The following is a 60,948-nucleotide window of genomic DNA, read 5'->3' on the forward strand; positions in this document are numbered from 1 at the left end:
TTCCAGCATAAAGGCTGCGCCTTTTGAGGCCCTATACGGTAGAAAGTGTAGATCGCCCATTTGTTGGGCAGAAGTTGGAGATGTCCAGTTGTCTGGACCAGATATCGTCTTTGAGACGACAGACAAGATCGTTCAGATCCGTGATCGTTTGAAAGCTGCCAGGGATAGGCAGAAAAGTTATGCGGATCCTAAGCGCAAAGATTTTCACTTTGATATAGGTGAAAAAGTGTTGCTTAAGGTATCACCTTGGAAAGGTGTAATGCGATTGGAAAGAAAGGCAAGCTGAGCCCGAGATACATAGGACCTTTCAAGATTATCGAACGTGTCGGGGCAGTCGCTTACAAGTTAAACTTGCCTGAAGAGCTTAGTGCCATTCATAATGTGTTTCACATCTGTAATTTGAAGAAGTGTTTCGCTGACGATTCACTGGTTATACCGCATACAGATATACACATAGACGAAAGTCTAAAGTTTGTTGAAAAACCTTTGTCGATTGAGGATCGACAGGTAAAGAAACTTCGAAGGAAGCATGTGCCTATTGTAAAGGTCAAATGGGATGCCCGTAGAGGTCCCGAATACACGTGGGAAGTGGAATCCACGATGAAAGAAAAATATCCCCATTTGTTTGAATAAATCTCGGGGTCGAGATTTCTTTTAAGGGGGTGAGGATGTAACACCTCGAAAAATTTCGTCCAATAATGTCTTGACACGTGTCATAAGGTTCCGTTATGTGAAAACATACTTTAGAGGGACTAAAAGTGACAAACAGTGAAAACTATGGAACGTAAGGGTCCAAAGTGTCAACAATGGATAAATAGGCTCTATGATAACCCCACATAATGTTTATAACCTTTAACGGATGGTTCATGGATCATACGACGCGGAAATTGCCCAAAAGTGAAGTATTGTAAACTATAGGGGCCAAAAGTGTCAACATGTTCAATTTATACCTCTGAGTGAACTTTTGGCAGACCCGAAGATTTGTATAGCTAAAATATACTCACTAGAATATGTGGTTAAAATTTCATGAAGTTTCGTCAACGTATGAGAAAGTTATGGCCAAAACCGTACTTAAAGGACTAAAAGCGTCAACGTCGAATTTCAAGGCTTTTCGGTTGAGCGCAAAGTTATCCGAGGGCATTACCATGTTGGTAAAAGTCCTAAGGTCCTTAAAAACCAAGTTTGGGGGTTTACGGGTCGAGAAAAATAGCCGAAACATCACGTACAAGCTCAGGGACCATTTCTGCCAAAGATTGAAACTTGTTGGCTGATCAGGAGGGTCAGGCGACCCGCCTGGACATGCCCAGGCGGGCCGCGTGGGACTGCCAGCGACCAGAAATCGTATTTTGGGTTATTTGGGTCCGAATTCAAGTGTTATACAGCTCATTTTCGCCTCCTCTTGCACCAATAGCATGCCATGCATGCCTACTACTACAGGAACCTCGAAATCTTGGCTTTAAATCAGATTATTGATCATTTCTTTATCATTTTTCATTGTAACCAAGTGCTCTCAATATTCAAGAACTTCAAGCAAGCTTTCTGGAGGAAATCTGATCATCAAGGCCGACTTCTAGTGTCCACTAAACATCTTTAGGACCATTGTAAGCCTTCAATTCGTTCTTTAATCCGTTTTTATAGTGATTATTGCTAAAAGTCAAACTGGGTGTTCATAACCTTTGACTTTCTGATTAAACGGATTTCTTTCAGTAATTTCTCGAATTGAAACTTGTTATAGATTGGTATTTATGTGGGAAACAAACCCTCTAAAGGTTACTAACTGATTCCCACTACATGCATGCTTAATGTCGAGTCAAACCTATTTCTAAAAAGTCAACAGAAGTGATTTTTGTGAAAAGTGACATGATTAATGATATAGATGACATGCAACCTGATTGATCATTGAAAATAACTTGTAATATATATATATATAAATGTGTTTTAATCATCATCAACTCGACAATCTATAGTATAGCCACGAATCGGAACCGAAAGTCTTGTAAAACGATTATTTCGTAGACTATCGATTCGGATTCGTACATGCATGTTCGAGATCTGTATTGGAAAGTATTTTTGACTATTTTTATTTTAGTTAAACTTTCTGGAATTTTCTTTGATTGAGTCTATGTTTAGCCTATTCGAATGTATGTTTCCGGTTTATGCATAAAGTTGACTATTTTGCCCTTTTTGATTTAAAACGGGATTTTTGGAAAAGTGAAAGGATAGAAATCTTTATTTTTATTATATAAACTTGCACCGAAAGTTTCGGATCAGTTGGTGGTCCAGATTGTGAGTTATGGCCATTAGCGTAAAACTATATTATAAATTTACATAAACGGTCCTTTTTGCGTAGAACCCGTTTCTGGCCACGTTTTGATACAAAACTTTTTACCAACTGATGTAATATAATATTCTGGGAATTTTGATGATTTTTAATTAATTTTTGGCTGAACGGATCCTAGATCACCTAGTCATTTCGGCTTATGTCGGTTTTGACCGTTTAAGCCATAAAATGAGTTTTACACATCCTTTTGACCCGAAACCTTTTTCTACTGATTTTATATGATGAATAAATTATTTTAAGTATTCTGGAAATATAAAAATCTCAGATTTAATTTGAAAACCCGAAAACGCCCTTAAATCGCATATTTAGCGTTTTAAGCGCATAGTAAGCGTTATACTTGTTTTAAACATATAAGACCTATACCTACTGATGTGTTTAGCTTATTTTCATATAAAAACAGTAAGTATAAGTATATGAACTCAGATTTCCAGTTTTGGCATTTTTAGCCCTTGTGAAATTACTAAATTGCCCCTACGGTGCATAGTTTGGTTTTAAATGATAAATTTGGTATATGGGTCATACCCTACTGATATAATATGTTATATTAAGTATAATTACTGTATGAACCAGACCCGAAACTCAGATTTCTAATTTTACCCTTTTATTATCTTTTAAATGACCAAAATGCCCTTCTAAGGCATAAATTGGGTTTAAAACCATTCCGGGCAATATAGAACATAACTTACTGATATAATATCATATTCTAAGCATATTACTTCAGGGAACTTGCATTTGAATCATTTGGCTACCCGTATCGCCCTTATTGCGTTCGGTTCGGTTTACGTAACTAGTTTGCGTAAATTGACCGAACCGGGTCAAACGTCGTCATTTTTATCTCAAAATCCAGAATGTATTTAGTATACCCATAATATACAAGTATTCAAACTTGTCGGGTCTAAATCACATTCTATCCGGTCTTTCGCTTAATCGTGCGTAAACCGTATCATTCCTAAAACTAACCGGTCAAAGCTTAAGCTTAAATAAAAGGCCGTTAGGAATCTAATAGGTTAATTATAAACCTTTGTTCCAGATTAGGAAGCCCGGTAAAAGCTACCACCACTTATCGTTGTGACTTATACTTGCTCAGGTAAATACATTTTGACTTATTTTCCCTATACGGGCTTGGGGTACGGTATTTAAAATACCGCTTGATCGGGCGCACAAGTCCTGCTCCTTATAGGTGTTCAGTCTTGAATAGCTTGTGCGACTTCGTTTAAACAGTTTTGTCTTACTTAAAAGGCTTTGGGGGGTTGTTGACCGTGTCCCGGATATCCTTGGCATTTTCTTACGAGATGGCCACGACCAGAGCACGGGGTGTAGGCGTACACCCGTCGTGTATAACTCTTTGATGTGGTGTGTCAATTAAATCTCTAGCCCGGACAGTAGATCCCGGGCCACCAGAGATATAAGTGCATGTAATACGTTCACAAGTTTATATTATATAATTATCCCAAGTTAATAAAATATTTATGCCTTGTGCATTTAAATAAATTTTAAATCATTTTCAAAATGAGTCGGTTGATTTGTATTTACCAGTGTAAACTGACGTATTTTTCCCAAAAGATTAAGTGCAGGTACTATACGGAAATAGGCTGGCTGTTTCCTAGAGAGCGTCCACAATAGTCTCGCAAACTCGGACGACATTTATCTGTTGAACTATTTATTTCTATTTTTATTTGATCCGCCTGTGGATCCATTTCAACTACTGTGATATTTATTATTACACTTTATTTAAAAGTTGAAATGTTTCTATTCTGCTTCCGCTGTGCATTATTATATTGTGTTGATTGTCTATGACGATGCCAACTACGTCACTGTACCCCACACCGGGCCCACCGGTGACACGTGGAAATCGGGGTGTGACATGTTTCATCATTCAAATTATTTTGTGATAACAGAAATTCTTTATTATAAACTCGTTTGCCCTTTTTGACTGTTGAATTTGACGTGTAGGACTCAGACTTTGACTCTGACTTGGACTCCTCTGATTCATCCTTATCCAACACCTGATCGACAACTTTCTTAATTATCTCGGACTCATGATCAGTGTCGGATGATGTGAACATGACATCAATGTTTTCTGGCAAGTTATCTAATGGCTCAGATTCCCACTGTAAGTTGGTTGCCTTTTTTACTCTTTCTGAATTTGGATTTCGTGGAGAATATCCATTTTCTAACGGGGGTAGACACTTGTTGTAACTGACACTTTGTTTCTTACCGGAATTCTTCACTTTGTTATCCTCTTTAGTTTCAGAATTCTTCACTGCAGATGTCTTTTCTTCAGACTTCTTTTCTTCAGATGTCTTTTCTTCAAACGTCTTCAAGCCTTCTGCTATAGGATAAATCCTGTCAATCACATAAGAAGAACATGAGTAACTTTTCAATAATTTGTTTACTCTCTCAGTTTCAATTCTCTGAGTTTCCAATTTCTGTTCAAGCTCAGCATTCAGACCGATGTAATAATTGATCATATCTTGCTTTATCATGTACGCTCCATTGAGTGTCTTCATGGCTGTAGCTTGTTCACTACTTGACTCATTGTATTGATTCATTGCTTTGTTGAAGACATCATATGATTCTTTCAGCCTGTTCATGTTATGAATCAACTCACTGTTTTGCTTCTTCATAGTCTCACATTTTTCACAATCCTCAGACACCTTTTCTGCAACAGCTTCCTTCTTAATTTCAAACACTGGAATTTCTTTGTCCTGCTTCTTTATCACACGAACCTCTTCTTCAACATTCTTATCTTTCTGGGCTTCAGAGTTTAAATGCTTTCTTATTTTCTCTGCCCAATAATCATCAGTAGTATATTTTTCACCATTATCTTTAACAATTTGAGCAACAAAACCTTTAGCCAAGAATTCTTTATCTGGACAGTAGTTATCCCAGCTAAAACCTTCTGGTAGTCTTTCATCATCTTGATCTACCAAACATACTTTACTATCGGCTGAAATATATTTATCCCAATTGAATCCTTTTGACGAACTTCCACCATCTTGATTAACAAGACACGCTTTCTTTGAATCTTCAATCTCCTTCCTAGCATGTGCAGATTGTGAAGATTGTTGTTGATGCGGTTGTTGAGCAACTTGATGATAAATCGATTTTCGATAGTAATCATTGTTTCCGAAAGGATTTTGAGCTCCACTTGCTTCGTGGTTTGTGCACTCTCTCTTAAAATGCCCTTTTTCCCTGCAACGAAAACAAGTAACTTTAGATTTATCAAAACCTAAATTAGAAACATTTGCATCACGAAAATCATCTCTTCCCGTAATTTGTTTAAACTTTTCAGCTCTTCTCAACACACTCGCTAAACACCACTTTATATCCATCAACTCCATCTCCTCAGCATCAACCTTGTCACACCCCCAAAATCCCACCTGCGGAGTACTACCGCTTGGAGGCGTGACTGACCAGGATCCAGCCACCAATCATACTGAACAAGCATATAAGTAGTTATAAGAGTTTAACCATCACGATTGGTGTTTCAAAACATATAAGTTTAAGTTGCAAGCGGAAGCATAAGTTTAAAGTTATAACATAAGTTCCAAAAGTTTCAAGTTTAACATAGTCTTGTAGCAATCCCTGTCCCACAACGATCTTCCTCCATGCAAGCTCCCACTGAGTACCTATGGTCCTGCAAAGCATGTAGTAACGAGTCAACAACTAGTTGAGTGAGTTCACGGGTGGGCGTTCGTTTTAGTTGTTTCGAAAACAGTTTACTTTATCTGGCATCCTGCCGTGGGGGTTACCCCATTGTTTAAAAACGTGACATGTTCGTTCCCAGTTACTCCGGCACTCCGGCCGTGGGGGCTACCCCATGTAGTTATCAGGCATTTCGGCCGTGGGGGCTACCCCATGTACATCATCTGGCTCTCCAGCCGTGGGGGCTACCCCATGTGTATACTAGACTCGTTACCGTATCGATTGCTGACTGTAGTCATGTTTATGTGCCCTGAAAACATCAATGTCTATCATCATTGACGTGCCACAGATCCATTAGTTCACGCCCGTCCTCTGCGGCACGGTGTGAGGCTTGTCAGACCTAAATAGCGCTATCTAACTAATGACCCGCTCGCCATTGGCCCGGCGATTAGTCGATACAAAAAGGAGGGACTTCGTGATAGAGTTTTAGTCTAGTACGTTTATCCGTCCATCCGGACGAGGAATCACATTCCTGAACCACTGACGTCCTACCCAAGGTAGACGAGGAACCACGTTCCTTAACCCCGTTCCCAACCCAGGGAATCCCATGCTTTGTAAAGGGTGTGAACTCACCTTGGTTTGCTCGGCAGTCAAACACAGAAAGTCAATCAAGTCGCAAGTAGTCAATAACGTCCTAACACGGATATCACGTATAATCAGATTCGAACCAAGTAGTGCACAAATGTTCAACACGTTTGGCAAGCACGTTTAGCAGTAACAGTTAACAGTCAACAGTAGCACATACGGTTCACAGGTTCAGCCCAACTACTTAGGCCCAAACACGTAAAAGCAGTTAACACAGAAGCCCATCAGTCTGGCCCATTAACTAAGGCCCAAAGTGTGGTCTCGAGTCGCAACCGGACTCGCAAGCATGGTCTCGAGTCATGCTGTATGTTGATCATGGATGGTTGCGAGTCGCAACCGGTGTCGCAACCGTAGTCTCGGTTCATCATGCTAAGGTCTCGAGTCGCAACCGGACTCGTAACCTGTGGTTTCGGCTTGTCCTGTTATGGTTGCGAGTCGCAACCGCGTGGTCTCGAGTCATCACGCTGTGGTTGCGAGTCGCAACGGGTGATTGCGAGTCGGTAAGCTGTCGTTTTCAAGTTCACGTGTTGATGCAGGTGTATCAGTCCCATTAGTACAATATAATCAGGCCCAAATCCGGAAATAACCAATAGAAATTCACTAACATATTTCCTAATCAGGCTATTAGTCAAATGTGGATCAAAATCACAAGGGTTTTCAATCTTCAACTATCATTCAAAGTGTTCTTCAAATATTCAAACCCATCTTCATCAAGTTCATAACATTTTAACCACTTATTCAATCAACCCTATGAACAAGCATCAAAACACTAAGCATAACACATAACCCGGTTTTCATACAAGTCCGATTTCATGACATATGTAACCCGATTTCATGTTCATCAACATAAGTGGTTCAAACTTCATTTAGACACAACATATCACATCTTGCCATATAATATATGTTAACCGGTTATCAACATGGTGCATATTAGAATCATCATAAACATCAAGAACATCATGTAATCTCTAACTATAGACATCATCTCATGCATACATCCATTCAAGCACAAACACAACAAAAATTAACCATAAAAATACTAACCGGTTGGTGATGTGTGTGTGTGTGCCGATCCAAAGTCCAAATCCGAGAGTTTCTTGTGTCAACCGAGTGGATCCGAGAGTCTTGGAGATGTGTTTGTGTTCTTAAGGCTTAGAGAGAAAAGTAGGAGAGTGTGTGGGTGTAATGTTTCAACAAATGGCAAAGTTAACTAAGGGTGGTGTATTTATAGTCAAGTTCCAAATGTGCACCCTTAGTGGGTTTCGAGTGGGGTTCACGGCCCAAAGGCCCAACCGGCCAAAGGTTCTCGGCCCAAAGGCCCAAACCGATTTCTATGCACTCGAGACCTCATGGTCTCGAGTCGGGTTCCTTGTTCTCGGTCGGGTTCTCGGCTCGCATATAACACGTATAAATAAATATATATACGATGCACACATACAAAACACATAAAAGTTCACGTTTATCATTAAGTTTAATCATTCAACGAATCACATAATGTACAAGCAAGTTATATCAAGACACAACGAAAGGTTCTAGATTTCGAGTTGTCACATCATCCCCAAGTTGAAAGAAATTTCGTCCCGAAATTTGATGGCACTCACTGAGGAAGCTAGTTAGGTTGCAAGGTTTTCCCGGTTATCCTGGGGTGTCACATCCACCCCCCGTTGATCTGGAATTTCGTCCCGAAATTCCGTAGCTTCAGCCTCAGTAGCGTTTGTACTGTTCTCAAACAGTTGGGGATACTTTTGTTTCATCCGATCTTCGCGCTCCCAGGTAAACTCTGGGCCGCGACGTGAGTTCCAACGAACTCGAACAAGAGGTATTCTAGTGCTCTTGAGGACCTTAACATCCCGGTCCGTGATCTCGACAGGTTCTTCGACGAATTTCAACTGTTCGTCGATCGTGAGTTCCTTCAGAGGAACTACGTGCGTCTCATCTGACAGACACTTCTTCAGATTTGACACATGGAAAACGTTGTGAACTGCCCCGAGTTCTGCTGGTAATTTCAGTCTGTAGGCCACCTTGCCTATTTTCTCAAGGATTTCAAAAGGTCCAACGTATCGTGGGTTGAGTTTGCCTCGTTTACCAAAACGAACCACACCCTTCCAGGGTGAAACTTTGAGTAATACCCGCTCCCCAACCTGGAGCTCAAGTGGTTTCCTGCCCTTATCGGCGTAGGCTTTCTGACGGTCACGAGCGGCCGCCATGCGTTGTCGTATTTGAGCAATCCGCTCAGTAGTGTCTACCACATGTTCTGGACCAGTGATCTGACTATCCCCCACCTCTGCCCAACAGAGGGGTGACCGGCATTTACGTCCGTACAATGCCTCAAACGGAGCAGCTTTAATGCTGGTGTGGTAGCTGTTATTGTACGAGAATTCTACGAGTGGCAGATGTCTTTCCCAGCTGTTGCCAAAGTCGATTACACAAGCGCGAAGCATGTCTTCTAATGTCTGAATAGTTCGCTCGGACTGCCCGTCCGTCTGTGGGTGATACGCTGTGCTCATATCTAAACGTGAGCCAAAAGACTTGTGCATCGCCTGCCACAGTTCCGAAGTAAAACGTGCATCTCGATCAGAGATGATAGAAGTGGGCACCCCGTGCCTCGAAACAACTTCCTTGAGGTATATCTCCGCCAGAGTGGAGAACTTATCCGTTTCCTTGATTGCCAAAAAGTGTGCGGATTTTGTGAGTCGATCCACGATCACCCAGATAGTATCGTTCCCGCGCTGTGATCTAGGTAAGCCAGTAACGAAATCCATGGAAATTTGCTCCCATTTCCATTGTGGTATCTCTGGTTGCTGAAGTAGGCCTGAAGGTTTCTGATATTCTGTCTTGACTCGCGCACAAGTCAAACACTTGCTGACGTAGGTTGCTATGTGGGCCTTCATGCTAGGCCACCAATACGTAGTTTTGATATCGTGGTACATCTTGTCCGAACCAGGGTGTACCGAGTAGCGAGATTTGTGCGCTTCATCCATCACAAGTTCCCGTAAATCGCCATAGTGCGGGACCCAGATGCGTCCTGTTACATAATAAGCACCATCTTCCTTCTGTTCTAAACGTTGCCTTGACCCGCGTAGAGCTTCAGCTCTAATGTTTTCTGGTTTCAGTGCTTCTATCTGAGCAGCTCGTATTTGCGAAGGTAGACTAGAATGGATCGTGAGTTGTAAAGCTCTTACACGCTTAGGCGTAGTGTCCTTTCGACTGAGGGCGTCCGCCACTACGTTGGCCTTGCCCGGGTGATACCTGATAGAGCACTCGTAGTCATTCAGCAGCTCGACCCATCGTCGCTGCCGCATATTCAGTTCCTTCTGCTTGAATATGTGTTCTAAACTTCTGTGGTCGGTGTAGATGGCGCACTTGGTTCCGTACAGGTAATGCCGCCATAACTTGAGTGCGAAAACAACAGCTCCCAGCTCTAAATCATGCGTCGTGTAGTTCTTCTCGTGAACTTTGAGTTGTCGTGAGGCGTAAGCTATGACTTTATCTCGTTGCATCAATACACAACCAAGACCTTGAATTGATGCATCACAGTAAACCACAAAATCTTCTGTGCCCTCTGGCAGTGAAAGGATAGGTGCACTACAAAGTCTATCCTTTAGATGTTGAAAAGCTAACTCTTGTGCATTTCCCCAATGATAAACAACGCCTTTTTGTGTTAGCAAGGTCAGGGGCTGCGCGATCTTAGAAAAATCCTTAATGAATCTCCTGTAGTAACCTGCCAATCCCAAGAATTGGCGAATCTCCTTTGGTGTACGAGGCGCAGGCCAGTTCTTAATAGATTCCACTTTGGATGGATCAACGTGAATCCCATCCTTGTTCACCACATGCCCTAGGAAATGGACTTCACGAAGCCAGAAGTCGCATTTCGAGAATTTTGCGTAAAGCTGTTCCTTCCGGAGAAGTTCCAAGATAAGTCGTAGATGTTGTTCGTGTTCCTCTTTACTCTTAGAATAGATCAGAATGTCGTCGATGAAGACTATAACAAACTTGTCCAGATACGGTTTGCACACCCGATTCATCAAATCCATAAAAACTGCCGGTGCGTTCGTCAGCCCAAACGGCATGACCAGAAACTCATAGTGCCCATATCGAGTCCTAAAAGCCGTCTTAGGGACATCCTCTTCCCGAACTCTCAGCTGGTGATATCCCGATCTCAGATCGATCTTTGAATAGTAGCTCGACCCCTGCAACTGGTCGAACAAGTCGTCAATACGCGGTAGAGGATAACGATTCTTCACAGTCACCTTGTTGAGTTCGCGATAGTCGATACACATTCTGAAGGTACCATCCTTCTTCTTCACAAAAAGTACTGGAGCTCCCCAAGGCGATGAGCTAGGACGAATAAAACCTTTATCTAAGAGTTCTTGTAGTTGCGTGGAGAGTTCTTCCAATTCTGATGGCGCTAAACGATAAGGTGCACGGGCTACAGGCGCGGCTCCAGGAGCTAGATCAATCTGAAACTCGACTTGGCGATGAGGCGGAAGACCAGGTAATTCCTCAGGGAATACCTCAGGATAGTCGCGTACAACCGGAAAATCCTCTAGCTTCTTCTCCTTCTCTGTGGTATCAGTAACTAAAGCCAAAATCGCAGTGTGGCCCTTTCGTAAGCATTTCTGGGCCTTAAGAAGAGAGATAATGTTCTCAACAGCACTTCTCTTGTCGCCACGAATCGTGAGAGGATCACTACCTAAACCAGGAATACGAACGATCTTCTCGTTGCAAAGAATCTCTGCTCGGTGTTGGGATAACCAATCCATCCCAATGACAACGTCGAAACTACCCAAGACAATAGGAATAAGATCAATAGAGAAAGTCTGGTTAGCGAGAATAAGCTGGCAACCCTTGACTACGTGTGAGGCTTCCAAGCTCTTACCATTAGCTAGCTCTACGGTGTGCTTGTCGCTCAGGGGTGTAGGAATACGCTTAAGCATCTTACTAACTTCTAGTGACACATAGCTAGTATCGGCACCCGAATCAAATAAGACTGTAACATAAAAGTCGTCGAGAAGGAACTTACCCGTCACCACGTTGGGATCATTCCTTGCTTCACCTTGACCAATCACGAACACTCGTCCCCTAGCACCATTGTTGTTGTTGTTGTTCCCATTGTTACCATTCCCCTGATTGTTGTTGTTGTTCTGGTTCAGTTGGGGACAATCCTTCTTGAAGTGGCCTTCAGCTCCACACTGAAAGCACCCTTTGTTGTTACCCTGCTGCTGTCGCTGGTTCTGCTGAGGTTGCTGACGATTCTGATTGGCAGGATATGCGCTCCTGCAATCCTTTGCAACATGGCCAGGCTTGTTGCATCGATGACAGTTGCCCCTGGTGCATGGCCCACTGTGGTGTAGGCTACAACGATTGCACTTGGGGTGATTCCCCTTGTATCCACCATGACTTTGACCACTAGATGACTGCTGACCGGGGCTCTTGTGATCATCCGTCTTTCTCTGTTGAGGCTGAGTTTGCACTGTAGTTGAACCCCTGCTTGAAGTTCCATCCCATTTTCGTTTATCCCCACTAGAAGCACCAGAAGTAGTTGCAGCACCTATACGCTTCGGTAACTTGTTCTGCTCCACCGCTTGGTCAGTGAGACGGTGAGCCAACTGTACAACCTGCTGGATAGTAGTCAACCTCGCTGAAGTCACATGACTTTGGATCTCTGGCACCAAGCCCTTGAGATAGAGTTCAATTCGCTTGTACGGAGGGTCCACCATAGTAGGACACAACAAAGCAAGCTCATGCGATCTCTTAGTGTATGCCTCAATCTCCGACCCCGACATCTTAAGATTGTAGAACTCATCTTCCAGTTTGTGAATGTCGTCACGACTGCAGTATTCCTCCCTGATCATTTCCTTGAAGTTTTCCCATGGGGTGGCGTTGGCAGCAACCAACCCCAACATCTGCACTTGAGCATTCCACCACGTGAGAGCCAAACCCTCGAGAGTACCAGTAGCATACTTTACCCTGCGCGCTTCAGGGCATTCACACATTTCGAACACGGACTCCAGTTTCTCAAACCAGTGTAGGAGACCTACTGCTCCTTCAGTGCCGCTAAAAGTCGTGGGCCGACAGTCCATAAAGGTCTTAAAAGTGCACACCGGTGCCTGACCTAAGGTGGGTGAAAGAAAAGACAGAGTTTAACACAAAGGTTGGCTCACGAGAGTAGGATCCAAATGATCCTAGAACAATTTCGGACTGCAGGATATACCTCCCGCGTGTGCAGCTGCGAGCGCTGCGGCAACTCGCTCGTTGATCAAAGCCGTCAACTGGGCTTGTGTCATGTTAACGCGTCCAGACATGTTTCTTCATAATAAAAGCAATACGTGTGAGAGAAGTTCGCGAAAGCACGATAGTAGGACAGAGTAAGTACGCATGTGTTCAAACAACAGTAGTTATACTAGTCAAGCATACCATGAGCAATGTACTACGCAACTAACAAGTAGGCAATATACATACATCATATTACCTAGAACGTCGAGCCTTGCATGAGGAGCGAAGTGTCGTTGTGGACCGTTGAGCACTGTTCCGGTTATAGTCTGGTTTTAACAAAAACGTTTCTTCTTTATTAAAACCAAGTTCACTATAACCAATGGCTCTGATACCAATCTGTCACACCCCCAAAATCCCACCTGCGGAGTACTACCGCTTGGAGGCGTGACTGACCAGGATCCAGCCACCAATCATACTGAACAAGCATATAAGTAGTTATAAGAGTTTAACCATCACGATTGGTGTTTCAAAACATATAAGTTTAAGTTGCAAGCGGAAGCATAAGTTTAAAGTTATAACATAAGTTCCAAAAGTTTCAAGTTTAACATAGTCTTGTAGCAATCCCTGTCCCACAACGATCTTCCTCCATGCAAGCTCCCACTGAGTACCTATGGTCCTGCAAAGCATGTAGTAACGAGTCAACAACTAGTTGAGTGAGTTCACGGGTGGGCGTTCGTTTTAGTTGTTTCGAAAACAGTTTACTTTATCTGGCATCCTGCCGTGGGGGTTACCCCATTGTTTAAAAACGTGACATGTTCGTTCCCAGTTACTTCGGCACTCCGGCCGTGGGGGCTACCCCATGTAGTTATCAGGCATTTCGGCCGTGGGGGCTACCCCATGTACATCATCTGGCTCTCCAGCCGTGGGGGCTACCCCATGTGTATACTAGACTCGTTACCGTATCGATTGCTGACTGTAGTCATGTTTATGTGCCCTGAAAACATCAATGTCTATCATCATTGACGTGCCACAGATCCATTAGTTCACGCCCGTCCTCTGCGGCACGGTGTGAGGCTTGTCAGACCTAAATAGCGCTATCTAACTAATGACCCGCTCGCCATTGGCCCGGCGATTAGTCGATACAAAAAGGAGGGACTTCGTGATAGAGTTTTAGTCTAGTACGTTTATCCGTCCATCCGGACGAGGAATCACATTCCTGAACCACTGACGTCCTACCCAAGGTAGACGAGGAACCACGTTCCTTAACCCCGTTCCCAACCCAGGGAATCCCATGCTTTGTAAAGGGTGTGAACTCACCTTGGTTTGCTCGGCAGTCAAACACAGAAAGTCAATCAAGTCGCAAGTAGTCAATAACGTCCTAACACGGATATCACGTATAATCAGATTCGAACCAAGTAGTGCACAAATGTTCAACACGTTTGGCAAGCACGTTTAGCAGTAACAGTTAACAGTCAACAGTAGCACATACGGTTCACAGGTTCAGCCCAACTACTTAGGCCCAAACACGTAAAAGCAGTTAACACAGAAGCCCATCAGTCTGGCCCATTAACTAAGGCCCAAAGTGTGGTCTCGAGTCGCAACCGGACTCGCAAGCATGGTCTCGAGTCATGCTGTATGTTGATCATGGATGGTTGCGAGTCGCAACCGGTGTCGCAACCGTAGTCTCGGTTCATCATGCTAAGGTCTCGAGTCGCAACCGGACTCGTAACCTGTGGTTTCGGCTTGTCCTGTTATGGTTGCGAGTCGCAACCGCGTGGTCTCGAGTCATCACGCTGTGGTTGCGAGTCGCAACGGGTGATTGCGAGTCGGTAAGCTGTCGTTTTCAAGTTCACGTGTTGATGCAGGTGTATCAGTCCCATTAGTACAATATAATCAGGCCCAAATCCGGAAATAACCAATAGAAATTCACTAACATATTTCCTAATCAGGCTATTAGTCAAATGTGGATCAAAATCACAAGGGTTTTCAATCTTCAACTATCATTCAAAGTGTTCTTCAAATATTCAAACCCATCTTCATCAAGTTCATAACATTTTAACCACTTATTCAATCAACCCTATGAACAAGCATCAAAACACTAAGCATAACACATAACCCGGTTTTCATACAAGTCCGATTTCATGACATATGTAACCCGATTTCATGTTCATCAACATAAGTGGTTCAAACTTCATTTAGACACAACATATCACATCTTGCCATATAATATATGTTAACCGGTTATCAACATGGTGCATATTAGAATCATCATAAACATCAAGAACATCATGTAATCTCTAACTATAGACATCATCTCATGCATACATCCATTCAAGCACAAACACAACAAAAATTAACCATAAAAATACTAACCGGTTGGTGATGTGTGTGTGTGTGCCGATCCAAAGTCCAAATCCGAGAGTTTCTTGTGTCAACCGAGTGGATCCGAGAGTCTTGGAGATGTGTTTGTGTTCTTAAGGCTTAGAGAGAAAAGTAGGAGAGTGTGTGGGTGTAATGTTTCAACAAATGGCAAAGTTAACTAAGGGTGGTGTATTTATAGTCAAGTTCCAAATGTGCACCCTTAGTGGGTTTCGAGTGGGGTTCACGGCCCAAAGGCCCAACCGGCCAAAGGTTCTCGGCCCAAAGGCCCAAACCGATTTCTATGCACTCGAGACCTCATGGTCTCGAGTCGGGTTCCTTGTTCTCGGTCGGGTTCTCGGCTCGCATATAACACGTATAAATAAATATATATACGATGCACACATACAAAACACATAAAAGTTCACGTTTATCATTAAGTTTAATCATTCAACGAATCACATAATGTACAAGCAAGTTATATCAAGACACAACGAAAGGTTCTAGATTTCGAGTTGTCACAAACCTGATCGTAATCCTCTTTTGTCAACATCAGATTTCTGATCCTTCCTGCAACTAAACTTCCATATGACTCTAACACAGTCACCAACAACGACATATGACTTTTTGCAACTTCTTCTGAGTAGTTTTGATCATTCTCCAGATTTAAAGCAATATTGCATTGAAGAACTTTGCCACTCTTTGTTGCAGAAAAATGTGGATCAAACGATGGATATGAAGAAAATCCCATTTTGCTACTTGATCCTTGAGATGAATTTTCAGAAGAACTTTTTGCATTGAAAGCAGTTTCAATCTTTGGTGCAATATTAGTCTTATCACTAACACCACCTTTGTAATACAAACCAATGTCATGTTCTCCATCATAATTCTTCATTCTCGCTATCTTTTGTTGTTCCATTTCTTGAGCTTCAAGTTGTTTAATAAACCCACTCAGCGTTAGCTTGTCAAAATCCGGTTTATTTTTCAACATCATAAGATATGTGCCCCAAACATCATGTGGCAACGCATCAGCCAACTTTTCAATCAATTCATCTTTATCTTTATTGATGTTCAATCTGTTCATATTCTTCACCAAATTGCAATATCTTTCAATAATCTGTTTGGTGTTTTCAGTTCTTAATCCACGGAATAAATCAAATTCTTTCTTCAAAAGCGACTTTTTGTTCTTGATCATCTCGTGACTACCAAGAAACTTTGATTCTAATTCTACCCATATCGAATGTGCACTTTCGTTGTGTTGAAGTAAAATCAAGATGTCTTCTTTAATAACTTGCTGCAAGAGACTAACCATCATTTTTTCATCTTTGTATTTCTTTTTCTCCTCAACACTCAAATTTCTAATTTCAATTTTCACTCCATCGTCCTTGACCGGTCTACTATACTGAGATTCAGTATGTTCCCATGCATCTAAGTGATATGCTTGAACCCAGTTTTCAAAACGTCCGGCCCATCCACTGTACTCCTCGATACTCAAGAGCTTAGGCGGTTTTTGCGTTGTCCCTGTTTCATTTTCTAGCATCGTACTCTGAGTAATAGTCATCGGACTAGCAAAGGCATTATAAAATTCGTTTTCCATGATTCGGTTTTCAAAATATCACAAACTTTGTCTATTAAACGAAATGGTTCAAGCGAAATGAACAATCTCACACGGAATGACACCTTCAAACGGAATGATCACCTTTCAAGCGAAATAAGCTTTTTCACACAAAATAAAGTTCACACGGAATGAACTTTTGAAACGAAATGAACCCTGATATACCCACTTCGTACGAAATGGAAAATATGATTCACACGGAATGAACCTTGGTGTGAAATGAAGACTTGGTACGAAATGAAGTGCTATTTCGTACGAAATGACTATCCGATGTCCAATTTCAAGCGAAATGACCCCTGGTGCGAAAAGAAATCTGATTTCGTGCGAAATGAAAGCATGCTTCGCGTGAAATAAATGCAATGTTCAAACGAAATGATATCAATTTCGTGCGAAATGAATCTTTCGGACAGTTTTTGAACAATTTGATCAAGTTTTACTTCGAATTAAAATCTGATTCTTTCTAGGTTTTGTTAAAACAGTGTTTCGCACATTATATTTGAAAATTAAGCCATTTTATCTGAGAAAACTTGTTAGTTTTGAAAAAGAATGTGTAGAAATCAGAATTTGCAGCTGAAATGGTAAGAACTCTTCCTCCTGAGCTCTGATACCACTTGTAGGATCGTTTTCTGACCCAAACGAGTCGTTTAGAAGAGAACTCGTCCAATACGAAAGGCGGAAACAGACGTATCAGAGTTATTTCAGCTGGATTGCACAAGAAATCACTTTAAACTGTCTCTGTATTAATATCAGATCGTTTTACAATGCTGGAGACACTTCGGCAGAGCTTCGCTACCAGAATCGAATCGTTACAAATGAAATGGCACAACCTAGTATTTATAGGCAACTGATTTCGCACAAAATGGCCAGATCCATTTCGTACAAAATGAACTTTCCATTTCGTGCGAAATGGTCATCTTTCATTTCGTGCGAAATGCCCAATTCTACATGATTCTCAGATTTTCTCGTACTTCGTGCCTTGATCTATCTAGACTAATACAAGACTCGATACAAGACGAAGTCGACATACATATGCACCAACACTTTGAACATTCGGTTTGTAATAGTAATTTCTTTTGTAATAGTAATTTCTACCAAGCCTTCCGCTGTGCTATAATTGTGTTTAATTGACTATGATGATATCAACTACGTCACGATACTCCCCACCGGTTTATGTAGAAATATCGGGGTGTGACACCATAGCTGCCTTAAATTAAGAATAAAGGCAGAAGCAGATGTCTGAGGCTGATGCAAAGATGTATGCTGACTACTACAGGAAAGTGGGACTCGAAAACCAGCTGTCAGGGGCGATGCTTTGAAGGGGTCGGGAGGGGCGCCCGACCCCCCGAACTTTTCGGCCAGTAGTGTTATATATGTAATTTTCGTATAGAAATTTTTGGGTATATATGTTTTCGACCCCTCCGGTTCTATATAAAATTTTGGGTATATACGTTTTCGACCCCCCGTAAAAAAATCTCAAGCTTCACCACTGCCAGCTGTTATATCACACAGATCCTGTCAATGACCAACTGCGTGAAATACTTACTAATCTTATGAGCAGGCCATAATCACAAAACCCATAAAAATAATCCTTCACCCAAGAAAATCATCTGATTCAAAAAATCAAAAATGGAAGTCATCCTCAGACACCCACGAATTGACATTACTCAGATCAGATGGTGATGTTCAAATAATAAGAATGGAGGATGCATATGATCTGGATGCAGATGACCTCCAAGATCTATTGAACCTTGAACTAGAAAGGGATTTTGAAGATATGGTTTCCATGAACTTTGAATTACAAATTCAAAGGCCGAATCAAGGAAACGCTGATGAGAAATAAAGATCAGAAATAAAGAAGAATTTTGACATCATCTGTTCTAGGGGGAGATTGTTGGATCTAGTGGACCCCAAAAAAGAACTGATGATTGGAAAGCCAAAATAGTCTACAACCACTAATTACAAATAACAATGCTTTGAAGATCTGCTCCTCCCAAAGGCAAAGACTCAACATCTGCTTTTCTAAAGTCTGCCAAAGGTCTGCCAAAGAGAACCTCTGCTGATGAAGACAAAGCCTGATGAAGCTAAGGTCTGTTGTGGATCAACAAACGATAAAGTTCAACATATGATCTTTAACAAATGATGATCAACATAGTTTACTTGTATTATTAATGTAACAGTGCTTAGGCTCTAGCAGATGTTAGAAGTTTGTTAGGCTGTTAGATGTCACTGTCTAGGTGACGTCAGCTTAGATGCTTCAGATGTTTTGTTTGTACTATAAATAGAACAGTGCTTGTACTATTCTATTCATCACTTTCACCTTGACATTTTTGTACGAACAAACAAGGAGTGATCAGGCTGAGAGGGGGTTGTATTCTTCATGCATACGTAAACTTGTGATTACGAATTTATAAACGCATGTTGATGAAAGCAATATCCTCATTGTTGTAATTGAAAAGTTAATTATTCTGCTGCATATTTCATCTCTGTTTTATCTTCCTTCATTATTTTCATCTTAACTATCACAATAATCAAATTCAGATCCTAACAGAAAGGTTTTGCTCTTTTAGTTTGCCCTCATTTTCCTATGTTGCTGGTTTAATTATAGAACCTTATTGATATTTATCCATATTCGAATAACTTCTAATCACAACCTCACACACTTCAATTCACATCATCATTCTTTTTGTAGATGTGTCACACCCCGATCTTCCACGTGTCTCACCGGTGGGCCCGGTGGGGGATTACCGTGACGATGTTGGCAACGATATAGTCAAACCACACAATTATATAATGCACAGCGGAAGCATAAGATAAATATATATTTCAACCTCTGATGATAATATCAATGTATTACAGGGGTTGAATATCCACAGTGGATCGTAAATAAACATAAAGTATTGTTCTATCAGATACTGCAATCAAGCTTGCGAGACTTATCCCGACGCTAGGGAGCTAATACCAGCCAATTTACGTTTAGGTACCTGCACTTAATCTTTTTGGGGAAAATACGTCAGTTTACACTGGTAAATACATTCAACTGACACATTTGAAAATGTTTATTAAAATTGATTTGAATGCACAAGGCACAAACTCTTTTATAACTTGGGAAAATTCATAATGATCTTGTGAACGTTTTACATGTTCTTTTATGCGTTCAGTAGCCCGGGTCGTGCCGGGTTAAAGATTTATAGACACACCACGTTTGCGTAAAACCGTAGTATAAAAACCAACGGCTACGTCTTTTAAATTTTAATGTCGACACTATATACCGGGTGTACGCCTACACCGGGATGTCGATGGTCGTGGCCATTTCGTAAAATGATGCCAAGGATATCCGGGACAACGGTCATTAAACCCCCCAAAGGCTTATAAGCAACAAAACTGTTTAAATGAGCCGATCATATTTAATCAATTAACCACCTAAGCGATGGAATTATATAATGCTCAATCAAGCGGTATTAACATACCGTAACCCAAGCCCATATAGGGGAAATAAGTTAAAGTATTTACCTTTCCAAGTATAAATCCTTAATTTAGATCAAGTCACCGATAGCTTTTACTGGGGCTCCTAATCTGGAACGATGGTTTTAATTAACCTCTTAGAATCCTAACGGTCCTTATATTAGCCGTAGCTTAAACCGGTTGATTCCGATACATAGATATGGTTAATTCGCACGAAAAGGCGAAAACCGAGAATGGAGTATGATTTGGACCCAACAAGTTCAGTGACTTGTTTTATATGGGTTTATAGTTCATACTCTGGATTTTGGGGTTCAAATGATATAATTTGACCCATATCGGCTATTGCACGAAAACTAGTTCCATGAGCCGTACCGTGTGCGCAAATAGGCGAAACGGTTAACCATAAGTGTCCTACGCTTATTTCCTAAGTCAATATGCCTTAAAAGTATTTTGGTATCAGTAGGATACCTTCCGTGACGCCCGTAACGAGTTTAAGTTAATACTATGCCCCGTAGGGGCTTTTTGGTCACTTTAGAGACTTTAAAAGGGCTTTTCGAGTTCTACAGGAAATCTGAGTTTCCCGAACAGCTTATAAAGCTTAAAATACTTTATTTATTATTTAAAACCAGTGGCAACTGGAATCGGGTCAAAAGACCTTGTAGAACTCCCGTTTTGGCCAAAAAGGGCGTATTCGGTATTTACCGAACCATAGCCATAACCGCAGGTTATGAGCAAGGTAAAAATTATTAAAAATCTTTAAAATTCCCAAAATATTATTTTACCACAGTGGGTAAAAGTTTTGGTGACGAAAACTTGGGTTAGATGGGCGTTATGCTAATTGCGCCGTTAATTACAAAACTTTCTTAAAAGTGCGCCTTTTAGCATAACTTCATTCTAGACCTCGGATTGACGTGAAACTTTAAGGACATGCTTATAATTTAATAAGCAAGGTTTTGGTCCGTTCACGTGTCCGAAATGCTCGTTTTAATTTTAAAAAGCCGTTACGGTCAACTTTTAGGCGAATGACGGAATTGCGCAAAAGACTGGATAACTCATGAACCGACCACAGAGGTTTTTACCAACATGTGACCTGGTCCTAAGAGAGTCCTAAGGTATATTTATACCTCACTAAAACGGGTCAGAACTGAAGTTAAAACAAAAGTCAAACTTTTGCGACTTTCGGCTCCGAACCGGTTCAATATAGTAAATGATCGATTCAAACGAGCGCAAACAGGTTTATATACTTATTATCATGTTTTATGATTGTCAAAACAGGTTCCATAACATATACATTACAGATTATGCATAAATCGCTAAAATAGCTTTCTGTTGACTTTTTAACCGCACGTTTGACTCGACATTCGACATAGTTAGAGTGGTGATCAGGGGGAACCATTTTAGAGGTTTATTACCCACATAAATACCAACTCATAACCACTTTTGATTCGTCATAAGACTGAACCGTTATTGATTTATTGTAAAGTCAAACCGTAGTTACGACGGTTTGGTTCTTAGCCATTTACTAAGGAAATGTGGAACCACAAAGGGTTAGATCACTTACAGAGGTTGTGTTCTTGCTTATGGAGCAGAGATGAGGACTTGAGAGCACTTAGGATGATCAAAGATGTGAGTTTGAGTTGTGTGAATTGTTATGAGCTTAAGGCATGCTATTTATAGCCAATGCCAAGCAAACATGATCATTACAACACTTACAATCAGACCAGAGGTGATGGTAGGTGTCCCCTAAGTGTTATGGGTCAAGTGTAGGGTGCCCATGCCCCATTTGTTGGTTATTGATCGTTCAAGCTTCCAAAAGTCAAGAAAACATCAACATTCTGCATCTGGGCACTTTACGCGGCCCGCATGGGAGTTCCCATGCACTATGACGCGGGTCGCCTGAGTTTAATAAATTAGATGCGTAATTGAGGTGGCTCGCGGCCCGCCTCAACTTACCCCTAACCTTCACGCGGGTCGCGAGAGGTTATAATTTCAGAAACTTTAAATCTTTTGTTATGATTACAGAATCTGGCCATTAATAACGAAATCTTTCGTAATGATTTACCTGACCTTTCGGTTTTGAAGGGGTAACTTTGCGGTTTAGCCCTCGGTTATTTACCGATAGGGGCCTCGTGTTATTCACCCGCATTAATAAGTCCCCGGTTTATTTATTAATTATTCAGAAAGACTTAACTTTCATAATTGACGCTTTTAACCCTTCTCGTACGAATTTGAGTACAACTCTTTTATTGTAGAACGGAACTTTGCGGAATTTATACAGTATATTCTAGTGAGCGTATAATACTGTTACGAAGCCTTGGGAATGTTAAAGGGTCACTCAGAGGTAATTTTAAACATGTTGACACAGTTAACCCCTGTAGTTCGTAATCTCTCACTTTCTTCCGCGTTTCGCTTCCGTTCAAATTATGATTTATTCGTTTGAAGGTACAAGCATTTATTTAGGGTTACTATACAGTATATTTACCCTTGTTGACATTTATAACCCTCGAATTTATATACTTTCAAGGTTTGTCAAAATTAGTCCTTTATTTATTATAGATGCCACGTGTAAACAAATGACACGTGTTAACACATCATTGGACACAAAAATTCGAGGTGTTACATCCTCACCCCCTTAAAATAAATCTCGACCCGAGATTTACTCAAATAAATAGGGGTACTTTTCTTTCATTGTAGCTTCGACTTCCCACGTACATTCAGGACCTCTACGAGCATCCCATTTGACTTTTACAATCGGTACGTGCTTTCTGCGAAGCTTCTTCACCTGTCGATCTTCAATCGACAAAGGTTTTTCTATAAATTTTAAGCTCTCATCTATATGCACATCTGTGTGTGGAATCACCAATGATTCATCGGCGAAGCACTTTTTGAGATTGCAGATGTGGAACACATTGTGAATTCCATTGAGCTCTTCAGGCAAGTTCAACTTATAGGCGACTGATCCGACCCGTTCAATGACCTCAAAAGGTCCTATGTATCTCGGACTCAGTTTGCCTTTCTTGCCGAAACGCATCACCCCCTTCCAAGGTGATACCTTAAGCAACACTTTTTCACCTACGTCGAAGTGAAAATCCTTACGCTTTGGATCAGCGTAGCTCTTCTGCCTATCGCGGGCAGCCTTGAGACGTTCCCGGATCTGGACAATCTTGTCCGTTGTCTGGAAAACAATCTCTGGTCCCGATAATTGGACCTCTCCTACTTCCGCCCAACAAACGAGCGATCTGCATTTCCTACCGTATAATGCCTCAAAAGGCGCAGCCTTTATGCTGGTGTAGTAGCTATTATTGTAGGAGAATTCGATCAGGGGTAGGTTCTTATCCCAGTTACCACCTAAATCGATCGCACATGCACGGAGCATGTCTTCTAGCGTTTGTATAGTACGCTCACTTTGACCGTCCGTCTGTGGATGGTAAGCCGTACTAAAGTTTAAACGCGTGCCCAAAGATTGCTGGAAACTTTTCCAGAAATGAGATGTGTACCTAGTATCCCTGTCGGAGATAATAGACACAGGTATGCCGTGTAAGGCTACAATCTTATCAACATAAAGTTGGGCTAACATATCGGAGCTATACGTCTCCTTGATGGGTAGAAAATGAGCTGATTTAGTCAGCCTATCGACTATGACCCATATTGTATCGTTTCCTTTTCTGGTTTTGGGTAACTTGGTTATGAAGTCCATAGTTACGCATTCCCACTTCCACTCGGGAAGTTCAGGCTGTTGTAGCAAGCCAGACGGCTTTTGGTGCTCGGCTTTGACCTGAGCACAAGTCAAGCACTTTGCTACGTGGGCGGCTACAGACTTTTTCAAGCCTATCCACCAATAATTTGCCTTTAAGTCTTGGTACATTTTGTCTGCACCAGGATGGACTGAGTATTTGGAACTATGGGCTTCCTGGAGAACAACATCTCGTAGTCCTCCATAAATCGGAACCCATATACGTCCGTTCAATCTGAGAATTCCATCCTTGCTAAGAGTCAACTGCTCCTCAGTTACTCCCAGCTTTTCATTAGGATAATTAGCTTCCAACACAGCCTCACGCTGCGCAGCTAATATCCTCTCCATCAAATTATTCTTAACCTCAATGCTCTTGGCATTGATTCGAATGGGTTTTACCCTTTCCTTCCTGCTCAAGGCATCGGCGACTACATTCGCCTTGCCGGGATGGTACCTGATTTCACAGTCATAATCATTCAGGGTTTCCATCCAACGGCGCTGTCTCATGTTCAACTCTTTCTGGTTGAACAAGTGCTGGAGGCTTTTGTGATCAGAATAAATCACAAATTTAATACCATAAAGGTAGTGCCTCCACAACTTAAGTGCAAATACAATGGCACCCAACTCCAAATCATGGGTGGTGTAATTCTTTTCATGCACCTTTAATTGCCTTGAAGCATAGGCAATCACTTTGCCCTTCTGCATAAGCACACACCCCATGCCTGTGTGTGATGCATCGCAGTAAACTACGAATTCATCTGTACCTTCCGGTAATGTCAGCACAGGTGCGTTGCTTAGCTTTTGCTTCAGTATTTCGAAGGACTCTTGCTGCTTTGGGCCCCAAATGTACTTTTCTTTCTTCTTAGTCAAAGAAGTCAAGGGCGCAACAATCCTCGAGAAATTTTCAATAAATATCCGGTAGTATCCTGCTAACCCCAGGAAGCTACGGATTTCGGTAGGCATCTTTGGCTCTTGCCAGTTCATGACTGCCTCTACCTTTGCGGGATCCACTTGGATACCACGCTCACTCACAACGTGTCCTAAAAACTGGACCTCTCGTAGCCAGAATTCATATTTCGAGAATTTGGCGTAGAGTTTCTCACATTGTAGTAATTCGAGAATGCAACGGAGGTGCTTCTCGTGGTCAGCTTGATTCTTGGAATAGATAAGGATATCGTCGATGAAGACTATGACGAATTTGTCTAAGTACGGCTTGCAAACGCGGTTCATGAGATTCATGAACGCAGCCGGTGCATTTGTGAGCCCAAAAGGCATCACTAGGAACTCGTAATGACCATAGCGAGTCCTAAATGCAGTCTTGTGTACATCTTCATCTCTGACCCTTAGTTGATGATAACCCGACCTTAAGTCGATCTTGGAGAAGTAGCTTGCTCCTTGTAGCTGATCGAATAGATCATCGATCCTTGGTAAAGGATATCTATTCTTTATGGTAACTTTATTTAGCTCTCTATAGTTGATGCACAACCGCATCGATCCGTCCTTCTTCTTTACAAATAGGACAGGAGCTCCCCAGGGAGATGAACTAGGTCTGATAAAACCTTTCGCCAGCAGTTCATCCAACTGGGTCCTCAGTTCTTTCATTTCCGTCGGAGCTAATCTGTAAGGTGCTCTTGCTATCGGAGCTGCTCCAGGAATGATGTCAATTCTGAACTCCACTTGTCTATCTGGTGGCAAACCAGGTAGTTCTTCAGGAAAAACCTCGGGGTATTCAGAAATGACGGGAAGATCCTCGATCTTCGGCTTTGGTTCTTCAATTATCACCTGAGCCATGTAAATTACACAGCCTCTGTTCAAACATCTTGAAGCTTTCAGCATAGATACGTCTTCGGGCAATCCGTAATGCGTATCCCCTCGAATGGTAAGAGATTCACCACTCGGAGTTTTTAAAACTATTTGTCTTTTGCCGCAAATGATTTGGGCCTGATTACGGGATAACCAGTCCATGCCTAGCACGATGTCAAAACCCGCTAATTTGAAGGGAAGTAGAGATAAAGGAAAAGAATGGTTCCTAATGGACATTTCACATCCTTCTAGAACAGTAGAGACGGTTTCTATCGTGCCGTCTGCTAACTCTACTTCGTATTTTACGTCAAGGGTTTTGATAGGCATATTTAGTAGTTGGCAAAATTTCTGGTCTACAAAGGACTTATCAGCGCCAGAATCGAATAGTACTCTTGCAAAGATATTATTTACGAGAAAGGTACCTGTAAGCACATTGTCGTCCTTAACCGCTTCCTTTGCATCCATGCGAAAAACTCTCGCATTTGACTTCTTAGTCTCTTCCGCCTTTTTGGCATACTTTGGGCAATTACTCTTTATGTGCCCCTTTTCGTTACAACCATAGCAGGTTGCATCCTTTATCTTTTTGCACTCGACGGTCTTGTGATCCTTGGACTTGCATAGCCCACAGGATGAAGTCTTTTGTTGCGACTGTGAACCAGACGCAAACCTACACTTCCCTGAGTGAGGTTTCTTGCAGACCTTGCAGTGAGGTCTTCCATCAGCTTGCCCCTCCTTCTTTGCCTCCGATCCTCTCTTGCCCTCACCGTTTCCACGGTGCTTTTTCCCAGACTTTCGTGAGGTATCATCCTCACGTTTTCGCTTTTCAGCCTCCTTGCTCCTTTGTGCCCTCAGACGGACAGCATCAAGTGTAAGAGACAAGGAGAGGTCAGTAACTGACCTGAAGGTCGTCGGCCTAGAGGCCTTCACACTGGCCTTGATTGCCGGCTCTAAGCCCCCAATGAAACGGGCAATCCTTCTAGGTTCTGGTGTCACAAGATATGGCACCAGACGTGACATAGTGTTAAAACTTGTCAGATATGCTTGACAATCCAGGTTTGTCATCACTAGTGAGACAAAATCTGCCTCAATCTTCTCAACCTCGTGCTGAGGGCAGTAGTTTTCTTTTATGAGGGCAATAAACTCCCCCCATGACATGTTGTATAAGGCAGACTTACCTGAAGCCTGCACCAGAGCTCTCCACCACGCCAGGGCCTCGCCCTTGAATGACTGGGACACAAACTTAACCACGTCCCTCTCAGCGCACCCGCTGATGTCCACAATTGTGTCCATCTCGTCTAGCCAGGTGATACAGTCAACCGCACCTTTCTCCCCTGTAAATTCACGGGGCTTACATGATACAAAGTATTTGTAGGTGCAACCCTTAGCACTCGACGCATCAGTATATTCTCTATCGCGATGAACGCTGTGCTCAGTAGACGAATGTTTGTCGTCATCTTTCTTGGGTTCAGAGGGTGGTTTGGAGTGTGTCTTTGGTTTAGAGGGTGGTTTTGACACAGTTCTGCCTTGGGACTCAGTATTTTGACGATCAATAGCTGCCTGAACAGCATTGGCAATCAGAGTCTTCAGTTGTGCGCCTGTCAAATGTACTGACGCATTGTCATAGTCATCTTCATTCGTGTGGCTGTTCTCTCCATTGGGATCCGCCATTGTAACTTGAATCTGTTACAGAAGATAACAAAATTTTTATTCAGGAGATTATTATATAATTGTCTTTTATGACAATTCGTCAACCATGGTACAGAGACCATATTTGGTTAACTTATTATTTCATTATATATCAGGATTTGAATATATCCTATTTCAGCTATATAGATAGTATTGGCGGCATAAAGCCTAATCACGATGATGTTTTATAATATTAGCCGAGATTTCGTAGAATCAAAGGCATAGAGAATTGAACCGTAGTTCCTTTATCTCTTTCTGACAGGGAGTCATAGACCACCACTGTCTTTTGTCGTTATAAGACAATTATTATGGCCCATAGGCACTACACCTCTAATGGATGTTTAAATATAGTTGGCCCGTAGGCACTACATCACTAAATGGATGTTTTATAATACTGGCCCGTAGGCACTACACCACTAACGGGTGTTTTAATAATATTGGCCCGTAGGCACTACATCACTAATGGATGTTTTAATAATACTGGCCCGTAGGCACTACATCACTAATGGATGTTTTAATAATACTGGCCCGTAGGCACTGCATCACTAATGGATGTTTTAATATGTTGGCCCGTAGGCAATGCATCACTAATGGATGTCTTTATAATACTGGCCCGTAGGCACTGCATCACTAATGGATGTTTTAATATGTTGGCCCGTAGGCAATGCATCACTAATGGATGTCTTTATAATATTGATCACCTTCATTGGTGATTTAACCCATGATTTATAAATCATTTAGTTGGGTTTTGAAATCCTTAAAGGATTATTGTATAAGAATGACGTGCGTGATTTTAACGAATCACATCTGCCATGATTGTTAACATGCGTACAGAGGTTAACAGGGAATCAGAATCCTTTCATTTAGGTCGTACCATCTTGGCTGGATCTTAAAAAAACACCAAGCTAGGTTTCACCTTTTAAGATTCTTTATTTAGGCAGATCAATTAAAAGGATTGGTTTTGATTTATTTTATATATACTAAAACAAAACTCATAACATACATTCCTAAATCTCAAATACAATTACATATTGCCCTAAACGGGTCTTTCAATTAGTACATACCTCCATAGAGGTTTTAAAATAAGTGACGAGTCCACGCAGGGACTAATACAAGATAGGTGTCCATGTAAGGACTAAAGATAAGTCCACGTAGGGACTGAAATATGATAAGTTGTCCTCACCGGGACTTATTTTAAAGTAGAAATTACATTCGTACAACTATTAAGGGCTAGTGGTCACGTTTCTTCTTTTTGCCCTTTAGTAGGTTCGCCAAGCCTTTGAGAAATCCTCGGTGGCTTTTCTTCTCTTCCTCGAACTCTCTCTCCACTCGATCTAGTCGATGGAGTATTTCTTCCTGTTCAGGAGGAGAGAAACGTGGTTGTGGCGCTTGATGTGGAACTGGAGGTCTGGGAGGTATTGGATACCCATGAGCTGAGTAGTCCGGTGGTCCCATGTTTCCATGTGCTCCTTCAGGGTAGCGCGCATTATATCTTGCCGACACCACATATGGGTCGCGCTCATAGCCGTAGTTGTATTGTGCTTGTGACGGTTCGAACGGGTTGTAAGCCGTCGGACCCGTATAAGCAGGTATGGGTTGGTCATACCCAAATGGTGGCGAATTTCGTGCAGCTGGTGCGGAGTTCGCCTCCTGTATAGGACTTGAAGGTCCTTCTTCTTGTAGCGGCGGATAGTGGCTACTACTAGAATGTCGAGGAGTGCTGAAGTGGATACCCCCTCCTCTTCGTGTAGACATACGAGCATTTGTCCTCCTACGCCTCGGCGGATCAGGTATTACTGGTTGTGCCGGTGGCGGAGGTGGTGGCGTAACTGCCTCAAAGCGTGAATCCTCAGAGGGATCCTGTGGATGTCTCGGTTGTTGAGATGTCTGTCGAGATGGCGTGTAGTACCATTCATGTCGGTCAAACATCGCTTGGAAACTGTCAGGTCCTTGATAGGGCGTTCCATGGAAGGATGACCCATCAGAAACTTCTATCGGATGCGTGGGCGTACCACGAGCTGGTTCAGTAGGATCCTCATCTTCCTCCATGGGATCTTCAGAAAAATGGTCTTGTGGCCCTAGTGGAACAAAACCTGATGGTTCCTGTATGTAGTTAGCCGGATTAAACTGACCTATGTAATATGGAGTAGGGTCGTTGTAATTCCGGTGTGATACCGAACGTTGTAGAGGTATGAAGGAAGGTTGTGGGTTGTTGGGATCATTTTCTGAATCTGGCCCAAAGGAGTGCCGGTAGGATGGCGTCGAGCTGTGCGAAGTGGAATGCCTCGCGGGTTCGTAAAGATCTCTTCGTCGTTGTGGCTCTTCGCTCCGTGTCATCGAAGGCTGTCTTGTACCAGATGGTCCAGCTTCGTTATCGTGATGTGTCACGATTTCTCCTCGGCCTCTTCTTCCCCTTCCTCTTCCTCGGAATATAACAGGTGGCATTTTCCTGCTTAAAACTTATTAAAAATCGAATCGAAAATAAAGACAAAAAGGAGTAATAATCCGAATTTGTCCTAAGTTCTTGTCTAGACTCAAGTATGTGCAATTGTGTCATTGAGATTAAACACAATAGGATAGTGTTTAATTCGCTCAATGTTGGCTCTGATACCAACCTGTCACACCCCGATCTTCCACGTGTCTCACCGGTGGGCCCGGTGGGGGATTACCGTGACGATGTTGGCAACGATATAGTCAAACCACACAATTATATAATGCACAGCGGAAGCATAAGATAAATATATATTTCAACCTCTGATGATAATATCAATGTATTACAGGGGTTGAATATCCACAGTGGATCGTAAATAAACATAAAGTATTGTTCTATCAGATACTGCAATCAAGCTTGTGAGACTTATCCCGACGCTAGGGAGCTAATACCAGCCAATTTACGTTTAGGTACCTGCACTTAATCTTTTTGGGGAAAATACGTCGTTTACACTGGTAAATACATTCAACTGACACATTTGAAAATGTTTATTAAAATTGATTTGAATGCACAAGGCACAAACTCTTTTATAACTTGGGAAAATTCATAATGATCTTGTGAACGTTTTACATGTTCTTTTATGCGTTCAGTAGCCCGGGTCGTGCCGGGTTAAAGATTTATAGACACACCACGTTTGCGTAAAACCGTAGTATAAAAACCAACGGCTACGTCTTTTAAATTTTAATGTCGACACTTTATACCGGGTGTACGGCTACACCGGGATGTCGATGGTCGTGGCCATTTCGTAAAATGATGCCAAGGATATCCGGGACAACGGTCATTAAACCCCCCAAAGGCTTATAAGCAACAAAACTGTTTAAATGAGCCGATCATATTTAATCAATTAACCACCTAAGCGATGGAATTATATAATGCTCAATCAAGCGGTATTAACATACCGTAACCCAAGCCCGTATAGGGGAAATAAGTTAAAGTATTTACCTTTGCAAGTATAAATCCTTAATTTAGATCAAGTCACCGATAGCTTTTACTGGGGCTCCTAATCTGGAACGAAGGTTTTAATTAACCTCTTAGAATCCTAACGGTCCTTATATTAGCCGTAGCTTAAACCGGTTGATTCCGATACATAGATATGGTTAATTCGCACGAAAAGGCGAAAACCGAGAATGGAGTATGATTTGGACCCAACAAGTTCAGTGACTTGTTTTATATGGGTTTATAGTTCATACTCTGGATTTTGGGGTTCAAATGATATAATTTGACCCATATCGGCTATTGCACGAAAACTAGTTCCATGAGCCGTACCGTGTGCGCAAATAGGCGAAACGGTTAACCATAAGTGTCCTACTCTTATTTCCTAAGTCAATATGCATTAAAAGTATTTTGGTATCAGTAGGATACCTTCCGTGACGCCCGTAACGAGTTTAAGTTAATACTATGCCCCGTAGGGGCTTTTTGGTCATTTTAGAGACTTTAAAAGGGCTTTTCGAGTTCTACAGGAAATCTGAGTTTCCCGAACAGCTTATAAAGCTTAAAATACTTTATTTATTATTTAAAACCAGTGGCAACTGGAATCGGGTCAAAAGACCTTGTAGAACTCCCGTTTTGGCCAAAAAGGGCGTATTCGGTATTTACCGAACCATAGCCATAACCGCAGGTTATGAGCAAGGTAAAAATTATTAAAAATCTTTAAAATTCCCAAAATATTATTTTACCACAGTGGGTAAAAGTTTTGGTGACGAAAACTTGGGTTAGATGGGCGTTATGCTAATTGCGCCGTTAATTACAAAACTTTCTTAAAAGTGCGCCTTTTAGCATAACTTCATTCTAGACCTCGGATTGACGTGAAACTTTAAGGACATGCTTATAATTTAATAAGCAAGGTTTTGGTCCGTTCACGTGTCCGAAATGCTCGTTTTAATTTTAAAAGGCCGTTACGGTCAACTTTTAGGCGAATGACGGAATTGCGCAAAAGACTGGATAACTCATGAACCGACCACAGAGGTTTTTACCAACATGTGACCTGGTCCTAAGAGAGTCCTAAGGTATATTTATACCTCACTAAAACGGGTCAGAACTGAAGTCAAAACAAAAGTCAAACTTTTGCGACTTTCGGCTCCGAACCGGTTCAATATAGTAAATGATCGATTCAAACGAGCGCAAACAGGTTTATATACTTATTATCATGTTTTATGATTGTCAAAACAGGTTCCATAACATATACATTACAGATTATGCATAAATCGCTAAAATAGCTTTCTGTTGACTTTTTAACCGCACGTTTGACTCGACATTCGACATAGTTAGAGTGGTGATCAGGGGGAACCATTTTAGAGGTTTATTACCCACATAAATACCAACTCATAACCACTTTTTATTCGTCATAAGACTGAACCGTTATTGATTTATTGTAAAGTCAAACCGTAGTTACGACGGTTTGGTTCTTAGCCATTTACTAAGGAAATGTGGAACCACAAAGGGTTAGATCACTTACAGAGGTTGTGTTCTTGCTTATGGAGCAGAGATGAGGACTTGAGAGCACTTAGGATGATCAAAGATGTGAGTTTGAGTTGTGTGAATTGTTATGAGCTTAAGGCATGCTATTTATAGCCAATGCCAAGCAAACATGATCATTACAACACTTACAATCAGACCAGAGGTGATGGTAGGTGTCCCCTAAGTGTTATGGGTCAAGTGTAGGGTGCCCATGCCCCATTTGTTGGTTATTGATCGTTCAAGCTTCCAAAAGTCAAGAAAACATCAACATTCTGCATCTGGGCACTTTACGCGGCCCGCATGGGAGTTCCCATGCACTATGACGCGGGTCGCCTGAGTTTAATAAATTAGATGCGTAATTGAGGTGGCTCGCGGCCCGCCTCAACTTACCCCTAACCTTCACGCGGGTCGCGAGAGGTTATAATTTCAGAAACTTTAAATCTTTTGTTATGATTACAGAATCTGGCCATTAATAACGAAATCTTTCGTAATGATTTACCTGACCTTTCGGTTTTGAAGGGGTAACTTTGCGGTTTAGCCCTCGGTTATTTACCGATAGGGGCCTCGTGTTATTCACCCGCATTAATAAGTCCCCGGTTTATTTATTAATTATTCAGAAAGCCTTAACTTTCATAATTGACGCTTTTAACCCTTCTCGTACGAATTTGAGTACAACTCTTTTATTGTAGAACGGAACTTTGCGGAATTTATACAGTATATTCTAGTGAGCGTATAATACTGTTACGAAGCCTTGGGAATGTTAAAGGGTCACTCAGAGGTAATTTTAAACATGTTGACACAGTTAACCCCTGTAGTTCGTAATCTCTCACTTTCTTCCGCGTTTCGCTTCCGTTCAAATTATGATTTATTCGTTTGAAGGTACAAGCATTTATTTAGGGTTACTATACAGTATATTTACCCTTGTTGACATTTATAACCCTCGAATTTATATACTTTCAAGGTTTGTCAAAATTAGTCCTTTATTTATTATAGATGCCACGTGTAAACAAATGACACGTGTTAACACATCATTGGACACAAAAATTCGAGGTGTTACAAGATGCAGAAGAGAGAGTAGAGGTGATGGTGATGTACTGATGTAGACGTCTCAAAAATAGTGACTGCATCTGGTGATTCTTAAACGTCTACATCACCATCTAGTTTAAAATAAGGTTTGTTAGGGTTTCAGAAGAATCAGACATTTAGAAGATCATGTACCGAACAGAGTTGCCATACCAGTTTTTAAGGCTTCAGTGAGTTCTAGAGCTTTGTGATTCCTTTCCTGGAAGTTCTAGTGTTCAAATTTTCACCATAAAGAGAGAGATGGGGGGGGGGCAGAGACAACGGGTACAGAAAATGAATCGGTGGCTTTCAATTAATCGGTAATAAAACCTAAAAACGAATGGTTAAAGAGAGTTGTGGAACTGATATTATAATTTGTATAGATAAATTCACCACTTTATCCCTAGAGTGTCTTAAAATTTTAAGCTATTTACTATTCTACCCCTCTCAAATACCTTGAACTCTTTCGTACATGTTGTTTCAAAAGTTGTACACATGGTTAAATTACATTTTCGTCCATTAGATTTGCTTTATATAGTTATATATATTTATTTGTTTTTTTTTATATAAATGGTGTGTAGAAAATAAGGTAAAAGAGTGGGTTTAATAAAATGTTTGATTAAAATTATAGAGGAAATGATAAAATTGCCCCTGTCTTACTAAGTTAATGGATGGGGTTAAGTCAGCTAGACTAAAACGATAATATTAAAAACTTTTTGGAAGCACGACCACTAAATAAAACTTTTAGACTAAAGTGATAAAATGACCCAAATGTTAAGGACTCAAATGACATCCGAATGGGACCGAACCGATTAACATTTAGGGGGTGTTTGGCTAAGCTTATGAAACTCCTTATTGAGTTTTTGGAAAAGTCAGGATGGAGTGACTTTTTGGAAAAGTCATTTTTCCCATCACATACATTCTCATTGCCAAACATCTTTTTGAACCTTATTACTTTTCAAAAAGTCAATAAATCAATAAGTTGTTTCAAAAAGCTTATGGGCTGTTTGGTAGCCTCTTAATGACCATTCAGATGCTAACTCTTAATGGTTTAAAACCTCTGAATGAATAAGAGGTAACCTCAAGTCTGAATGGTTAAGAGGTTACATCTGAATGGTAAAATCATCACATGTTACATTCTTCTACCTTCTCATTGGTAAAATTCTTAATAGTTCCATATAGCCTCTTAATGACCATTTAGAGACTAACAAATAGCCCCTTAGCCAAACATGCCTTAACACCCTAATCAAACTTTCTAATCCAAACATGTAAAGGTATGGTTGAAGGAATCAAGGGAGGACCCCAGCGACACATAAACTCGCGGGATATCCAGAAAACGGATGGACGAAACAAGCTAATTGAGTTGCTTACTCCCTGATCAATCAATGGCGACCGTTCTACCTTCATCGATATCTTCATACAAACTCTTACATTCTTCAAACGATAATCTTCTCACAAATTCCACTTCCTGTATCTATCCTTCTTCTCTCACCAATGCCAGAAAGCGCCCCGTCCTCTGCTTCTCATCCAAGAAGAAAGGAAAACCGGGTTTTTTCGACGTTATTCTCGACTACATCGAAGGTATTATTATTCCTGCATTTTCTGCTACTTCTACTGATCAATTCATTGTAATGTTCTTGTCACTGTTGGTTTGTTACATTTTATTATTATTATATTATTTTTTTTGTTACGAATTTGCAATTATGTTTAAGTTTTATGAATACTAGATCAGTTGGAAAATCAGGACATAAATTTGATTTCATAGGGAAGATGTAAACCATGTAGTAAATATTGATATATCGGTCACAGAATATCGGTACCGATGATATCGGCTATATTGACCGATATTTGACCCATATTGGACCGATATTTGACCAATATATCACCGATTTTCCCAATATCGGTACCTTTCTTCTTAGTTCTACCATTCGTCTTTCTTCTTATTGTTGCTATTAGTGTTTTAAGTCTTAATTTTTAGTTGTTAGTGTTAAACGGTAGTGTTTTAAGTCTTAGTTCCTACTCGCTACAATTGTTAGTGTTTTGCAAGTTGCAAAAAGGTTAATTTGTTAATGGTAGGAGAGTAAACTGAATTGTTAGTGTTAAATTGCTATATATATAAATTTAGCATGATATTAAAATTACCGATATCCCACCGCGATAACCGATATCTCACATATTGGTCCTTGATCGACATTGGCGCAGGATAGTGGGGGCGGGAGGAGGCGGCCGACCCCCTGAACTTTTCACCCAGCAGTTTTCGTGCAGAAATTTTTGGGTATATACGTTTTTGACCCCCCGGTTTTTATAGAATTTTTTGGGTATATACGTTTTCGATCCCCGGTCGAAAATCTCAAGCTTCGCCACTGCTGATCGATATCTGATATTTTACCGCATTAACTACTTAGGATGTAAACAGTGTTACTGATGAGAAGTCTTTTAAGTTATGCTTAAGATCCATGATCTTATAAACGGTTGTGATGATTACATGAGTTTTAAAAGATTATAATTCATAGAGTTCCAGAGGGAATTTTTTAGTATTCAGGAGTGAATAATAATTTGTAAATGGATAACATGATAACCTGAAATGGTTCAAGGGTAACCGATACGGTCAGTTAGTCTTGTTATTCTGTGCACTTACAAGTTACCTGAAAGGTAACCCTTGCTTTTTTTTAGAAAAAAAAAAGAGTTACATCGGCTACTTTAGATAGCGAAGTAGCAGACCATGTAAAACCTTATGTTTAACACGTGTTTAGGTCTCCTCACTGGTGTAAGGAGGAATTTGGCTTAGTTTAATGGCCAAAATACAAGGACATATATTGGAATTTGAATTCCATCTCTTAAGATGTTTGGTTCACAGAATTTGATGAATCCCAATTCCAATCTGTATGTGTTTGGTTGACAATGGAATTAGGCATGAATTCCTTCAAATTCCTTTAACTAAAGGAATTCAAAATCCTTTCTATGTGGAATCTTCGACCATTTCGACCCGCACCGTTTCAACCCGTACCATTTCGACCCATACTGGTTTCGATTCGAACCATTTCGACCCATACCGTTTTGACGCGAACAGTTTCGAGCCGTAACGTTTCGACACGAACGGTTTCGACCCGTATTGTCTCGAATCGAACCATTTCGACGCGAACCGTTTTGAGTCTTTGACCCGTACCGTTTTGACCTGAACCACTTCGAATCGAACCGTTTCGACGCGAACCGTTTTGACAAGTACCGTTTCGACGCGAACTGTTTCGACCCGTACTGTTTCGACCCAAACCGTTTTGACCCGAACCGGTGGTTGTGGGTGCCGGGGTGATTAATTCCAATTCATTTGACAACCAAACACAACAAAAATGGAATTGAGATTCCAATTCCAACAATTTCCAATTCCTATTGGAATGTTTAAATTTCAAATCCAATTCCTTCAAATTCTAATTCCTATACAAATTCCAATTCCAATTCCAAATCATTCCGCGAACCAAACGCCCCCTAAGTGTCTAACCAACTGTGCCTATGTATGACTTGGTTTTTTCATAGTGCAGGGGGGCCAAAGTTAAGGAAGTGGTATGGGGCACCTGATCTTTATGCAGATGATGGATCCAATTTGGAGGAAGCAGATAAATCTTCGGGTAATCTACTGGAGACTGAATAAATTATTATTGTTATTTTAGCTTTCATTTGTTAACTAAACCATTTGCATCACTATGAAACACAGAAGAAGATGAAGTCCGGGATGCAGTTTTGGTAACTGATGGTGATAACGAGATTGGTCAGGTTTGTGATATTGCTCATTACCTTTGTTTTGTTCCTGAGAATTACAAAGACATGGTTTTAGAACATAGTTGTCAATTACGAGCGTAACAATTGCTACAGCGCGCTACCTAGCGTATAGGTCTAGGCTCACTATTAGGGTTGTAGCAATAGATAGCGATAATGGCGACATTTTTTTTGTTTTTTAATATAAATAACAATTAAATATAGCTATAAAATAGCTGGATTTTAGGTTTTTTGTAAGATACATGTAAAATAGCATAGATACTAGGGTATTTTGATATAATATACATATAAAATTTTGTAAATTTTTTTTCTAGTGTATGTGTATCGCTATTTATAAAATAGGCGCCCGCTATTTATCGCTATTCGCTATGTAGCATATAGGTACCTTATCGCTATTTGTTGCCATTAACAACTATGTTTTAGAAAAGAGATTATTCACGTGTTAATATGCATGTATTAAATTAATTTTTTGATGTGTAGTTTACGCCCCACTTGCGATATGCGCAAATAATGTATATATGTGTGGGCGCTCTTGGGGCAAAAGTGAAAGTGCGCTGATTTTAACGTTATTTTACTAATTTCGTGAAAATAACGTTAAAGAGGGGGATGGTTAATCATGCATCATGTGGTGGCGCTGATAGCCGAAAGACAGGGGGGTACATGCACTAATCGGCAGTTGTCTCAACTGCTGAGTGTTATGTGCCTTATGTCCAAGGCTTGATGCAAAACTACTATCGAGCCGGGAGTCTCACTGGAAGCAGCCTTTCTATTCCGACGGGGTAGAGGTAAGGCTGTCTACATCTTACCCCCCCCCCCCCAGACCCTACCTTAGCTTTGCTATTGGTGGGATTTGCTGAGTATGATGATGATGATGATGTGTAGTTTCTTGTTGCCCTAGTGCTTCGAGATGAAGTTAAGTTCCATACTATTTTGACTTTTGCAGACTATTATACTGTCTTTAATTATCAAACGAATTAGAGTTAAAGCACTTGTGAAGGACAAGCGTGCCGCAATGGAATCATTCGGTACTTATGTTGAGGTTAGTGGATATACCTTCTCAATTGTCATTAATGCTGTTTACTTTAATCAAACACTATGTATAATATTCAATTCTGGTTATCTTTGAAGTCAATTTCCGGAGATCCAAAGGATTCTTCTTTCTTAAAGAAATCGCTAAAAGGTGTTCGTGCAGTTATTTGTCCCAACGTATGATTTTCTGGAATCGAACTTTTTATTTTCACCTTCATCTTATATGAGCGTTTATACAGGCTGATAGTAGTACATGGCTCTTTGCAGGAAGGTTTTCTATCAAAAGCTGAGAGCTTGAAGGGGGTACAACATGTGGTTATATTATCTCAGGTACTCTTTATCTCCTTATCAGAGACGCCAATTTCAACCGTTGAGTCATTTTAGGTAGGGGTGTTCAACGTCCGGTTTGGAAGGTTTTTGGGTTAAACTGTAAGCCAAACCTTAGTAACGGTTTTTGGTATTTGAAAACCGAAACTGAATCGTTGAAATTTAAAAGCAAACCTAACCGAACCGTTACTAACGGGTTGGTTTCGGTTTGGTTTTACGGTTTAGCCTTATCGGACTTTTATATAAAAAAACCAACTGGGGTAGCCCAGTTGGCCACTGACACCCACCTCTTCCCAGAGGTACCGGGTTCGAGTCTTAGGAGTGGCATATGTCGCCCAGGGTAAGAACTCGACATGGGGAAGTCACCGCGGAGCTAGCTTGGTCGGGTAGCGGCTCCCGGAGTGAGATCACTCCGGCGGTTGGGAGGACCGTGCACTAACCCCCCCCCCCCCCCCCCCCCGACTTTTATATAAAAAAAGTGGCATAAAATATAAAAACATGTTGAACCACAATTTACGAATGAAATAATATTTGGAATTTGGGAACAACGCAGTCTTTGGTTTTAATTCTTTAACTCTTTAAAAGCATGTAAATGAGTTTCTTCGCTAATCACAATTAGTAAAAAGAAAGAAGACATGTAACTTATAAGTATGGGATAATCATAGATTAATTTAAATTAAACCTAATATAAAATATAGATATTTAAATACGTGTAAGATAAAATATATAAAAAGACTAAAATATGTTCTCAAAATGTTACAGTCCGGTCTGGGTTTATACGGTCGATTTTCAGTATAAACCGTAAACCAAACCGTTCACTGCGGTTTGAAAATTTTGAAACCAACCGACCGAAAGTTAAAGAAAAAAAACGACCGTGAAAAACCAAACCGATGACCGGTTTGGACAGTTTGAATCCAAATCACGAACACTCCTAATTTTGGGTTGCTTAAAAGTTAAAAAGGGAATGTGTCAAATTCATGGTTGCAAAAGTCGCTAGGCGCTCCCTAGTCGGATTCGGGAGTACTCGGCCTAGGCGGAGATTACTCGGGGAGTAATTGGCCTAAACGAACAGTACTCGGGCCTTGGCAACCTACCTTGTAGCGAGTACTCGGGGAGTACTCGGAGCCTAGGCGGGACTTTTACAACCATGGTCAAATTGTAAGAATTTAAAGGGAAAGGGGTTAAATAGATCGGATGGATGGTGATTTAACGATGTTGCAGTTTATATTCCACTTTTTGATCTGTATTAAAAATTGCATGTTTTAGCCCGAAGCTCATTTTTGCAACCTATACTCCAGATGCAATGTTTGTTATAGATGGTGATTTAACGATGTTGCAGTTGTCTGTTTATAGAGCAAGTAGTGGTGTTCAAGCAATGATGAGCAGTAATGCAAGAAATCTTGCTGAGCAAGATGAATCCACGGTAATCGCGTCGGGAATTCCATACACTATAGTCCGAACTGGGGTGCTAACTAACGATCGCGGGGGCAAGCCAGGTTTCAGTTTTGAAAAGGTATATTTTAGTCTATTTTCGGTCTCGAAAGGTTGATTTTTGAAAATTGGACCAATATTACAAATTACAGGGTTGTACAACAAATGGAAGCCTTAGCAAGGAAGATGCCGCATTCATATGCATCGAAGCTCTTGATGTAGTGCCAGAAAAAGAACTGGTATTCGAGGTCGGTTAATTCTACCTTCTTTTAAAATGACAAGTCTATGCTAGCTGCTTGGATTATATATATTAGGCAAATTGGATTTAAATAATCCCAACTCACTGTTATTGGCCAATAATAATCCCAACTCCTTTAATCACCAATAATAATCCGAACTATTCACTTTTGTTTGTAAAATACTCCCAGTTAAAAAAACACTAACTAGGTTAAAAAAAATTGCTGATGTGGCTTGCCACGTGGCATATTTTGATGACGTGGCAGTCTACATGGCATATTTTGATGACGTGGCAGCTGATGTGGCAGTCTATGTGGCATATTTTGATGACGTGGCAGCTGATGTGGCGGTCTACGTGACATATTTTGATGACGTGGCAGCTGATGTGGCAGGTGACGTGGCAAGCCACATCAGCAATTTTTTAACCTAGTTAGTGTTTTTTTAACCGGGAGTATTTTACAAACAAAAGTGAATAGTTCGGATTATTATTGGTGATTAAATGAGTTGGGATTATTATTAGCCAATAACAGTGAGTTGGGATTATTTAAATCCAATTTGCCTATATATTATCATTTTTTTGGTAACCGTGAGAACCTGTTACCAGAAAACTCACAGGGCCCCACCAATACCCTGCTAACCAGTGGGATCAGGTGGGCAGATGACCCTTAAGGGGGGGTTTAGGCATAAAACCAGTGGAAGCTGGATTCAAACATGAGATCTCTGCTAGAAAGGCTTAACCGCTTACCACTGGTCCACTGTGCTACCCTCTTGAAAGTTGGATTTTATATAGTATCATGAAATAAGGAATCATGTATATATTTTTTTAAGAGTTAAATGTCATTTTAGTCCCTGTGGTTTGGGTCATTTTGCCAGTTTAGTCCAAAGGTTTCATTTTTTGCATGTGGATCCAAAAAGGTTTCACCGATCCAAAAAGGTTTCACCGTTGCCCTTCTAGTCCACTGGGTTAACTTCATCTATTATTTTTGTTAACGAGAAGGGCAATTCGGTCATTTTATATGACCGAATTGCCCTTCTAGTTAACAGAATTACATATTAAATGACCGAATTGCCCTTCTCGTTAATAGAAATAATGGATGAAGTTAACCCAGTGGACTAAAATGGCAACGGTGAAACATTTTTGGACACAGGCGAAAAATAAAACCTTTGGACTAAACTGGCAAAATGGCCCAAACCACAGGGACTAAAATGGCATTCAACTCTATTTTTAATTACAGGTTGTTAATGGGGAAGAAAATGTTTTGAACTGGAAAGACCAGTTTGAAAAATTGAAGGAGCAAGAATAGCGATGACTTCCGGGACTTTGATTTCTCATTTAAACGACTTAGGGATCTTGATCTGTATCGATCTGTTGGCCTGTTCTGTTGGGTTGTATTCAAATTTGTTCTTTGAATAATTTAAATAGTTTATGTTAATGATTTAAATCCTTGTTTTCTACACTCATAACAACCCAAACCATATGGGTCGTCTACACGTCCTTTAGGCGGATTTCCGCTTTTTTATACATTCATTCCAACCCGAGCTATTCGGTCCATGTTCTCTCCTTTTTTCACCGGTGCTGCACCCACGGTTGTACCCCTTTCTACCATATGTCTCGTCCTTCCTCTGTAACCCAGTCTTCAATGCCGGCCCCTCGTAACTCATGTCAGCCCTCTGTAAGAAATGTCGGTTTCTCCACCCTACATGGTGGTCCCATGTTTTCAGACATTGAACTAGATCGAAAGCATGTTAACAGAGTGAAAATCTGGGAGATGGATGTTTGAAACTATGAGAAAAAAGACTGCAGTTTTCGAAAATTTTTAAGTGTTTGTGAGATTCAGATACCTATCATATCTAGAGCTATGCGGTTAATGTCGGTGGTATACTGGTGATATATCATATATCGGTTGTCGTTCCTCATGTAAAATATCGGTCAGAATACCGGTACCGATATTATCAGCGATATTTGACCGATACAACCGATAGTTGACCGATATAATTGATATATCTCCCGATATTTGACCAATATAACCGATATATCACTGAATTGTTAGTGTTAAATTGCTATATATATATATATATATATATATATATATATATATATAAATTCTGCATGATATTAAAATTACCGATATCCCATCGCGATAACCTATATCTCAAATATCGGTCCTTGACCAATATCCGATATTTTACTACATTAACTGCATAGATCTAGAGGTGAATAGAAAACAAAAATTTAACTGAAAAAAAAAACCTAACTGAATTAATCAATCAATTTAGGAGCTGATGGTTCAGTTATTGTTTTCTCAACATACTTGACGAGAGTCGTATTCATATCATTTTGCACTTTTCCACAAGCACAACCTATTTCTATCAATTTAAGTTGCTGTATAATTTGAATAATGCTATGAAACACTAATATAAAAAGTTAGATAAAATAAAATTCTTAGGCTAGATGATCCGGCTCAGATCCATAGCGCCCTCTGCACCATCTCACCGGCGCCAAAGAGGGGCGCTATGGTGTGGTCTGTCAAGCCCTTAGCGGGCGCGAGAAGAGAAGAAAGGGGTGACCCACACCATCACCATCCGTTTATAACCTGCCAACCACTATCATCTCCACCACACTCTCTCTTTGTTGATAGAAAAACGGCTGACAGTTAAAAATAAAGCTCCACATCATGAAGCATTAGTTATCCCCTACGTGACGCCGAGATAGCTAAGGGCTTTGTTCCACATCATGAAGCATTATAATTTGCAAAATCACATCGCAGACCGAAATTTGTTAACAATGTTGCCATGTTTCGATCTTCGAAAGTCAGTCGAATTTATTCAACCGGGTCAGGTCAGCTCACCAAACTTAACTAAAGTTCCAGTAATAAGCTATTAGAATAATTATTTAAGTCTTCACCTAAGTTATCCGAGATGAAACAAATATGGATCAATATTAAGCTATTCAAATAATTTATTCAACTTGGTGTTACACTAAAGTTAATAAAAAATTTGTAAACTTAATTCTATGATGAGTTAAGACACCACATTTTACCAATGGGGTGATGATTAATTGGCAAAGGCAAAATCTTTAAACACCTTGAGAAGGGAGGTCTTGAGTTTAAATCCCAAAGACAGCAGAGATCAAGAAAAGATATTTGCCGTTAAAAAAAAAGAAATCACATTTTGAATCACTAATTATGTTGGTTCAACCAACCAATCCAAGACACAAAAATAGAACAACTAAATATCTACAAGGCATCTTGATTTGAAATATAAGGGGAGTGGGGGCACTCTGTGGTGGATCGTTGTGGCCGGTGACCACGTGTGGAACACCGCCGCCACCTAAGGTGATCACGCGTGGTGGCCAAAATGCGTCGTCCGGATCACGGTGAAGAATAGAGGTTACCGTCGGAATGTGACCGTTGGAGAGAGGCACCGTTGCATTTTAAAATAATAAAAAAAAACCTTAAACACTATATATAAACCATACATTTTAACCATTTAACCCCACAAAAAAATACCATCTCTACACTCTACATAAACGGAATTTCAAACCGATTCGTTTCTGCTAGACACCGATAGCTCTTCGTCTTCCGACGAAGACACGCTTGATTTTTCGAGATGGCGTACAACGCAGGGGCGTAGCTTTCAAGGGGCCGGGGGGAACCCGACCCCCGAAATTTTTCGCTCAGTAGTGTTATGTATGTACGTTTCGCATAGAATTTTATACGTATATACGTTTCGACCCCCGGGTTTTATAAAAAAATTTAATTATATAGAATTTTTAGGTTCGGTGACTTCCGACCCCCCGGTGGAAATTTTCAAGCTTCGCCGCTGGTATAACGAACTTGAAGGTTTGAGCCGACCAAAGAAGAAAATGATGGATCGTGATCGTACACATGCCAAAGAAGTGTTAATGAATGATTATTTTGTGGAGAATCCGGTGTACAATGCCGAAACGTTTAGGAATCGGTTTCGTTTACCGAAAGATTTATTTTTAAGATTGTAGGAGTGTCACATCCCAACCGATGGCGGAAACATCGGGGTGCGGCACTAAGCGTTCAGATTGCTCATGAGTTTACATAACACTAGATATTTCAATATATTTAGATTGATTCAAACATAGTCTAACAGAATCCACTACCAAATACAAGTATCAATTACAACTCTTCAAATAATTGTTTAAAGTTTAATAGATTAAACTATACGAGTTTCTAAGCATCAATCCTAGCTTGTTTCACTTGTTTCCATAGCATCCTATCAGACTGCAACATGTATTAAAATAAAGTCAGTACAAAAATATATCGGCGAGTATACAAGTTTAAGTATATAGCATAATAGATTCAAAAGACTCATATCCATAATGTAAATGAACAAAAATAGTTTCAGCCATGCTAGTGTTCGCAGTCCAAGTGATAGCCCAAGTGTCTCGATGCTTTGGTGTTTTCGCAAGACTCAAGAAAAACTAGAATCCTCCTAACAATACCCCCAAGAATAACGGGGAGGTGCATCATCCTATAGCGCTACTATTGTTAACGCGGAACTACACACTCTGGATTAAACGTTCACATAGCACAAAGAATCAAGAATCACCAGTTTCACATACACATAGGATAGAGTTTAGATTCAAAAGTATCACGTTTCATAGTTTGATAGTATACATGTTGCATCCCAAAGTTTAAAACAAAAAGGGATCGAGTATACTCACAGTGATTGCTTAACAGATTAACTGTTATTGGATCAAATGGAGCTCTTTAGGTTTAGCCTGATTAGATTACAACAGATAAGTGTCGAACAGGATAACGAGATTGCGCAAAGTGTCGGATCAGTCACTCGATCGGATGGCCGTTCGATCGGACGGCAATCCGATCGGATTGCCATTCGATTGATGACTTAGGTGTGCATAGGGACGGATTGCCATCAGATCGGATGGTCATCTGTACGGATGGACATTCGATCGAATGGTCATTCGATCCAAGTGTTGAGATTTCCAGAATGTTTAACCAAGTGTTCAAAGTCAGGACACTTCGATCGGATGGCCATTCGATCAGAGGGTAGTCTGGTCGGATTGCCATTCGATCATGATAGTTTCCCAAAGTTTCAAGGTTTCAAAGTTTCCAAAAAGATTCTAAGTGTTGAAAGTTATAAGGCACATGTCACTTCGATCGGATGGTCGTTCGATCGGACGACAGTCCGATCGGATTGCCATTCGATCACCATGACTTGTTCCGTTTTGAAATTTGTAAAATTTCTAAGTTTCTGGTTTAACGGTGACGACACGGTACGTCTTGAGACAATGGTAAACACATCAATGTTCAGCCGGTCTGATAAGATGGGAATCACCCCGTCCAATCAGGTGTCTGTTCTTGATGATGTTCGTGTCGGAATCCGTACTTCGGTCATCTTCTCCGGCAACAATCCATTTTCCAAGCCGACTCCAGACTAATCATCAAGTCTACAGTCCGTTTGGGTTCGGATTCCACCGTTTAAAGTAAAAGTTTCAAGAACAAGATGAAAAAAACATAAGTTTTAGCTGGAAGTCCAGATTTAGTAAAGATTCAGTGTAGAAACGCATGAAATTCCTCAGATATGAGCTAGATCTTGACTAGAATGACATCACACAACAGTTTGTACAAACCGTCATGATGACGTCATCCTCAAGAGCTCAAATCTCAGAGATTTCAAGGTGAAAAGTGTGATTTCAAAGGAGAATCACGTAGAGAATAGTGCATAGATCAAGGATGTACAAGAACCTAGTGCGAAACGTACCGAAATCGCCGAGAAATGGAAGAAAAGTGGGAGTGCGTGCGTGCGTCTTGGTCGAAGGAGGCTGTCACATCAGTGAGAATGATGTGACATGCCTATTTATAGTTTCAGAGATAAAGTTTAAGGCGGTGTGGCACGGATCGGATGGCACTTCGATCGAATGGCCCTCCGATCGGATGGTCATCCAATCGGATTGCCATTCGGTCAATCCCATCTTTTCCGTTTCACCATCGTTGATTCGTTTTGCGAATTAGATTAAGCGTTGCATTGCGTATTATTGTGCAATAGCATCACATAACTAGATTATATCATTAACACAAAAGTTTCCAAGGTTTCATAGTTTCCGCCAGTGACAAGTCTCTAGTATCTCGTTCAACCAAGTCTCAAGTTGCACGAGTCTCAAAAGTTAAGCACCAAAGTATCAAGAATCATAGAATCAAGAATCTAGCTTCCAAGTATCAAGTATCAAGAATCATAGTTTCCAAGTATCAAGTATCAAGAATCAAGTCTCATAGTGTTAAACATCAAGAATCATAGATTTAAGCATCGTAAGTATCAAAAGGGTCAAGTATCACATAGTTTAGGGACTAAAATTGACAATAGCTAAAAGTCTAGGGACGCAGGTGTTATGTAACAACTCTCACCAAAACTATTATTTCTTATTATATTTTGTCCAATAGGAAACCCTAATTGAGACCCCCAAGTGATACTGCATGACCCCTAAAATTTTCAGAACAATCGGAATCAGAATCAGGGCCCCTAAAACTCAGGGGGGTATTTCCTAGTTAGTATTATCCAAACTGTTTTCGATAGAAATTGAATTTTAACAAACCGTCGACTCACCCAAGCTACTGAGACGCGTGGCAACACCATATTAAAAGTGACCTCTCGCGCCATGTAACAACTGCCACTAAAATCCATAATTAGAATGATAATTAGCTAGTAAGGAAACCCTAATTAAGAAACCTAAGTAATTCTGCACTAACCCTAAAATTTCCAGAATAATCGGAATCAGGATCAGGGCCCCTAAAACTCAGGGGGGCAAAACCCTAGTTACGATTATCATCATAACTCTCTGTCGAAATAGAATTTTAAAAATCTATCGACTCAGCAAGCCTACACACGCAAAAACCTAGTCTATGAAAATAGGGTGATCACTCGCGTAGCGCGACGCCGAAAGGGGTACCCCCTCGCGCTACGCGACGGTGACAAATTTTCAGTATAAATAGCAGGGGTTGGGACTTGAAATCTGGCACTTGAACGACGATAAAATTCATAATATACGTCGAGTTATAAGCAAAACAGTCCAACACACACAATTATCGAAACGCTGCCGCAATCAGGGTAATAACTCGATCGCTATTACGATTCAACGTCCGATCGATTATAACTATCCAACGATAGTCCGGGTGCTGCTCAATTGAGCTTGTACTTTGATTATTCGTCGTGATTTCGACTTGAATATTAGAGTGCTGTTCGAATTTGGACTATGCTCTGTTATTCGTTGTAAATCCGATTGAATTATCGAGCATCGCACTGATTAATCGTTGTGAAGGTTTAATCTCGTGAATTGACGTAACTGCTGTATCAGTTACTAACCTGTGTGTATGCATTGTGTTAAATTAGGTTTAAGCAAGGCTAATCAGTAGGCTTATATCTATTGCTCGTTAATCTGCAATGTGAGTCATTCTTCTTTTTAACTGTTTTCTCACAGTTTGTGAGTAAGTATTACAAAACTCCAAGTTATTTTCAAAGGTTATAATTACAGGGATTAAGTCTTTGTAGTCACCAAATTACAGCTGGTATGTGGGGTAATTGTGCACATTACTGTTATTATCACTCTGTGTGAGTGAATATTACTCTATGTGAGTTATTATTATTACTCTGTGTGAGTACACCGTCACTATTTGGGCAACGAGACCCAATAGTGGTATGACCACAGTCACAGAAATGAATCGAGTGACAAATACCCATTCTTGATAATTGGTTGATAGAAACATTGTAATCGCTCTTAATACTGTAAATTATAACTAACGGGTCGTTTTAGAAAACAGAATGATTCACTCAGTATTTCCCTGCTGACAAAACCTTTTTCAAACATGTTTCAGGTGATCTGTGTGATCCAGGAAAAGTGCAGTAAAGCACTATCAAGCTCAGAGAAGTGGCTCAGTGTAAATAAATGAATAAAACGTGTTTTGAAAAATAAAGATTTCTATGTGAAATCAACTTATTGTAAATTATGGGATTTATCCCTTAAACTTTGTGTAATATATTAAACGAGCATATTTCACGGATAAAAGATCCTGTTATAAAAAGACTTCCGCTGCCGCATTAATTAAATGCCACGGGAACTGTCTCGCGATCCCCCGACTCCGTCCAGGATGGGTCAGGGAGCCGTGACAGCGAAGGTGGTATCAGAGCTAATAATTAAATTGAGCCACTGATCGAGCCACTGATTAAGCCTAAACTAAGTATTATGTTCAAAATACTTAATTTTACTAATTGTATTCTGTGATTATTTGTTTTATTAACTGATTATTTGGTAGTCACAGTATGGGTAAACAAAAGTTGTCTGCTATCTACCACAAACTAGATGTGGCATCTTCTTCTAAAAACCCAGTAAACCTAGAAGAAGGAATCTTTGTCCGCAAGGCAAACTATGAGAATCCACTTTCCCCAGAGAAAAGGGATTCGATACTTAAAAAGAGTCAGGAGACAAAGAAACCCTGAACCAAGAGAGTTAGGTTTAACCCAGAAGTCCAAGAGTTGGGTAATAGTACACCTTGGGAAGATAAGATAGACGGGAAATGGGCAAATCTCTATATGCTAGCTACTGTAGCAGAAAATGCTAATCTCTAAATATCCGATAAGTTGGGTCTAATAAGAGAAATCACAATCCCGTAAATAAATAAAGTCCTAAGTGTGTTTATTTCTGTTGTTCTTTGTATAAATTAGTATGCAATAAAACTTCAGTGTTTTGTTTGTTAAACTTTGTTCCAAAGTTTTAACATTGCATTTTGCATATATGCTATGCAGCATGAATGAGATGTCGGAAACATTCCAGAATCTCAACTTATATCCAGTGCCTATCGAAGTCTCTCACGACTTTACTGGTTACATTGCTGACATAGAAGAACCTGTGGAATTCCAAGCCCCACCGCTGGAAAAAAGCCAAACCTAAAAAGAAGAGAAGATATGTGGGGTGGAGGAAAGTGCGCCGTAGGAAAACTGCCACTAGGAAACTCCCTAAAATAGAAAATCCTGTGATCATGAACAAGGGAAAGGAAATAGAAACTGGAGAAGGTTCGAAATCACCTGAAAAAGAAATAGGAATAGATCTGAAGCAAAAGGGAATAGAGATTGGCGAAAGCTCTAAACAGTCTGAGGAAATCACGTTCCAGGACGAAATAGATCGCCTATTGGAGAACTGTGATGTTTTAGAGCCTATCAACGATAATCTCTTTTCTTACCCGGCTACAGTTCAATTCCCACTAAACCTAGGACCAGCTATTCCAGACCCACTAGTTCATACCAGACCATTAGGCCAAATGGAGGAATGGTGGACCAATGACTGGCAATTCCAAAATATAGTTAACAGTCCTTATAGCTTCCTTCCACAATTTGACCCAGAACCACTCCCAAATCCTCCCATGAGTAATGAAAACCTAGCTGAACTCCGTCAGTTCGGTGAAGAACTGATAGGTACAGGCAATAGGATCAGGGAAATGGGGGAGCATCTAACTTGGAAGTACGATGAGAGGGAGCATCATTACTAGAACAGTCAGTTAAACCACAGAAAACCCTATTGTATGATAGTAACTTAAAATTCTGTAAAATGGGCAATAAAACTCTGTAAGATATGGTGTGTATGGATGCATATACAATATACTAACAAAGTAAAAGTCGAGAAATCGACAATTTTGGTAATACTTGTATATTGTGATAATCTATGTGTATCTATGTGAATTTTGTCAATTGATAAGTTAGACACTAATAAGTTTACCAATTAACAGATGGAAAACGTTAACAATGAACCAATTAATGAAGAAAATCAATCTGAGCAAGAACAGGAAGATCAATATATAACTCGACAAGATATCGAGCATTTTATCGCCCAAGGGATAGCTCATGCTATTCCAGAAATTGTAGCTGCTGTTCGAAAACCTGCCGAACCACAATTAATTCCTAGTAAACGTATTCCAGAAGATAACGGCAGTAACAGCATAAATGGAGGCGGTAATCATGACGATCATGATCCGCAGCAGGCCCCACTCCCTAAAAGAATGAAAGCTGCAACGCCTGGTTGCACTTACAAAGAATTTCTTGCTTGCAAACCCGCTGAATTTGCAGGTAACGAAGGGGCAACTGCAACACTGCGTTGGTTAGAGAAAACCGAGGCAGTAATTGCAATAAGCAAATGTGCCGATGGAGACCAGGTGATGTATGCATCAAATCTGTTCAAAGAAGGAGCACTCGAATGGTGGAACACGGTCCTCCAGGCAAAAGGGAGAAGGATAGCCTATGCAATGAGTTGGGAAGAATTTAAGAGTTTGGTAGAAAGAAAATTCTGTCCCGAATACGAGAAGGAACAAATGGCAAACAAGTTCCTAAGTCATCGTATGTTAGGTGTAGATTGTCGGGGTTATACTTCGACATTCTTTGAATACGCAAGGGTAGTGCCATCACTGGCTTTGCCAGAACCGGTACTTATCTCTCGTTACATCTGGGGGTTAATTAGTGAAATCCGAAACATCGTTAAAGCTGCGAGACCTCGTACTATTGACGATGCTGTAGAATTAGCTAATACCCTAACAGATGAATTGGTACGCACAAGAGAGGAAGATCGCAAGAAGGAATTAGCTCACAAGATTACCCAAGGATTTCGTGTGGGTAATGCCAAGAAGAGAGGAACCGGACAATCCTCATCATCTCCTTTCTGCAAAATTTGCAAAAAGAAGCATTATGGACAATGCAATATGGTTTGCAATTTTTGCAAAATGAAAGGACATCGGGAAGAAGACTGCAGGAAGAAAACAAAAGTTTGTTATAATTGCAGAGAGAGGGGACACTTTCAATCTGAATGTCCTAAGTTAGCTAAACCTGTAGTTAACCAAACCAAACCAGCTGAAGGAACAACCAAGAGAAATGCGCGAGCATTCCAGTTGACCACTCAAGAGGCCGAACTCATTCCAGATGTGATAGCTGGTACGTTCTTAGTTCACAACGTATTTGCAAAAGTATTATTTGACTCTGGTGCGAACCAAAGTTTTATAAATACTTTATTTTGCCAAGATCTTAAGTTACCATTAACCACTCTTAGGCAAATCTTCACAATAGAAACCGCAGAAGGAAATTCTGTGAAAATAGATAAAATCTGGCAAGAAGGAAAAATAGAACTATTAGGCCATAAGTTTTCTGCAAATTTGTTACCAATGAATTTAGCAGGATTCGATGTAGTATTAGGAATGGATTGGTTAATAGCCAACCATGCACGAATCCTATGTGACAAAAATGCAGTAGAAATTCAAACACCTACAGGAGAAGTAATTTTAATTACTGGAAATAGACCTCGAAAGCCACTAAAATTCATCTCAGTAATGAAGTTGGCTAGTTATTCGAGAAAACAGGAAATGGTGTATATAATTTCAGTAATCATTAACACTAAGGATAAGGAACTTCAGGACATCCCGGTAGTATCAGAATACCCAGACGTTTTTCCAGAAGAATTACCTGGATTACCACCTGATAGAGAAGTAGAGTTTAGAATCCATTTAATTCCAGGTACTGCACCAATAGCTAAAGCACCATATAGATTAGCACCTACCGAAATGCTAGAATTGAAAAAGCAATTAGATGAATTATTAAGCAAAGGATTCATACAACCTAGTTCATCCCCTTGGGGTGCACCGGTACTGTTTGTGAAAAAGAAAGATGGATCGATGAGAATGTGTATCGATTATAGAGAATTGAATAAGGTTACAATTAAGAATCGATACCCACTACCTAGGATTGATGATCTTTTTGATCAATTGCAAGGAGCTAGGTATTTCTCTAAGATAGATTTAAGATCTGGATATCATCAGTTGAAAGTACAAGAAGAAGACATACCTAAAACTGCTTTCAGAACTAGGTATGGTCATTATGAGTTTACAGTCATGCCCTTTGGATTAACGAATGCCCCAGCAGCATTCATGGACATGATGAATCGAATCTGTAAACCATACTTGGATAAATTTGTGATCGTTTTCATCGACGATATACTTATTTACTCCAAAAGCCAAAAAGAACATTGTGAGCATTTACATGTTCTCTTAACTTTGTTAAGAAACGAAAGGCTTTATGCCAAATTCTCGAAATGTGAATTCTGGCTACAAGAAGTACAATTCTTAGGTCATGTGGTAAATCACGAAGGTATCCATGTAGATCCTGCTAAGATAGACGCAATTACAAAGTGGAAAGTTCCACAAACAGCTATGGAGATAAGAAGTTTTCTAGGCTTAGCTGGATACTATAGACGATTTATCAAAGATTTTTCTAAGATAGCCATACCATTAACTAAGTTAACCTGTAAAGCTGCTAAGTTTGAATGGGGACCTAGACAAGAAGAAGCCTTTAAGATTCTAAAGCATAGGTTGACGAATACACCAATCTTAGCCTTACCCGAAGGAACAGAAGACTTTGAAGTATACTGTGATGCTTCAAAATTAGGATACGGATGTGTGTTAATGCAACGCAAGAAGGTAATTGCGTATGCCTCTAGACAATTGAAAAAGCACGAAGAAAATTATACGACTCATGATCTAGAATTAGGAGCCATAATCTTTGCCCTTAAGATATGGAGACATTATCTGTATGGAAGTAAGTTTACTGTTTATACAGATCATAAAAGTTTAAGATATATATTTGGGCAAAAAGAATTAAACATGAGGCAAAGAAGATGGATGGAGATGCTAAGCGATTACGACTGTGATATCCAATATCACGAAGGAAAGGCAAATGTAGTTGCAGATGCCTTAAGTCGTAAGTATCATGAGAAACAGAAACAAGTCCGTGCTCTGAGGTTAAATCTACAAGTAGATTTAATGGCACAAATTAAAGAAGTCCAGAAAACAGCAATCCAAGACGATGCTGAAGGAATGAAAGGTTACCTAAAAGAATTAGAACAAGGAAATGATGGAATTTGGAAATTCCATAAGAAACGAATTTGGGTACCTAAGCAAGGAGAGTTAAGAAATAAGATTTTAGAAGAAGCTCATAAATCTAGGTATACTATGCACCCAGGAAACAATAAGATGTACCAAGATTTAAGAAATAATTTCTGGTGGATAGGAATGAAAAAGAATATAGCCGAATACGTATCCAAGTGCTTAACTTGTTCACAAGTTAAAGCTGAACACCAGAAACCTTCAGGACTACTACAACAGTTAGAAATGCCTGTATGGAAATGGGAACTTATAACAATGGATTTTGTTACAAAGTTACCCAAAACCAAAAGAGGTAATGATGCGATTTGGGTAATCATAGACCGATTAACCAAGTCAGCTCATTTCCTACCAATGAAAGAAACCTATAGTATGGAAAGGTTAGCACAACTCTACGTGGACGAAGTAGTATCCCTACATGGAGTCCCGCTCTCCATTGTATCGGATAGAGATAGTCGTTTTACATCGCATTTCTGGAAAAGTTTTCAGAAAGCAATGGGAACTCGACTAAATCTAAGTACTGCTTATCATCCACAAACAGACGGACAGAGTGAAAGGACAATACAAACGTTAGAAGACATGCTCCGAGCATGTGTAATTGACTTTGGTGGTAATTGGGATAGCCATTTGCCATTAATTGAATTCTCCTATAACAATAGTTATCATTCAAGCATCGAAACTGCACCATTTGAAGCACTTTACGGACGTAAGTGCAGAACTCCAGTATGTTGGGCAGAAATCGGAGAAAGTCAATTATCAGGTCCTGAAATTGTACAAGAAACTACTGATAAGATAACTCAGATCAAGGAAAGACTGAAAACAGCTCGAGATCGTCAGAAAAGCTATGCAGACAATCGTCGTAAGCCTTTAGAATTTCAAGTAGGAGATAAAGTACTTTTAAAAGTTTCTCCTTGGAAAGGAGTAGTACGATTCGGTAAGAAAGGAAAGCTAAGTCCAAGATACGTTGGACCATTCCCCGTGATTCAACGAATAGGACCAGTTGCTTATCGTTTACAACTACCAGAAGAATTGGCTGGAATACATGACGTATTTCATGTATCCAATCTTAAGAAATGTTTAGCAGACAAATCCCTGGTAGTACCTCTTCAAGATGTAGAGGTGAACGAAAATTTAAAATTTATAGAGAAACCACTACAGATTGAAGATAGAAAAATCAAATTTCTCAAGCACAAACGATTAGTGCTAGTAAAAGTCAAATGGAATTCAAGAAGAGGACCAGAATACACTTGGGAACTGGAATCGGAAATGAAGCGAAAGTACCCTCATCTATTTCAGTAAATCTCGAGGACGAGATTTTTCTTAAGGTGGGGAGGATGTAACAACTGCCACTAAAATCCATAATTAGAATGATAATTAGCTAGTAAGGAAACCCTAATTAAGAAACCTAAGTAATTCTGCACTAACCCTAAAATTTCCAGAATAATCGGAATCAGGATCAGGGCCCCTAAAACTCAGGGGGGCAAAACCCTAGTTACGATTATCATCATAACTCTCTGTCGAAATAGAATTTTAAAAATCTATCGACTCAGCAAGCCTACACACGCAAAAACCTAGTCTATGAAAATAGGGTGATCACTCGCGTAGCGCGACGCCGAAAGGGGTACCCCCTCGCGCTACGCGACGGTGACAAATTTTCAGTATAAATAGCAGGGGTTGGGACTTGAAATCTGGCACTTGAACGACGATAAAATTCATAATATACGTCGAGTTATAAGCAAAACAGTCCAACACACACACAATTATCGAAACGCTGCCGCAATCAGGGTAATAACTCGATCGCTATTACGATTCAACGTCCGATCGATTATAACTATCCAACGATAGTCCGGGTGCTGCTCAATTGAGCTTGTACTTTGATTATTCGTCGTGATTTCGACTTGAATATTAGAGTGCTGTTCGAATTTGGACTATGCTCTGTTATTCGTTGTAAATCCGATTGAATTATCGAGCATCGCACTGATTAATCGTTGTGAAGGTTTAATCTCGTGAATTGACGTAACTGCTGTATCAGTTACTAACCTGTGTGTATGCATTGTGTTAAATTAGGTTTAAGCAAGGCTAATCAGTAGGCTTATATCTATTGCTCGTTAATCTGCAATGTGAGTCATTCTTCTTTTTAACTGTTTTCTCACAGTTTGTGAGTAAGTATTACAAAACTCCAAGTTATTTTCAAAGGTTATAATTACAGGGATTAAGTCTTTGTAGTCACCAAATTACAGCTGGTATGTGGGGTAATTGTGCACATTACTGTTATTATCACTCTGTGTGAGTGAATATTACTCTATGTGAGTTATTATTATTACTCTGTGTGAGTACACCGTCACTATTTGGGCAACGAGACCCAATAGTGGTATGACCACAGTCACAGAAATGAATCGAGTGACAAATACCCATTCTTGATAATTGGTTGATAGAAACATTGTAATCGCTCTTAATACTGTAAATTATAACTAACGGGTCGTTTTAGAAAACAGAATGATTCACTCAGTATTTCCCTGCTGACAAAACCTTTTTCAAACATGTTTCAGGTGATCTGTGTGATCCAGGAAAAGTGCAGTAAAGCACTATCAAGCTCAGAGAAGTGGCTCAGTGTAAATAAATGAATAAAACGTGTTTTGAAAAATAAAGATTTCTATGTGAAATCAACTTATTGTAAATTATGGGATTTATCCTTTAAACTTTGTGTAATATATTAAACGAGCATATTTCACGGATAAAAGATCCTGTTATAAAAAGACTTCCGCTGCCGCATTAATTAAATGCCACGGGAACTGTCTCGCGATCCCCCGACTCCGTCCAGGATGGGTCAGGGAGCCGTGACACGCCACGCGCCAGGACCAGGTTTCCCTGTCGTGACACGCGAGCGCGCCGTTTTTCCAGTATAAATAGAGGAGTTTGGCACTTGATTTCCTGCGTTGGTTCGACGGTAAGATTCAATTTGTACACCCAGATATCGTCGAAATACTACAAAAAACCAACATAATCTCGAAATTCTGCCGCGATAACAGGGTAATAACTCGATCGCTATTACGATTCATTTTCCGGGATCAATATATCCAAAGAATGTCTAAGTGCCGCCCATATTGGGTCATACTTTGTCGTTTGTCGATAATTCGATAAATGAGTTGAAGTATTATACTTTGTCGTTTGTCGTTAATTCGATAAATGAGTTGAAGTATTGCACTTTGTCATTCATTGTGAGAATTTGATCTCGTAAGTTATCGTAACTGCTGTATTGATCACTAACCCTGTTTTGTGTGCATTATTGTTAAAATAGAAATAATCAAGGCTAATCAGTAGGCTTATACACTGCTCGTTAAATCTGCAATGTGAGTCATTCTCTTTTTATCAACTGTTTTACAATACTCCAAATTATTTTCAAAGTGTTATAATTACAGGGACTAAGTCGTGGATATCTTGATTTATTGGTTAGTGGGGTATTGTGCACATTACTATTTCTCCCAGTTAGGTTCATTGACCTACTAGGGAGAAACGTCACTATTAGAGTTCATTGACCTAATAGTGGTATGACCATCGTCACCATTGTGACTTGTCACCATTGTGACAGAACGCCAGATAAAAATAAGATATGAACCATTGTAATCGCTCTTATGCTGTAATTTATAACTATGGGTCATTTCCTAAAAACTGAATGAACTCACTCAGTATTTCCCCGCTGACAAAACCTTTTTCAAACATGTTTCAGGTAATCTGTTATGAGCAAAGAAAAGTGCCAGGAAGCACTACCAGCTTAGAAAAGTGGCTCAGTGTAAATAAATAAAGGAACATGTTTTAAAAATAAAGATTTCCATGGAAATCACATTATTGTAAATTACTGGGTTTATCCCTAAATTATGTAACGAGCAGTTTTAATACTAAAGATCCTGTTTTAAAAGACTTCCGCTGTCGCCTAAATTAAATACCGCAGGATTTCTGTCCCGCGGCTCCTGAAACGGGTCAAACCGGGTCCGGGGCCGTGACATGTTACAAGGAGACATTGAAGCAAGCGAAGAATGGTTTCAAGAACGTTACGAGGGGAGGGGCAAACGAAGTTTCACGCCGATACAAAAATGCACATCCGCCATTCGCCAACTAGCGACAGGTAACCCTTTCGATCAATTTGATTGATAAATACTTAGCTATGTCGGCAAGAACCTCACGTGAATGTTTGCAATTCTTTTGTAACGCGATCATTAAATTGTATGGCAAAGAGTTTCTACGTAAACCGACGACACACGGCATCACGCGTATTTACGCCACGCATGAGGCTAGATGACATTTTACAGGGATGCTCGGTAGCATCGATTCTACACATATCGAATGGAGCAATTGTCCAAGAGAGTTGCGAGGGGCATACGTTAGGGGTGGCGTCAAAAGACCGACCATCATACTTGAAGCGGTGACGTCGAATAATTTATGGTTTTGCCATTTTGGCATTCATAGTTTGGTGTTCCCGGTTCAAACAACTAAATCAATGTTTTGTACACATTGTCGTTGTTTCAAAGCGTAACAGACGGTATCGAACCCTTTTGTCCATTTATGGTTAACGGAAGATATTACAGACGAGGCTATCTTCTTGTGGATGGTATCTACCCATCATGGTCTGTTTTTGTGAAAACTCTTTCATTTCCTGTCGAGGTTAAAGAAAAGGCGTTCAAGAAGTTGCAAGAATCGGCAAGAAAAGATGTTGAGAGGGCTTTTGGTGTTTTAAAGGGTAGATGGGGCATACTAAACCGACCGGTTCATTCAATGAATAAAAAAAACAACCCATAACATAGTATAAACATGTATCATATTACACAATATGCTAATAAAAAAATATAGACGTGCAATATCTCCAGATTGGGTGCCAGATCTCCCACACAAGCTCTCGTTCCCAAAAATGTCCAACAAGACTTGCGCAATGAAGAACTTTACTTTCGGTTAAGATATGATTTATTTGAACTTGTAGGTTTTTTAGGTTTGGAATTTCCGGATTTGGACGAGGAGTAGGTTTTTTTATGTATCTTTTTATTTTTAAATGTTTTTTTTTAAGTTGTAACCACAAATATGTCTAGAAATATTGTTTTTTTATTTAAACTAGGTTTATCACTCTCGTCGCATTGCGACGAACTTCTTTTGTCATTTAGTCTGTGTTTACATGTGTTTTGAAATCACTACGAGCGTGTTACGGACAGAACCGCTAACAAGAATAAAAAGAAAATGTAGAAAAAAAAGTATAAGATAACCGAAAGAAAATCAACCAAAACAGTTTTATGGTAATGATGTTGTTCGTATGAAACCCGTGGTCAGAGATAAGCAAATAGTGTTGGGTACCGGTATCGAATTTCCCAAACCGAAAGATTTTAAGTCAATTCGGTACCAACTTTTGGCGTTCCTGGTACCGGTTTGCTACAAGTTTTTACCTTCATATACATGTACCATAACCGGTATTTTTGGTACCAATACCGATTTAGTATCGTTTGGCACCGAGCTCATCTCTAGCTCTGAAACAAAAAAAACACTAAAAGTTGAAGAAAATCAATAAAAAAAGTTGTATGATACCGTTGGTGTTTGTATGGTACCAGTGATCAGGGATGAGCAAATGGTATTGGTTAGGAGTACCGAATTTCCCGAACTAAAAATTTTCAATATCAATTCGGTACCAACTTTTGATGTTTTCTGTACCATGTTGGTGCTGGTTTTATCTTCATGCACCGAGACCGTACCGGTATTTTGATAAACGATGGATAAATGAAAAAATAAAAAGCTTGTCACGTGGCAAGTTTTGAGTGGAGAAGGTACCATAAGCACTATTCACAACATTGTCTTTTTAATATATAGGACAATGAAATTATTATTGTAAATTTATTAATTAAAAATAAAAAAAATCCATCACCCTTATGATGGGCACCCCCAATCATCACTAGTGATGGAATCAAACTCGATGACGTGACGTTTGATAATTGAGTATGATGAGTGATGGCTAGTGGAGCGCCCCACCCTCCTAATCAGTGCAAGAAAATGAAAGTAATGGTGTAAGGTGTGGTTAGACACTTGAGAGTGGCAAACTAAAAAATAACCAATAAGAGTGTGCCATGTCAAAGTGGTAAACTATGCTCAAAAGTGTTAGCCAATGATTAGACACTTGGTGAAGTGGTAAACTATTTAAAAAAAGGAAAAAGATGTGATTGGTTGAGATTGGAATGGACCCCACCCCACCCCACACTACCCCCTCTCTCTCATACCCTCCCTCACCCCGATTCGGTAACACCTCACCGTTTTAGCCCCCCAAATCGGCAAAAGTATTTCGTTAAACCACCGGGCAATGGTTGCCGATCGGTGTCGAGTGGGTTTGCCGCCCCCACTTTGGACACCCTAAACTAAACGTTAACTAGTTTGTCATCAGCTAAATGGAAATAAATAAAACAAAAAATGTCTAGTCTTATCACAAAAGAAATCCAATAAATGGTGGATGATTGTTGAACTAACCAAGGTAATACTTATGTTAGACTGTACGGTATGGTGAGGTTTGGATTGGAGCTTGGGTTGGGTATTTGGTGACACGTGTAAAGGGAGCCAGCCCACTGCCAGGTTACGTATCCGCAGGGTATGGCGGGGCGTGGGTTGGGCTTGGGTTGGGTGCACCGCGTGGCATAAATGTTTAAAAAAAATACAAAAAATTTATAAAAAATCACACAACATTTATAAAAAAACCTACAACTTCATTAAAATTTTAAAAATTACATAATCCTAAAAATTACATAATTTCTAAAATTACAAAATAAAAAAACCTAGAGCGTTAAAAAAAATTCAAAAAGGTCGATCTTGTCGAACGCCTTGTTTTCCTTGCCTCGAAACTCTATGTTCGTCACCGCCACCCGGTCCTCGTGGCTTAACTCGCCACCGGGAACCGCTTCGTAGTAAGCCTTGAAACGCTCGAGCTTGGGCCGTAGCTCGCGCCATTTATGTTGGCACGCGTTGAGGTTGTGGCGGTCGTTACCGACGTTATGTCGGTAGGCCGCGAATGCTTCCGCCCAATATTTTGTTTGGCCCGGTGGCCGCCCCTTCATAGCGTCGACGACGCTAGTTACGAGTGCCATTTCTTCTTGACGGGTCCAGGATGCCATAGTGGTTCGTGGGATGGGGGGGACCAGCGGGGTAGCGGGTTCAAGACAGTGGGTAGTCGGTGGGGTTTTGGTTCGTGGGATGGGGGACCAGTGGGGTTGGGGTTGCAGTATATAGGCCTTTGGGGGACCCGGGTGGCGGTTATAGAAGATGGGGGGATGGGGGGACCAGTTTGAATTTTAAAATTCAAAATTTTAAAACAACCGCCTGACGTGACGGGTGACCCAATGAGAATCAGCCAGCTCGCTTCGCCATACCGCCCCACGCCCGGCTTGAAAGCCAAGCCCCAAGGGGCCACGCCACAACCCAAGCCCACCCGAGGTGGTGGCTTGGGCGTTTTCCCCCAACCCACGCCCAAACTCCCGCTCCATACCCTATGGCCTTAAATTGTGACGATTTATTTGTGTCACTTGACTTTCAAATATACAAAATTGATATAAACAAATATTACTTTTTACTAGAACTAATACCATTGCAAGGTATGTGATTTGTCTTTTATCGATTGTATGGAGAACTGATATAGGGTTTATATACCACATGGGCTCTCTCACC

At 40.4% G+C, this 60,948-nt stretch overlaps 1 protein-coding gene across 2 annotated transcripts; it reads left to right on the top strand.

Moving 5' to 3' along the window:
* Positions 1–34,785: 34,785 nt before the first annotated feature.
* On the top strand, positions 34,786–48,406 carry LOC118484799. 2 transcript variants are annotated; one of them, XM_035980797.1, is made up of 9 exons: positions 34,786–35,098; positions 37,054–37,140; positions 37,227–37,285; positions 38,232–38,327; positions 38,417–38,494; positions 38,585–38,647; positions 39,984–40,157; positions 40,228–40,323; positions 48,175–48,406. In XM_035980797.1, exons 1-9 carry the CDS (start codon positions 34,903–34,905, stop codon positions 48,247–48,249), a joined length of 924 nt encoding a protein of 307 aa, XP_035836690.1. In that variant the 5' UTR covers positions 34,786–34,902; the 3' UTR covers positions 48,250–48,406. The 2 variants fall into 2 exon arrangements, with proteins under 2 accessions (XP_035836690.1, XP_035836692.1); XM_035980799.1 differs by lacking the exon at positions 48,175–48,406 and adding an exon at positions 41,548–41,773 and having other exon boundaries at positions 34,787–35,098.
* Positions 48,407–60,948: the final 12,542 nt, after the last annotated feature.

This window comes from Helianthus annuus, chromosome 12 (assembly GCF_002127325.2).
Source record: "Helianthus annuus cultivar XRQ/B chromosome 12, HanXRQr2.0-SUNRISE, whole genome shotgun sequence".
NCBI lineage: Eukaryota > Viridiplantae > Streptophyta > Magnoliopsida > Asterales > Asteraceae > Helianthus > Helianthus annuus.

Excerpts from the sequence above, each read along its gene's own strand:
- LOC118484799 (XM_035980797.1), top strand. The coding sequence starts at position 34,903 with ATGGCGACCGTTCTACCTTCATCGATATCTTCATACAAACTCTTACAT. Across the intron at positions 35,099-37,053 it reads TATTCTCGACTACATCGAAG|GGGGGCCAAAGTTAAGGAAG; the intron begins GTATTATTATTC and ends TTCATAGTGCAG. Across the intron at positions 37,141-37,226 it reads GGAAGCAGATAAATCTTCGG|AAGAAGATGAAGTCCGGGAT; the intron begins GTAATCTACTGG and ends TATGAAACACAG.